The following is a 72,089-nucleotide window of genomic DNA, read 5'->3' on the forward strand; positions in this document are numbered from 1 at the left end:
AATACAATATATATCAGATACTACTCTATCTATTTTCGCGAATGGTCTGACTTCTGACTATACTGCCGCTTCGATTTCCGTTAGCCCTCCGGATTCGTAAGATCAGAGGCGACGGACCCATTGACGGACGAAGCACCTCCAGGACCGGATGAAACGGTCCGTATCCGTGTTTACCGTAGGGTGTGAATGGGCTTAAGGCCGATTCATACCTCCGGATCCGGACGAAATTCGTCCGTCCGCCCCAAAAGTTGCCTCCGGAACTACCTTTCATACCTCCGTCTGGTTTCAGCGTTGTTATGGATGTTACGCAATAAATCCTCTAGAGGGCAGTGACTGTCGTTTCACAAATTAACGGCATCGACAATCGCAAATATGACATCTGTAGAGATTATTGTGCTTTGTGTCATCCGAAATCTGCAAAAAAAAGTGCAAAAAGTGTAGGCCTAGGCGGCGGTGGCACGTAGACTTGCCAACCGTCCCGTAAAAAACGGAATCGTCCCTTATTTGGAAACTAAAAGACGTGTTCCGTAATGAACTGATACGGGACGCACTTTGTCCCGTATTTCGGGTCGTGGAAGAATGAGAGCGATTCTTCTCTTCCGTCACTCACTGTGGTGTGGCTCGACTTGTCAACCGTCCAGTAAAAAACGGAATTGGCTGTCATGAGTACCGACCAATGGCAGCAGATTTGTGTGGTTGCTAGGACACATTCTTCACAGTGATTGGCTCTGCTGCTGCCTGAAGCGGCCTCGTCCGGCTTCAGGTAAAAAGTGTACTAAAAACACCAACAAGAATGGCTCCCCACGCCAAAACGATAAAAAGGAAAAAGAAAAGCAAAATACAGAAAAGAGTGGGAAAAGGACTTTAAATGGATAGAATTATAGTATTCGAGAAGATGAGTTCAAGGCGAACTGTACAGTATGCAAGCGTCAATTTTTGGTCAGCCACGGTGGTCTGACAGACGTAAAACAACATGGTTCCGGTGCAGCACACAAGAAGAACGTGACCCAGAGGAGAAGTCAGGGAGCTCTGACACAGTTCCTTGTACGACAAGCAACTCCGGAGGCTAACATGGTATGTCAAATAACTTAGCATTTTTGTTGTATGCTAGTAGTAGCCCAGACGAGTGGATAGGCCTACGAGTGTGAGAACAGTCAGAATCTGCGTGAGCAGAAGAAGACTCACTACTATATGGCTTCGTAAAATGGAAATGGTATGAAATGAGGTCAAGGAGAAGTATAGGCTATATGATCTGAACATTTGACATTTAAGGCTTAATAAAGGGGATAGCAACATTTTAGCTCTGCACAGATCCAAGTAATGTATACTCTACATTTCAGACTATTTGTCAAATCATACCTTTATTCACACTTTGTGTTGTCAATTCATGCTGCTAAATGTTCAATATAATTAAGTATCAACACTGTGTTTTTTTCTTTTTTAATAAGACCAACTGAATCATATTGTGTAAAGTAGATATCATATAATTAATAATATAAAAAAATATTGCATACTGTCTGTTTACAACTTTTACACACCTCAAACAGCTCATGCATGTATAACAGTGGTTCTCAACCACTTTGACACGCTGTGAAAATCAACCCCATCACAGGGTAGCTTGTCACAGTGTATGGTTGTCCCTATAGTTAATCTATAACCAACCCCTCAGCAGGGAATGTGTTAAAAAAACGTTTGTAACTTTCTTGTTTTTTAAGCTAGAGTAGAAACAAAAAATAAGTTTTAAATTGACTATAAATACAATCTCTAATATCCAAGGCCATTTATATTAGTTTTAAACCATTTAATATAAACCATGATTAACTTAACATGTGACAACCAACCCCCAAAAAGTGACCTATACCTAGAATGTAGCATACTTTTGCTGGCTACATAGGTGTTGTCATGGCTTTGGAGGCACAGCAATTTTTTTTTTTACAGTTTATGATATTTCTTTTGCACTAAGTGGTAGTTTACATTTCGTGTTTTTGTTCCAATTTGTGATGTTTTTTGCACTGTTTTTGTTTACAGTTAATTTAAGTGCTTACAGATTGTGATACATTTTGCACTAGGTGTTTTTATACTTTTGTTAGGCCTAAGAGGCCAAATGTTTGCACTACTACTGTTACATTAAGAAACACAATACTACTGTACCATTAACCCATTCAGGCCTGAGAAGGGATTCTACAGCTAAAGCACTAAAATAAGGGTTACAAAAATGCGTTCCAGTCCTTAAAGAGTTAAGAAAATGTTATTTTGCACAAAATAAATTCTTCAATGTCAAACTGTTACTTGTGTAGTCTGTATATACTGCAAATACAAAACTGAAGTTAAGGCATGTGTCTTGAGTACATGCTTATTATAGATGCGGTTGAAGAATATATATATTTTTTCTTTTTTACTTGTGACTTGTGATGGTATGAATTATTAAATGGATAGGACTTGCTACAGGAAGTCTAGCACAGTAGTAACACAGTGGTAGTAGTAACACAGTAGGCCTAGTAGCAAATGCATGCGTGTACACACGTGCGCGCGCTTCGTGCGCGTGCATGTGTCCCTTATTTACATTTCTGATAGTTGGCAACCCTAGTGGCACGTGACACCCTTCAAGAACCCGCAGATTATCTCCCCAAAATGTTGTTAAATGACCAGTTACAACTCATTGCCAAAGCAGGGGAACGATGAAATAAAAAGGTCAGGTATATAGTATAATATAAGTATAAAACGTTAAACACAATATGTATACATATCAGATATTATACTAGTCTATCTATTTTCATGAATGGTCTGACTTGTGACTCTATACTGCCGCCTCGATTTCCGGTGGTATTGCTCCGTTTCTCCCGGAACACTCCGGATTCGTAAGCTCAGAGGCGACGGACCCATTGACGGACGAAACACCTCCGGGACCGGACAAAATGGTCTGTATCCGTATTTACCGTATGGTGTGAATGGGCCTTAAAGGTGCTATGACATGCTCTTTTATGGATGCTTTAATATAGGTTTTATTGGGCCCCTAACACAGTATTCAAAGACATTCCCGAAATTCAGCCGTGGTGCAGAGTTACAGCCACTCCGAGCCAGTCGCACATTGAGCTTCCCCCAAATGCGCTGTTTTGGTGTCTGTAGCTTTAATGCAAATGAGGAGGAGCGAGGCGGGTCAAGGAGGAGAGTGGGGGTGTGTCCCTGAGCAGCTTGCAGCCACGGTACCATGCGCTCTGTTTACAGTGGATGTATCGCAATGGCGAGGCGCACACAGCCTTTAGCCTTGTTCTGTAAATATTCTAGAACACGCGGGAGTCCTGGAGCTCTATAACTAAATAATATCATATACATAGATATCTATATCATATAATATATATTATCACGGCCAAAAGCTGTGTGAGCCTATATAACGACCGTGTTGGATTCTCCGACGTTCCTGGATCTTCCACGTCCACATCAATCTGAAGTAGACTGAACCGCGACATGGAGGAGAAAGGGATTGTTGCCGGGCAACTCCGCCTCCTGCAGCGCCAAGGCGGTGGTCCCTCGGCAGCGGGAAGTGGGGCTCAAGCGGGAGACATTCGCGGCCAACAATCCCTTTCTCCTCCATGTCGTGGTTCATGTTCTTGAGGGAGTCAAAGCCAAAGATCCTATCCCCCAATTCATTCTCAAACATGGCTGAGATAACCCCCACTACGAGTCTCGTTGTGGAAATACAAGAGCCGTCTAAGAACCGACAAGAAACACTTGCGTTACAGTGTGTGTATTCACACACACACACGTGGCGCTCGCACGGTCGTGTCTCATTGGCGGGCCAAATTCTCTGGGCGGGCCAGGCAGAGTAAGGGGAGGAGCTTAAATGCTATGTGACGACATATGAAACCACATTCCAAATCAGCACGCTTGAGCCTCCGTTTTTTCCAAAGGCGAGCAGAACACCTAGTGCTCGTTTTACACCAAATGCAAGTTTTAGCCACTGGGGGACCATATGCAGGCTAGGGGAACTCATATTTATGTTAGAAAACCTCATAAAGTGAGATTTTCATGCCATGGCACCTTTAAGACATACTCTATATTTAGTTTTATTTAGACCTACTGTCCACTAGAGGGCGTAGTCGTTCTACTCCTACAGCATTCTGCATTACCTACCCATGCAACATAAACCCATTACAGTGAACATTGCACTACAAACATCTAGGTCCCCAAAATGCTTTTTACATTAACGCAATAAGTAATGATCACATTTAATTAAAACAAAGTTTAATTTGCAATAAACAATAAGAAAATAACTATTAGATGAATTAAAAACATCAAAAGATACATTTTGGATATCTGAATAATGCAAAGGCCTGTTTCGGTAGTCAATAACCTTTAGTAAAGTACATGTGTAGAGAATAAATACATCAACATTACTCTGATCAGGTCAACAGTAATCTAGCTTGTTTGATTTGTCTTTCCTTCTCAGTAAAAATGGACACATTAGGTTAAATTAATAGGTTTCTCCTTCAGCAGTTTGTTTCCGCTGATGTTCATCCAACATAAGTGCCTGCAAGCTCACTTCTGACCGAAAAACTATGAACTAAGAGCGAACATAATTCAACAAATGGGATTTTGTTCATGTTGTGCAGTGTTATTTGCAACGCACTATGTGTACGTTCATTAGTATGTGTGACTCGCAATATGCAAACCCAGCCTACAATCATCATCCAACCGTACAAGATTTGTTTGAATACTGAAGATGTAATATATAATATTTGAGTTGTATTTTAAAACATTCCATATCCTCCATCCTCTTCTGAATACTTCAACATTAACATCCTTTTAAACAAAATCTTGGACTCACTGTACACGTATTTGAAGTATAATTAAACTAGTGTCTACAAGTTAAGAACATTGACCACAGGGCAACAACGGCGCCCGGACGACAATCCAGAACATAAGAGTTCCTGTTCATCTGTACACAGTGCCCGACCCCCCTGCAAGTCCATCAGAGGGACCCACTCGGGCTTCCTTCCTTCCATCAAATCAAACACACAAAAGGCACACACAAGGTCCTCCTCCGGAACAACACACGGCCGTCACGTCCTCACTGGGGGAGTCGACACGTGCGGTCCACCGCCTCCAGCTCCACACTGGCCAGGAAGCGCCGGGCAAGCCTATGGCAGTCGTAGCTCAGCTCCGTTGTGTACACTGAGTGGGCGTGCTTGGGGTACACGATGATGGTGCTCCGGAAGCGCTGGCTGTGCTGGCGCTGCTGGAAGTCCAGCTTGGTCTTGTAGCGCCGCCAGGTGCTGTGGGGCAGGGCCATCACCGTCTGGCTGCAGAGCTCTAGGCCCTGGACGCCCGGCTGCATGGACACGTCCTGGATGAAGTGCCGCTCCGAGTGGTACTGCAGCGACGAGGTGTATCTACAGGGGGGGGGGGGTCACATAAGTATAGAGATACATACCTTTCATATCGGGTATACTGGATAGGTAGTGAGGCTGTAGATATGGTGATGATCCAGGTCAAGTCACATCATTTTTCCCTGGCAAATAGTTTGCTACACTTTGGTCAATGCTCAGCGCTATTTTATTGGGTCACCTAGTACCCTTACCTTATTTCCTTCGGTGGCAGGGGGTCAAGCTCAATTCCCTCTCCATAGGACAACGGATGCCGCCGAGGGAAAGATCCGACACGTAAACTTGGAGGCTGCAAAGTAAGCAGAAGGTGATTCCTGTGGGGACTGGAAAAGGGCTCATGGCTCAATGGCTCCATTCAGCATGAAGCCACTTCTTCTCATCAACGTGGACATAAAGCAAGCATTCTAGAGATTACAACTTTACATATGTGTCCATCGAGTTGTAAAGCAATACATACCATGATACATAAATCCCTGCCTTCATCTTCAGACACCGGACTCATGCCCCCTTTATCAGTGGAGAGGGGCAGCAGCCAGGCACTTGGGCTGGGGCTGGGGGGGAGCCCCGAGTCGGGACTATCCAGGACTCTTTCCGCCCTACAGCTCATACCCAGTGGATCGGTGTCACATAGATTTGGCAAGTTTAACCTGCCCACCATGTCTGATTAAAAGTTGCACAATGTTGCTCAACTACCAAAAGTGGCTTTAGAGTGATGAAAGGGCCACTTCCAGATGACTGAGGTTCCTGAAGTCCTCCAATGGTCCAGGGTTTGTGCGTTAAGCCTGATAGAACAGAACGTTACCGACCGTTGATTCCCCGCAGTGGTGAAGGTCTGCGTGCCGCTGGATAGATCCTGCAGCTGTATCGATTCTGCAGCGGAAAAGCCACTCCATTTAGACGTTACTCTCGGGCAGCACACATCTGTCCCACTACAAATATGTACTTTGTCCCACGGTCACATCCCAATTAGTAACGTTCAGCTGGAAGAAGCCTCTCGCAGAACTCGGAAACGGACTAAAAAGGCCGCTGAGGCTGTCCGATCCGCTACTCTCCTTCACATTTCGTCTAATCAAAAGGCCTCGTTGTTGTTCAACAGATCCAGGAAAGGAAACGCCCATCAAAGCATTTCCTCGCTGCTGATTGGAAGACGGGATAATAGTATGATAATAGGGTTGCACAAGCGCAACATAAAAAGTATTTCATGCTTCAGTTTAAAAAAATGTGAAAAAGAAAAATAACATGTTTGGTTAGGATTTTAATAGTATTCAACAATTGCCTAGCACTGGCACATTCAAGCAAGAGACATAAAGATCAACAAATGAGGAATGTGTACACTTGCATGAAGATCATATATGAATTTGATTGATATACTGACTTCTAAAACAGTTTACACACTGTTGCATTTTGAATGAACAATATCACAATACATCCTTGGAATATTAGTGGTGAAGTGATATAATGCTAAATATTTAAATATTGAGAGTTAATAGGACATTTTATAATGAATAATTTCAAATCGCCTCTCAATCTTCCAGTGTGAAGATGAACAGTGTGGTCTAACTCTCTCTAAATCTGTGAAGACAGCATCATATCCATGTCCCAAATGTTGAGCAAACCCATCTCACCCACCCACAGCCATACCCACACCCACACCCACACCCACACACACACACACTTCCAAAAAAGAGACATCATTGTCTTGATCTTGTAGCATTCTGGTGACATGGTACAAACTATAGGCCAGGGGATCTGTTTGCAGGTCTGCATGAGGAGCCAGCAATCTTGTTTGTAGCTTCATGTTACAGTCAAACAATGTTGCTTCTCAACCCAACTTCGCGTCTGCGTACTAATAATATTATCCGTCAAGAAAAACCTAGAGCAAAATTTCACCATTCACTCATTCATCTTCAACAGCACCCTTCACAGTGAGATGAGAGTCTGGGGTGTGTAACTAAAGCATGAAAAGACATGGGGGGGAGATCCACTCCTCACAGCCGCTTCTTGATGAGCTTCTCAAGCCTGCGGATGCGCGAAGACTCCTGCTCAGGTGTGGGAGCACTGAAGGACAGGCTGGGCCCGCCGTCGGACCCCGAGGGGGGGGTGGGCAGCCTCTGCCTGAAGAGGTCCAGCATGTTGCTCTGCTCACTGCGCTTCAGACCCTGGACGGCACAGTCACACACAAGGAGATCAATCAAACACTGACATATCAACAGTAAATCCACCAAAATAAATACTCATAAAGGCCTAATTTCATTCTCTTTTATTTAGGTCATAATAACAGCCTTTTAAAAGATAATGACAGGGTGATGTAAATCACCACATCATATAGAAATCATCAGCTCGATTAATGAGGGGGGGGGGGAAAAGAGAGAGAGAGAGAGAGAGAGAGAGAGAGAGAGAGAGAGAGAGAGAGAGAGAGAGAGAGAGAGAGAGAGAGAGAGAGAGAGAGAGAGAGAGAGAGAGAGAGAGAGAGAGAGAGAGAGAGAGAGAGAGAGAGAGAGAGAGAGAGAGAGAGAGAGAGAGAGAGACTTTGACTTAGCTGACCTTCATGTCCAGGATTTTCTGGAAGGTCTCAGGGTTTCCGTCAGCCAGTAGCTTGATGTAGTTGTCAACAAACACCACCGCTGGTTCATGAGGGGCCATCACTACCTGAGGAGGTGGAGGAGGAGGAGAGTTTAAAGCAGCTCCAATCCAGCCTTCCTGTGAACCAGCCTCGGCCAGAGTAGGAAAGCCTTAAATGATCCCATATGTGCAGTCCCAATGTGTGGGGAGCGGCGGGTTGGGGGGTAAAAGATAGCACGCAATTGGTTCAAGCTGTAAGCAAAACATCAGGAGTACAGGTCTATATATAGGCCTCTCGCTCTTTCTCTCTACCAATTACTCTACGCATGACTGGATGTGAATTAGCTTCCCCGGTGATTATTTTGCAATAATAATTGAGTCTTTGCAAAAAAAATTGAATAATTTGCATAGCTCAAACATAAGGAGGGCGGGATACAAAATATGGTATTAATTTGCTCCTCGGTATGCATTGTGATCCGCGGTTCCTTGTGAAGCGCCTCTGTCTCTTGTTTGCTTTGGACTCATCGTTACTCGCTAGCTAATACAATCAAAAATTAACCTTGTCTTATTGTGTTAATGTATAATCCTTACAGACTTCTGTACCTTTTAGCGTGTTGCGTATGCGTGTCAATTACCCAATCTCACTGACAAGTTGTAGCATATCAAGCCCAAATAATATTTTCTGAGTAATCACAACCGCATGTCTGTAAGTTAAACTGAAAGCAGCATTATGGACGAACTCATGAGCAGAGGACTTCCAAGGACTATCGTCACGGTTGCGGTCACTACAGCGCGATTGTTTACCGATATATGTAAGGGTTAGGGTCTTAACGTTTACTTTCGCTACTATGTTAAAATTCCCGGAAAACAATATAGGAGTAGGAAACGCTGCTGATAATAGATTAATAAGAACATGTGTGTACAATTTTCCGAAGGGCGATAATTAGTAGCACGGAACAACATGGATTAAGCATTGATTCTCCAGCGGTCTCAGGGCAGGCGAGCCGAACACATGGCCCACAGATATGTCTTTTAGAGGGGGGAAGCCCTCCACTTCCTCGCATGACAACTCTCTCCTGCTCCATGACAAAGGCACACCAATCAATCCATTCCCCCTTTTAAATTGGGGCTATGAGAAAGTGAGGCTATGGAGGCATAGGCTGTGGATAAATGGTGCGTAACGGAGGGGGGGGGGGAAGGACAGGCTGGCCAGAAACGCTCAGGATTGTGTGGAATTCTTTAGTTCCTTCCTACAACTGCCCAACTGAGTGATTTACTTAGCAACTGTCTTGGAGTGGGGCCAAGGAGAAGGCCTCGGCTAGAGGGACCTTGTAAGAAAAACCGGAGGAGGCTGGGAGAGAGACATACAGAAAGAGAGACCCTCAGAATGAAACGAGCAGCAGAATGGGAATGGGAGAAAGCAGCAGGTTGAGTAAACATAAAGACAGGGCCTGGGCCATATAGAGCGCTATCTAACAGGTCCCATGATAGGCCTCTTTACAGAGGGCGGGCAATGCTGGGACGAGCCTGACATAGGCCAAGAGGAGGCCATCTTATGAACGCCATAAAGTAGCCTACACACTAAGACCCACCATGGTGCCTCTGGTTTGCATTGTGGGAAAATCACCGCCCATCCGTCAAACTCAGTTCTGCTCAAAGTTCACTCAACTCAGGAGAGCTCAAAACAGATAGAACCAAAATCTCAGTGAGAGTAATTGTGAATTGCTCATCCCGACTCACTCAGTGGAGGAGTTCCTAAATTGACACCAGCTCTGTGCGCCTGAAAGCAGACATGTCTTTAACAGGCTTTGGGTCTCGGCAGCTGTGACAGAGTTTGGCTCATTAATTCCTGGTAGCATGGCACTGTTTCAATGTGGAAGCAGGGGCTGGGTGCAGCTCGCTGCGACTGCTTCAAACATCAAGGTCTGCCCTACTTCACAAACACTGGGAAGGAAGAACCAGTCTCAGGGGACTCTGAAAGAGGGAAAAATAAAGGAAGGAACAGACAGCGTGAACCGTGCATGCGTCTGTAAGTAAACACATGGGGTTAAATGTGGAGGAGGAAACCAGCGACAGCTCATAAGGGTTGGGTAGGAATCCATTAGTTACATACAACCCCCCCCCTCTTGGGTACCATCAGTAAATCTGTGAATGAGGCCCATTAGCCGAATCCCATTTGCAATTATTAATGTAGAATCAATGTTGCCTGCATCTAGGGCAGCGGCCGGGTGCTGATGGTGGTACTGGTGGTTGTACTGGTGGTGGTGGTGATGAGTCACAATGATGTAAACATTTCCTATCATGTGCCGGAGTCATGGACATTGACATACAGTATAGATGTGTGCATTCCCTCCTTTTCCAACATATTGCTTTCCTGTGTGCATGCGTGCGTGCGTGCGTGCGTGCGTGCGTGCGTCCGTTGTAAACTAATGTGAAAGGGCCCAGTTTATGGAAAAATGCTCATTAAAAAAGGTCCACTTCATGCAGTGTTGGGTGAATCCATAATTGAGGAGTTATTCTTCCTAAAAACAAACTGATGTGTGTGATGATGATGATGCCTTGTGCATTTGCTTTACCGTCAGCCTCACGAGTCAAACCACAAACACTCACACAATAGGGTTAATTGAGCATATTGTTTCTTAGACCCGCAGTTTCTAGAGTCTATGGAAAAAGTGGTGAGCTGCAGACTGGGCCAGCGGACTGTTGGCCAGAGCTCAGAACAGCCACGTTTGTGTTTTAAAGGACTATGTAAGGACTTATACATTCAACACATTCGCTGAACTCTGTGCAGACAGACACACATATTTATTTGTTAGCTGTGAGGGAGAGGGGCTGAGTAGAACATGAAGGTCTTCCCAATCAGGGTCTTGGTATTGAACTTGAATCCTCCTCTCCTCTGCTTGTAGTCTCTCCCCCTACTACCCTCATGAGGAGACACACAGAAACCTATGTTTCTTTATGTATTGCAATCAACTCATTCGCTAAACTCTTTTCTTTCAAGCAAAGCTATATACTAACAATTGAAACAGTTTAAAAGCAGTCGAGTGGTTTTACTTTGATTGGCACTTAATCATTTGAATGTTTGAATTAGTTTGCATTCAGTATGCCCATACTGGGTGGTGTTAGTAGTTACCGAGTTCATCCATACCCCCACTGGCTGGGAAGGCATATTGCCCACCGCAGGCATAAATCAACCGTTGTAGAAGCGCAATGTTTGGCTGCCCCACGCTGCGTGACTCACAAGAACTACGACGACTCATCACACCTGCTGTTATTCTCAAAACAAGTCACACTAACAAAGCTTATGGTAGAATGTCCCTGAAAACATACAACTTGTTCAAGACTCGCAGCGCAAACAATATTTTTGAAGCATGATTATGCTACACTCTGATTAAATAATAAAAAAGTCCCTATGTAGGTGAACTGTAATCTCTGGTAACTATTTCAAATGTAAAGTAGATAATTTTGTTATTTAATCCAATTTTGCATCCATTTTATGGCACTTTCAAATCCCATGATGCACCATTATATCAATAGTACAACACTACAAACTGCAGGTAGTGGAAATTAACCATAAAGTCTTGCAAAGATTTACCTAAAAAAATACAGGCTCCCCTTAACACATACTCAAGTGCATTCTCTGTTTCAATTCCGAATTCCAGCATACTACACTTTCAGAGATCCAAACGACGTTAGGAAACAGAAACCTAGGGAAGGTTCCCGGGAGACCTTGGCTCTCACCTTCAGGATCATCTCGGCCCTGGTCATGCCCTTCACCACGATCTTGGTGTAGCTGGCGGGGGCCTTACGGTGGACCTGGGAGCCAATGGAGGGCAGGTCCAGCAGGACCGTCTTCAGGGAGTGGGTGTCCAGGAGCAGCTGGTGAAGGGAGCACACAGATGGTCAGCCGTTGCAGGAGGGTCTCCTAAAAGACAACCTCAGGTATGAGGTTCATGACCTCGCAGACCTCCCAGACGAGTCAATCTAACACAACACTGGGACAGTGGCAACAAGTGCAACATGATGTGTTTGTTAGCCGAGTTTTATATAATGTATTACGTTGTTTTTCTTTGTGGATATGTGGAACAATATGGACAGGGCTCGGCTAGGTAGGTAGAGCAGGTTGACTTGTAACCAGAAGTTGGCTGCATGGTTGACTCCACCGTCGGTGTGTCAATATGTTTATTAACTCGCTCTGGATAAAAATGTAAAATGTAAATGCAAATGTAAATGATCTCTGTTACCTGTTCAGCACCAACCATGCTGATTGGCTTACACCTGAACAGGTGGTTGATGAACTTGGGGATGAAAGAGCTGGAGACGAGAGACGGAAGAGAGCAGATCAGGTCAGCTTCATGGTTCATAATGGCCGCAGGGGAGTCGGCTTGAACTGCTTCAGAGTATTGACTTTGGAAACATGTTTTAACCAGTTTGTTTTAAAATGATCCATTTAGCGACCAGGCGAGTGCAACCTGTCGGAAACATAAGCTGTGTGTGTGAGTAAGGGACTTGTGAACTGTCCCTGTTGTACATGCGTTATTCTCTCTGAGCACCGTAACTGTACTGTACTTTGTGAACTTGATGCAGAACTGTGTGAAGTATTTGCGCGTTGAGGCCAGGTTGTCCCGGATGATGGGCACGTTCTGCTTGATGTGCATGATGACCGACGTGACGTAGGGACTCTGGTCCCCCACGTGCTCCACGCTCTGCCAGGGCATCTGGAGGGACAGGGGAGCCGATGGAGAGCAACCCATTAGGCTGGATGTACATATAAAGTTACACACATACACACACACACCTACCTCACATGCACAGATTTCTTAAGCCCGTATTCAGGTCGGGTGAAATTGGGGATACACTTTGTTGAGATGCACATATTTTTTCGAAGCACTGCGGTCCCTGAAATATTTCACAGTTAAACTAGACAAACAGATTCACATTCCTTTCAAGGGTGGTGTCGGCCATGCGGGACACAAGCATCTGACCACACACGGTTAGGAGGAGGAGGAGGAGCAGGAGGTGAAGATCAAACCATCCAACCCCCCTAATGCTCAAGCAAGCAGTATTCACACGAAGAGCCGAGAGACCTCCTTTATGACATTCTGTGTGGGTTGGGTTTGTGTGGGTGTCTGTGTGCCGGGTGGGGCAGCCCTCTGCTACCTTGCTCATGGCGGTGAGAGCTGGGTCACAGGCAGCATCCAGGTCCTGTACTAGCAGCTGGATGCTGTTGGAGATCACCCTGAGGACCCAAGAGGAGACCACGTCGGCTTAGATGTAAACACTGGACTGGTTGAAAGGGCGGCAATGGCCCAGGAGATGGGGCGGGTTGACTGGTAAACGGGAGGTTGTAATTTCGATCCCCAGCTCCTCCTAGCCTGATGTTTCCCTGAGTAAGGTACCCTGACTGCTCCCGACGAGCTGGCTTTGTCCCTGGGTGGTTGACTCCGCCGTCGGTGTGAATGTGTGAATGAATGGTTGTAAGTCGCTTTGGATAAAAGCGCCAGCAAAATGCCCTAAATGTAAAATGTAAATGGTTGTTCAAGGGAGTGGTGGGCTTGAGGGTGCACTGTATGGAGCCTGGGGGGGGGACAATGGGGGGGGACAATGAAACAATGGAGTGAACAGGAAAGGGATTAAGGGCTCTTACGTGCTGAAGGTATCCATCTCCCCAGTCAGGTTAATCCTCTCCACCAGGACTTTGTCCACCTTTTCTTTGAGCTTCTCCTCCAGCTAGAGGACACACACACACACACACACACACACACACACACACACACACACACACACACACACACACACACACACACACACACACACACACACACACACACACACACACACACACACACACAATTAGATTGAAAAAAGTATTGTATTGAGTGGATACCCATGATTATACAGAACAATTATTAATCAGCACCAGTGGACATGTAGAAGTGTCCTCTATGTGTGTTTATGTTGTAAGATGAAGCAGTTCAATGTTGCATCGTATTCCACATGAGTTGACTACATCCAGGCTGTGTGTTGCATGTTGAGTGTGGACACAATCAGTGAGGACACTCTCAGAGTGCTGTCACATTGAGTTCCCTACAAGTCCTGAAGCAACAGGGGTTTCAATACATTCTCGTTCCATGAATAAACAAGCAGGGGAGTGGGGTACATGCAATGCGTGTGAATGTACTTCCTGCATTACATGTGAGCTGTGCCTGCTGCGTGGTGGGCGTGAATGTGAGGAATGTGTAGTAAATGTGTGGTGAATGTGTAATGAATGTGTGGTGATGAATGTGTACTGAAGGTGCACCCTGCCTGCTGCGTGGTGGCCAGGCAGTACTCGGCGGTGCTGAGGATGCTACAGATGAGGCAGAGCTCGTCCACAGTAAACTTGGCTGCCTCCGATCCCTCCTTCTCCTTCAGCAGACTGCTGATGGTGAGTCCTCCGCTGCTGCTGCTGGTCCTGATGGGAGGGAGGGAGGGAGAGAAGAGAGGGTCCAGGGTGATTTCCCACATGACAGAGAAACCAATATTGGCTCAAGAACCAGCAGCAGATATGAGGAACTGCTGCAGGGTTGTAAATGTGAAATATATTAGTGTGTGTGCGTGTGTGTGTGTGTGTGTGTGTGTGTGTGTGTGTGTGTGTGTGTGTGTGTGTGTGTGTGTGTGTGTGTGTGTGTGTGTGTGTGTGTGTGTGTGTGTGTGTGTGTGTGTGTGTGTGTGTGATGAAAACAAGGCTTCTAATCAAAAACACTTTCTGCTCTGTGATTCGGGCCATACTTATATGGTAGGATAATCGTTATGGCTACATCTGTGTTTCGCTAGTGCAAGATGTAATTACCCCCCCACATACATATTTGAGGGAGATATTTCTGCCCATGTGTGTGTGTGTCTAAAAAAGAGGGACACACACACAAACACACAGAAAGAGACAGAGACAGACAGAGAGAGAGATGTTCTGATGTGGCCGATGGGCCAGAGATGTACAGCTGCTGGTGCAGCAGCCAAACCAGCTCCAGACCCCTAGAGCATGCAAGCGCACTAAACTTGAGACTTAAGACATTAGCCCTTAGACGGAAAGCTCAGAAACACAAAGGGCTTCCTGGGGAAGTGAAAAGCTTGGGGTGTGGCACACTTATTTGTCAAAAGTTGTAAAAACACCAACAGAATGTTAGGTACCAAAACAGATGTACACCGATTAGACTCAGGAAGCCAATAACATGGGCTGGCTTCCACGCCGGGCTTTGCTCCCCACTGATAACTATTCATAGAATGTTTTCTCTGGTAGCCGAGGGGCTGAATGGAGCAAAACGGGATGTTTAATGTTGCTTTGAGAAATGTTCCCTTTCCATTACCCTTCATTCTCATAGACTTTATCTTTAAAGGCAGCCTTTCGGTTGAAAATGTGTCTGACTGCATGTTTGAATCAATGGGCAGCATGGCCACCAATCCCTACTGAAAAGGTCTCCTTTTGACTACCTCGTCCCATTCAATCAGATGTTTAAAACCTGCCCCCGTACAGTGCTGCATGTCCTTGCTCATGGGCATCTTACTTGGGTAGGTTGCCGGACAGGATCTTCCATGCGTACTCGCGCAGATACTTCTGGAAGATGGTGGAGAGAGCAATCATGGGCTCCCCGGTGCTCAGCTGGGAGCATTGCACCATGCACTTCTTGTAGTAGACAAAGAGGTCGGCGCAGCTGGGCAGCACCGCCCCCCCCTCCTCGGGCCCCGCCTTGGGGGGCCCCTGGGCTCGGAGGTCCGCCACGAAGCGGTCAATCAGCTCGCCCAGGTTCCTGTGTGGAGGGGGAGAGATGATGGAGGGGGGGCAGACAGATATACACACACACACACACACACACACACACACACACAGTCAGACAGACACATGAACAGACACACATGAGCATGTACACACATTCACACACACAAGTGAAGATATAGACGCACACATCCAGGCGCGTACGTAGACCCAGAAGTACACACAAAATCAGACATGTGTACACATATACACACACACACACACACGTACATATCCACGCACATAAACACTCACACACAAATCCATTAAAATAAAGTGCCCCTATAAAAAATGCACTAGCCCGTAGATACCTTTAAAAACATCAACATTCATAATAACACATTGTTACATGGTATCCTCCCGAGTATCCACCCTCCCCACAACCAGCACAGGCCACAACCTTGTGACTGGCCGGCCTCCAGCAGGGCCCGGGCAGACCCACGGCCAAGAACACAACAAGCCGGCCACTGTTCTCCCCTGCCCTGTTCTGTTCGCTGGGTCTGGCTGGGGAGCCGCCTCGGAGCCGGGCTTGAAAAGGCTCCAGTGGCAGAATAGTTCAGCTCACTGTTTCCCAAGTCCCAAGGAAACCAACAGGGAAGAAAAAAGAGCCAACCCCCGCACATACACACACACGCACACACACACAGGCTAGAAAGCATTACAGTTGAGAGATCCAAGAGATTGCAAGGAAGGCAATCCCACGCCTGTGCCCTCGTTCCTGGGGACACGACTGTGACTAAGAGGGAAAGGTCAAGAGGGTGGAAGAGATCATAAAAGCAAAGGAAAAAAAAAATTACAAAGAAAGAAATACAGGAGGATGAAAAGGTTTGAAAAGAGGGAGAAAGAGGGATACATGAGATAGAGGAAGGAACCAAACGCACATACGTGTGCGTTTGGTGAGCCTGTGAACTGGTGACTGACCTGTCCTGGGACTCGATGTAGACGTAGAGGTGGGGTTCAAAGCACTTGGACACAATGCCGTGGAAGGGGTTGTCCGGGGCCTTGGGCTTCCTGGGCTGGGTGTGGGGGGGGAAGAATCGCCAGTGGGTTAAAAAATGTGCAGTGTTCAGTATGCTGTTGCACTGTAAACCCATTCGCACATTCAGAGATTGCTGCTCACTCTCCCTTTAGCAATCGGAGGGGGGAAAGGTCACGAGAGATGGAAGAGGTGTTGAGCTGAGAGACGGAGCGGTGGAAGAGGACGAGGGAAGATTCTCTTTTAGAACACAATGGAATCTGTGGTCCATTGGACCGCAACTGGAACCGGGTGACCTCATCTGATCTGACCCAATCTAGTCCAATCTTACACAACCAAATCTAATCTAAACCAATACTATCTAACTTTACTATAATTTAATTTAATCTCACCTAAATCAGATGTTACCTAATCTAATTGAACCTATTATAATCAAATGTATCTATTTTAATCGAATCGAATGTGATCTAAAATAATCATCTCATCTGCACTGATTGCCTACAGGGTGGTTCTTGTTAATGCTGGGTAAAAAGAGTGAACAAAGCTTTACTTTAAATCAGTAGATGTATTGATCTGGCTGGAATACAAAAAAGATTCCAAGCTTTACTATAAATCAGTGTGTCGTCGTATCGCTCTGGGAGGAACACACACAGGAAACATAAACCGGCAGATCGGCGACGACTCCGCCTTCCACTGAAACATACGATGCATCCCACAACACACAAAGCAGCAGGAGATGAGAGGGTCGTTGTTAAAGAGTTGCAACTATCAAAGGTCAGAGGAGGCCAGGGGGGTCAGGGGGGGTCCACTCACACGGTCCAGGTCCTCCTCCTTCTCGGAGCCCGGGTCGTCCGCAGCCTCGTCCTCCAGGAAGGGGTTGGTGGACTGCAGTGGGCTGTCGGCCTTCTTCTGCTTTCCAGACCAACAAGGGGATTGTCACAACGATAAGCCTCAACCAGTAAAGGTTAAACGGACTGCATTTATACAGCGCTATTCAAACCAGAGGCCACTGAAAGTGCTTTACAATATTGCCTCACATTCAACCATTCATGCACAATTTCACACACTGACGGTGGTGTCAACCACACAGGGTGACAGCCAGCTCGTCGGTAAACAGTTAGGGTGAGGTGCCTCGCTCAGGGACACCTCGACACTCTCGGGTACACACTAGCAACTTCCCGGTGACCAGCCAACCTGCTCTACCTCCTGAGCTACATGCCACATGCCGTGGGATGAGCATGGCTCGATTTTAACCATTAGACTCGATTGCAAGATGCAGGGTAACCTAATGGTGTTGCCGCTAACATCGGACCCCCTGTAACAACGTGACTTAAGAACATGAGGAGGCAGAGATGTGGAGGACGGGGGGCCCTCTGTTGAAGCCAGGGTTTCAGCGCACAGAGCTGAGCTAAGCTTTCCTTAATATTAACCCACCTTGACCTTTAGACTTTTAGGGCATTTGGGCTTTTATCCAAAGTGACTTAAAACGGTTCATAGAAACAGGACACGAGTCAACCATGCCAGCTCGGAGGGAGCAGTTAGGGTAAGGTGTCTTGCTCAGGGACACATTGACAATCAAGTAGGAGGAGCCGGGGATGGAATTAGAAACCTTTGGGTTACAAGTCAACCTGCTCTACCTACCAAGCTAAGCCGACCCCTACCCCAACCCCCGACCAACAGGCACTTTTATACAACAGCATGGACAGACCTTCTGTGCCATCTGGGTTTCACTGTAAATAAAGATTGCCTAACAATTTGTTGGCATTAGGGGATAGGTATATACATTTTGTATCTTGAGTGTGAGTGGCTGCTTGTGCATGTGTGTTCTTACCCCTGGGACATCGGTCAGGGTGCATCCGGTGAAGCGCTTGGCCAGCAGGCCCTCAAAGTTGGTGGTCCTCTGGATGGCGAAGAGCAGCAGCTTCACCTCGATCTCTTTAGCCCGCGTCCGCATCACTTTGGCCAGCTCCACCCTGAGGGACACACACACACACACACACACACACACACACACACACACACACACACACACACACACACACACACACACACACACACACACACACACACACACACACACACACACACACACACACACACACACACAGCCTGCTCTGTGATTCGGGCCATACTTATATGGTAGGATAATTGTTATGGCTACAAGTGCAAGAGTGCTTCAAATGCTGTACTTTCTTGGTCTTTGATGTATAAGGTACATCTTATCTTTATCTTTACCAAGTTAGCCGCAGATCACTAATAAGTATCATGCACGTAACACTATTTCTATTTCCATTGTGATTGAGTGAGAGAACGAGAGCGAGAGTGAGAGCAAAAGTCCACCTGGTGATGTGGCAGAACTCCACGGCGATGCGCTCTGTCATGCACCACTCCTCGGGGAACATGTGGCCGTACTTCTCCTCATAGTCCACCAGCTGCCGCTTGAGCCATGCGTAGCGCCGGTCGATCTTGTCCAGCCATGCCACCTGCACCCCCACCCCATTGGGGAGGGGAGAGAGACAGGGAAAGACTCTAATGGAGCTGTAGCAGGTCAGCAGGCCGGCTGATAGAGGAAGGCTGAAGGGGATTTATAATGTCTATGTAACGGAGCTTGTCCCCATCATATATATTATATATTGTGAAGATGGTTCATTTTTATGGACTTGGATGGCACATGACATGATATTTGTACATATCACATACAAGATTCATACTATTCAACCTTCCAAGTATGAATCATTTAGCTAATTATAGTTGGATCTTGGAAAATGTTTTCCAGTAACAAAAGTTTATCTAGACATGTCCCTCACAGAGACGACTTTAACTAAGTGTTACTCCTAGTTCTCCAGTTCCCCTCATGCTACCCTAACTGAGCTCTAAAGACCATCTATTCTGTTGTTTGAGGGCCTACCCGTCGCCCCGATCCAGCTCACATCCCCCTGATCTGCCCCGTACTCACGTCCTGGTTCTCCTGGAAGAGCACCAGGTACTCTGAGAGGTGTTGCCGGATGAACTTCTTGATAATCTCTTGTCGAATGCGGGGGTCCAGCACGTTAGCCACCAGACAGGCGTCCCTCAGCACATTACTGGGACCCCCACTTCTCTGTCCAGAGGGGAGGAACGCAGTACACGGCGGGTTTAGATCACAGCTCAGCTGGGATTTTTGTGATGGCATTCCAAATGCGATAGTGCATTAAATACAGCCGGTAAAGCCGTAGCATACAGGAGGAAGTATCAATATGAATAAAAGATTGTGATGTTTGCAGATGGCACATCAGTTTGTTTACCTTGGACCCTTGGGAGGGGAAAGCCTCTTCAAAATCAGCCAGGATTTGTGTTCCCAGCTCACTCTGTGCTGCCTTCACTCTGAACAGAACAGGGACAGAATGATAAGACACACTGGTGTCCTTCCCAGGAAGCCATCCTTCGCGGCAAAAGCGCCAATTAGGATGTGCTGGTATATGATGTGCTGGTCTATTATGTGCTGGTCTTTGATGTGCTGGTCTATGATGTGTTGTTCTATGATGAGCTGGTCTATGATGTGCTGGTTTATGATGTTTTGGTCTATGATGTTTTGGTCTATGATGTGCTGGTCTATGAAGTGCATCCAGCGCACGCAAACAATAATGCCACCACTCATCTCAACACAACCACTACAGGAGTTATTATATTTGTGCCCCCTTTTGTGTGCGTGCATGCATGTGTGTGCGTGTCAATGATGATGCCCACAGCACTGGCTGTTAGAGACAGGGAGTTCTTTATGTGAAGCGAGGCCTCTTGTCTATTTCCTGGTGTGCCAGTCCTTGGCCGGGGGCCCGGTGTGTGGCTCCAGGCGGCTGTGCGGCCCCCCAGATCAGCCAGGGCCAGCGGGAACACCACTAGAGTAAACACGCGGGCGGAGGAGCCCCGGTGAGGTGAGGGGGAGATTGATGAGGAGACCGATGCCAAGGGCTTGGCAGAGACCTCTGGCCTGTCCCTCTCTCTGCCTCTCTCTCGGTGAGGGCTCTCAAGGCCTGCGTCGGGTACATTATCTCGTTAGTGTGCCTGTGTGCGTTATTAAACAGTGAGGTTGCTTATTATCCAGCGCTAATGTATTGTGTCTAATACCCAGTCTAGTGTGACTAATACACATGCTAATATCCAGGCCGTTGTGGTTAACGTACACGCTAAATGTCTTCTCCCTCTGCGGACTCGGCTGATGGTTTCTCATTAACTCTCTAAGCACTAGTCCTGCACGGACGCATCTCCACCTCCACTCCAGGCTCATCACTGTGTGGATCGCTGTACGTTACTGTGGGTGAGGATCGCTGTAAGCGACTGTAGGTGCTGATCTCACTGTAAGTGACTCGGTCTGCGTGCGTCCGTGTGTATCTCACTCTAAGTGACTGTGTGTGTGTGTATCTGTGTATCTCACTTTAAGTGACTCAGTGTGCATGTGGTGCGTCTGTGTATCTCACTCTAAGTGACTCAGTGTGCATGCGTGTGTCTGTGTATCACACTCTCAGTGACTGTGTGTGTGTGTATGTGTGTGTGTATCTGTGTACCTCACTTTAAGTGACTCAGTGTGCATGTGGTGTGTGTGTATCTCACTCTAAGTGACTGTGTGTGTGTGTGTGTGTGTGTGTGTGTGTGTGTGTGTGTGTGTGTGTGTGTGTGTGTGTGTGTGTGTGTGTGTGTGTGTGTGTGTGTGTGTGTGTGTGTTCTCTGATTCCCACCTCCACCCTCACACATAGCATAACTCCATCCGTTCTAGTTTATACTGGGTGGGGACAGTGAGCCTGATCGCAAAAAGGGCCCGACAGGCTCCTGACTGATTACTTATTAGAAGGGGAAGAAATAACGAGCACAAACAACACTGAAGGAAGCGGTCCGAGTCTTCGAAAAGCGTGGTCGACCAAAGGCGTGTATTTGATCTGTTGTAGGGTCACATTGATAGCGAGAATATTCTCAGGTTTATTCCTTCCTCAGTGGAAAACGTAACTCACTGCTAGAAATGTATTCTGGTAGATACTGATGCAACGCGCCAAGTACAAACTGCAATCTACGACAATCCTCTGGACACATTCTTAGTACTCACATAAACTCAAATTGATACGATTACATCACTTTAGTGGGCTCCCTGAAGGGAACCCAGTCTAGACCATTCCTTCCGTTCACGTATTTGTATGCATGTAGGCGCTTATGTGTGCTTGTGTCTCTCTATGTGTGCGTCGCTCTCTGTGCTTGTGTGTGCGTGTGTGTGTGTAAAGAGGAAGTAAGTTCAAATATAAACAGGAAGCAATTTTCTAAATAACTCTTGATTCCCTGCCATATAATAGGTTTGGGAGCGGACCACCTGAAGAGCTGCCTATTATATCATTTGTGAAACCACATTTTGTGAAAGCATCGTGCTTCGGGAGGAACCTCCGCGGCCCACCAACAGCCTGCTTGCACGAAGACGGCAAACTAAAATATTCCACCTTTTATAGCGTGTAGATTGAATTGTTTCGCCAACCAAACAGGCATTGAGCTCAATCAAACAACTGTGTGTATATGTGTATGTGAGTTATGGTGTGGGTATTATGGTGTTTGTGTGGGGGTTATTATGGTGAGTATTTTGGTGTGTGTGTGTGTGTGTGTGTGTGTGTGTGTGTGTGTGTGTGTGTGTGTGTGTGTGTGTGTGTGTGTGTGTGTGTGTTCAAGCACCAACCTCTCAGACAGCTGTCTGATCTGGGGTATTCCCATGTACTTGTGGAAGTGTTCGAGCACGTTGACCACTCCTTGCAGAAGGTTGGCCACCTCGCCGTACTGCCGCTTCCTGGTCATCGCCCTGGACACACACACACACACACACACACACACACACACACACACACACACACACACACACACACACACACACACACACACACACACACACACACACACACACACACACACACACACACACACACACACACACACACACACACATTACAGAGCGCGGTGCTAGGTCCACATTGATTGCAGAGCAAATCCCCAGCCTTGGAAACTAAATGGCTGCCTCTTCTAATTTCCAAAAAGGGATTGTGGAAATGACAGAGGAGGGGAACCTGTCTACGCCTGTATACACGCTCAAAATAATAACACTAATAGGGCTTGAAGAAAACGAATTGAACAAATGTAAATATTTGAGCATTTATTGTTCAAAGGCGTGCGTGTCATTTCCAGGAAGGAGCTTGTGGCAGGCTTATATTGGAAGTTGAACTGGCGTCCCACTGTGATGTTGTTCCCCCCCATGACCAAAATAGCAGATAGGTATCTGCTATTATTTATACCATATACCACCATATATATATATATATATATATATCGGTATTTATATTTGCATGTGTGCGGGTGTATGTTTGTGTGTGTGTGTGTGCGCACTCTAAGGAGTCCACGCCCCCGGCCAGCATGTGCAGGTGGTTGAGCGTGGTGATGGAGGTGGTGAGATGGCGCTTGGCGTGGTCCAGCTGTTTGATGTCCCTGGTAATCTCCTTGACCTATACACACACACACACACACACACACACACACACACACACACACACACACACACACACACACACACACACACACACACACACACACACACACACACACACACACACACACACACACGCAAACACACACACAATGGGCCACAGGACGCATTGTTAGGAGAGAGAGAGAACAATGTAATCAGACACACAACAAAAATAACTGAGTAAGAGAGCAGAAAAAGACACACCCGTTTGTGATTGAGATAATGAGTTAAACATGCCAGTTGAGGGTGTGCCTGCTACTGTTCGCTAGAATCACTCAACCAAAACGGCCTTCATGGGACCCCCCCCTCCACAAACACATGCTTATGCATTCATATACACAAATGCAATCACACACACACACGTACACTGTAAACCTGCATCGTTTGTGACTTCCTTCAAACATCACGGACATGGCATTACTTGGGCGCTGGCATGGGCACACACAATGAAACAAACACACATGCAAAAATGACCCACACACACACACACTCACTATTGGAAAATAGTGAGTATATTGGAAATATTTCACAAGGGTTGGAAATATTTCACAAGGGTTTTTAGGAGCCCAACCAAATGTGTGCGTTCACCATTTGTTCAGACTTCTCTGCCTTGTCCTTGATGTCTTTGATTTTGCCAAATAGTTGCTGGATGGCATTCTGGGCCTCCTCCAGAACCTGAAAGAGAGAGACCGAGACAGAGAGAGACAAGAAAGACAGAGACAGAGACAGAGACAGAGACAGAGACAGACACAGACACAGACACAGAGAGAGAGAGAGAGAGAGAGAGAGAGAGAGAGAGAGAGAGAGAGAGAGAGAGAGAGAGAGAGAGAGATGGGAGGAGAACAGCCAAGCGTTAGATGAGCAAATTAGATTACCTATACTGATACCACACCACAGTGCATAGGTACATGTATTTTATACAGGTCATTACTGTGAAGTTGGCATCAATATACATTTGCATTAAATCAGTTTGATTTTAACTATTGAGACGATACAATTAAAGATCATTTCAGATGAAATGGAAAAACATGTTATCCATGACCAACAGACTAAAAGGCTGATTATGGTCCCACGTCATGCAACGCAAGGACCAAGCAGACGCATTGACACAGTTGTGAACCTATTTTGGTTCTGCGTTGGGTTTTAGTGAGCGGACCAATCACAGCCATTGCTGCTGCGTCTCCTCGACGGAGGGTTAAAGGTCCCATGGCATGCTACTTTATGGATGCTTTAATACAGATATTAGTAGGCCCCAAACACAGTATTTGAAGACGTTCCCGAAATTCAGCTGTGGTGCAGAATTACAGACACTACGAGCCAGTCGCACATTGAGCTTTCCCCAAATGCGCCGTTTCGGTGTCTGTAGCTTTAATGCAAAGAGGAGGAGAGAGGCGGGTCAAGGAGGAGGGTGGGGGTGTGGCCCTGAGGTCGCATATTGTGTCCAAAATGTGCGATTGTGCGACTGAATTAAAAAATTTTACTGGTCACGCATGTGCGACCAGTAAATTTTTCCTTTTTTCTTTTTACACGTTAAACGGGGAAGGGCCGCGTCAACGAATCCGGATTCTTTAGCAGGCCAATGAGTGTGAGAACGAAAGGGAATGGCTACCGTTAGTGGCTAATGTGTGGAGGGGGAGGGTCCTAGAGATTAAATATCGAGCGTGCGTAAACGTTTCTCTGAGCAAACTATTGACTCATTCTTCCGACCTTCGGCTAGTGTGCCAGTGCCAGAGTCCTGCACGTGTCTTATTTTGCAAACTCGCACCCGCCCGTACCCGCAATACTCAATACTCAATTTTCATTTCCCTTCAGCACTACGTCTGGGTTTGCGGTATATTCCTGGGTTTTCTCTGTCCAAATTTTGTGCGTCCAATCAGCGAATAGAGGGAATGGCTGAGAACATTGACGTTAATGGAAATACAAGAGAGACGTCAAAGAACTGACGTGTTATTCGCCATAACACCAACAGAAAACACTTACAGCAAAAACAAACTCATATTTATGTTAAAAAAGATTTTCATGCCATGGGTAGACCTGTCACGATAACAAATTTTTATGGGCGATTAATTGCCCCAGAAATTATTGCGATAAGCGATAATATTGCTGTTTTTCAACTAATATAATGATAAAGTACACCCTTTCGAAGATCAATACATTTTTATTTTTAAAGAACACTGGAACTGGACGCCTGGAAGACATTTAAAATATCCAGAATAAATTAACAAAACAACCAAAAACTATCTATTATTAACAAAAAATGCTCTTGAATAAAAAACAAACACCACCAAAAACAATAAATAAAATTGAAACACTAAATAAAAAGGATGTAAACACGATTGCGCTTCAAAAAATAATAAACACGTGTAACGCCAGGGCTCCCCCTCCCACACAGACCATGCAACAAGTGACTGACACTTGACGAGGGGGTTTACTCGTTGTGCCCTGTAATTATGAGCCGGAGCCCGATTTCAACCCGACATTTGTTACTGAGGCCTACCCTGCTAAATATATATTATATATAATGCATAGAACGCCGGTCATTATCGGGAAAATAAGGGCTTATTTTCGATAATGACCAGCAACGTTCTATACATTATCCCGCTTATTACAAGGCTACTTGCCAAGACGAAAAAATAACTTCACATGGTGTGTCTTTTTACAATTTATTCGTTAGCAGCATTCGTAGTGTTGATCTGCAGAGAAATAGTCCGCCGTTGCTTAGCAACCGAAGACGCTGGGGTTGACAAGTTCCCGAACTACTATCTATACAAGTTAACGGAGCGTTCCACGGCATTGAGAAGACCTGTATAATTAAGGCCTATAATATTTCTGTTTATGGCATAGATTTCTTCTCAGATTAGGCCAATAAAGCAATGATTTAAAAAAAGAGTGCGAATGGAAATTATTGCGGCCGGCAAAAAATTATCGCTCATTTTAACTTATGGCGCAATTAATTGATTTATTGCATATCGCGACAGGCCTAGCCATGGGACCTTTAAATTATTTGGGAGGCGCACGTCAGGCCCTTGCGGTGGACGCAAGGAGGGTCCGTGAGCCTGTAACGGGTCCGTAACCCCGTTGCGTCGCGTGAACGTGGGACCATAATCAGCCCTTACCAGGTTGATGTTTACAGCCGATGCACCATGACCCCACTGCTGGACCGAGATACTCAACTCAATCTCAAACAACTACCCACAACTCTCCAGAACGCACACGGAATCCCTGTGTGGCAGGCCAACATGACCCGACTGTTTTATGCTCGCATCCCATGGGGGGATATATTGAGGTTTGTTACTGACTCTGGTCCACGTGAAAAACCATAAGGCCATCGCCCCGACGCCTTCTGACGGAAACGGGAGCCGTGTCCACTTGTAACGCATTAGATGGACTAATGAAGTGTACTGCTGGATATTTGATATTGTCAAGCCGTAAATTGGCATTTAGGCCATTAGTGTTAAGCTCCAACATAGTCCATGGAACAACCAGAGTCTGTTTTAACCAACATGTGGAGTAAGGCGGGCCCGGTGAGATGCCACTGAGGTCCTCCATAATGATATGGTAAGTGTGTTGTTCTAACAGTCCCCCCAACACCCGACCTGACAGCTGTTTGCTTGCTGGTGCCGGCTGAAGCTTTTACACTGTCATCCGATGCCAGGGTAATTGGCAAACAAAGTTGTGGCAGCACAGACACAAGTTTGGCTCCTTGCCTTTTCCATGGAGACACACGCGTACACTCAAGCTTGAGTGCACGCACGCACACACGCATGCATGCACATAGAATGCTAACAGCCGGCACCAGCTGCGCAAGATATTTTCCACTTTTACAAGCTTCTTCTAGACCACGGTCACCGAGAAACACACACCAGAACAACCACCCACCCACCCACCCACACCCACACCCACACGCACACCAACACAGACACACACACATTCCTACACTGGTTGTCTAGCAATCTCCATAGGATACACAGTTTCAAAGTGTTTACGGGCTGTGATCAATGCCAATGGATGTGTCGCTTCTAGTGCTCAATGGTGCTGGGACAATATAATACCACCCATCCCATACTATTGCTAGCACTGGACAACACTTTCCATGGTCATCCATAGCCTCAAGAGGCCAGAGTGAGGTGGTATCTCATCCACACGAGCCCATAGGGGCCTCCTTCTCCAACCTGAGGTGGAGGAGAGTTCAGGTCTTCACCACGTCTCTGCCCATGCACATCTGTTCTGATGACTCACTGGACAGGAGGAAAGCGAGTCCCAGGAGAAACACAACGAATAAAGGAGATTGGGGAAGCAGGCAGGGCACAGGTGGATTTGTCTCAACAAGGTTGGTAGTAGGCACCCGAATGTTTGGGTGTTAACACTGTGTCTTCAGGCAGGGTGCTATTCAACATGAAGGTGGGATACCCGTTAGTCCTTCAAGAGAAGACCCTGATCAGAGATTTACACGTCGCCCTGGAGGGTAGAGCTGCTACTGCTTCTACCACTGGTACAAATTACTCGAATTTCAGGGTTTTTTCTGACAAGTGATTAAGTTCCTCTGAAAAGATGTGATAAGAGCAGATAACTTCTGGATGCCCTCGTCACTGTGCAATCATATCCTCGCCCCCTGAGCTCCCCTATGACCAGGGAGTGTTGGGCAAAACAATACAGAGCACATGAACCAGGTGCTCCAGTGTGCTTTGATGAGCTCTAGGTAATGAGGAAGATGGCTCCCGTCACTGATCAATACATCCTGTCTCCTTTACTTCTTTGTAGCGGCTAAAATCAAGACTGTAGAGTCGCTCACCAGCTTCCGCAAAGGACTCATGACTCACTTCACTAAAAAAAAAAATAACGTACTTGCTACACAACTAAGTACTTAGTTGTGTAGCATCTTATCCTAGTTATCTTTTTTGTGTACGGGAAATGGGTTAACCTTGTGATTGTTATTGCACTTGGTTCTATCAAAATCCTTACTGTACTGACAGACAGCGACATATTGTTGTTTCTCCTTCTTCTGACAAATGTACTTAATGTATGTCGCTTCGGATAAAAGCATCGGCTTAAATGCCCTTAATGTAAATGTAAGACCGAGGGCCAAGTAGAGTAGTAACGTTTGGACTACCCCCATTATAACAAAAAAAAAAATCCCCAAAATATTGAAAGTCTATGAAAGTCGTTATTTTTTTGAATTACTTGCCATGGTATCCCTGTAAATACGGTAATAGGGTTACCCGTGGATAAGACACTGGTAGGAAGGTCGGTTGGAAGATCACAGGTGTCAGTCATGCATATTTAATGAGAATGTTTGCAAATGTGTTACAACACTCATTTCCGAAGACACCCAATCTGCACCTGACCCTCCGTTTTCTCTATCTGTCTCTTTACAGCTCCCTCCTTCTCTCTCGCCGTCCGTCTCTCTCTCTTGCATTCTGTCCTTTAATCTCATCTCAACAACTCTGTATTTTAATAAACGTTTCACTTTCCACTTCCCAAAAAATAGAAACAAGAACTTTTACCGCAGAGAAGAGTTTGTAAAAGCTCGGGTTTTGTCGAGGAAAAATTAATGCGTGATGAGTGTGTGAGACTGCATAATGTCCGCTGTCTGTTGGGGATTAAGTCGGTCTCGGCAACAGTAGCTAAGTGGGACTGACAGGACCACTGGACCAGACACACTGTGACAATATGTAGCCTGCCCTCCTCTCCATTCATAAACACCCACGGCCCTCATCCCCTCCTAGTCCCAGCCCCATCAGGTCTCGTATTACCCGGAACCGCCGCTCCCTTCTGACACACCAGCACCGAGGAAAAGAGGCGAGACGTTGTAAGGCCCGGATTTAAAAAAGGGATTCTCTGTATATTTACGGCAGGGAATTCGGTTCCCTGCCTGTGGTTTCCATACACAAGGGCGGCCTAACATGATGGCATATATCTGAGTCATCTTATCCTTTTCCATGGTACTGGTGTGCAAGACGGAAAGAGATTATGCAGGAGAAAGAGCGAGCGTTGTCTGGGTCAAAGGAAACCGTTGACGCCGTTTGTTTTTAACCGTCACGCAAATACGAGGTTTGTTCTGTGAGGCACAGACATCGAGTCTGGTGGCGTGCGTCTGTGTGGACGCAACGATCAGGCATTTTCATAGTCATAGGTTTATTTTTTTCGTTCAACAGATCTTTGAGTAAATAAAATGTCATGAATATTTAAAACATATAGGCAAATGCACGTTACAACAAGTTTATTATAAGTTGAGCCTAATGTGGTGTCTTAAATTGGACTGTTTGGCCTGACTCGCAGCCAAAAAAAGGTCAAGTATTTATCATCAAAAACAGAGGAAAGCAACCAAATATGTTCAATTTATGAAGCCAAGAACAGCTTATTCTACTTGATGAACTTATTCTACCTGATAAGGGACCAAAGTAGTTGAGTATTCTAAAAATTATAACCACAAATCTGAATTTTTTAACAAATCAATTATATACTCCTTATTGCAGCACTAATATCAACAAAATAAAATCATTGCAGAGGAACTATTTATCTCCAATGATGTATGAGGCAATCGTTTTATATAGATAATAAGTTCCCAGTACAAAAAAAAAGAAACAGGCAGGCTATAATGTAATCCTGCCTAATTAGTGATGTTTGGCTAATTAGCGACTTGCAGCTTAGCTCACCTGTCTTCCATCTTGTCCCACGTTGGTCTGGCCTCTCACCACTGTCCTGATGTTGTCATCTAGACGTCTACAAAGTTCAAAATAAAAAGAATATCACACAACATACTGTCTAAAATACCAGATCCAGGCAAGGATAATAATCAGGGATAAAGACTCACCGAATTTTGAGACGAATTTTGTTCACTACATCGTCAATATTAGCAAGTGACTGTGGAGAGATATATAGATGATTATCAGCAAAATAACGCAGACAGAGGTACGTGAGCTTTCCTCTTAAATCTGCCCCGAGAGCTTGGAGACACCCTACCAAGTTGGTCTATCAAACTGTTAAGAGATATTACCAAATCATTCAGAAGCACATATGACTATACATTACATTTATATTTAGCTGACGCTTTTATCCAAAGCAACTTACAACCATTCATTCACACATTCCCACACCGACAGCGGAGTCAACCACGCAGGGCGACAGCCAGCTCGTCAGGAGCATTCAGGGTGAGGCGTCTTGCTCGGATCTAACTAGCGACCTTCATGTTACCAGCCAACCAGCTCTCCCTCCTGATCCACTGCTGCACCACTATAAAAATCATTACATTATTATTTCTTTGTTGCAATGAATGATGGAGAGGGCTAGGGCTGGACTGGACTATATTGAAAATTGTTATATGATGATAACTATGAGGAATTTACACAATATCATTACATTCTGGTCTGACTGAGGTTCAGTACATCGAAGTATGTCTATATATGTGTATTGAATTATTCCCACACATAATAATAATAATAATAACAATAGTCAAAAGGTTGAGAATCCTCGACAACTTTAACTCTGTCAGTAGGATGAAAGCAGCGCAAAGGAAAGCAGCGCCTCCTCGTGTTGGTCGGGCACGTCAGCATGTTTTAGTGAGCAGCAACAAGTTCATGAGCATTCAGTCTCTTTCAGTTCACGACATATCACAACATTTAAAGTAATTAGAGGGACTTGTAAACCTGAACTACAAAAAAAAACTGACATACATACCAGCATCAATTTATATCGCATGGCGATTAACCAATAGTTTTGAATATCATTAGATATCTGTTGCACACTATTATATCTAGGATTGAGCTATTGGCTAATGGGGAAAAACCTGCTACCAAAAACAACCAGGGCTGTGTTTGACTCACTGCTGAAAGGTAGTGGGTTGGATTCCGCAGAACCTTTAGTCATCCCTGAGCACATCGCCTCACCTGTCCACTGACTGCCTGCATGTCTTAATGAGGAGAAAGCTGAGTACTTTGGATAACGTGTCTATTCAATAGATAGTAAACAGTAAATTACTTGAAAGATTGTATATTGTAGTGCCGCTTTAGTATAGTGATAGCAATAATATGATAGCAATAGTGAAATAGTAGTTGTAATAGTGTAGTACTAGACTATGACTACTAATACTACTACTTTAGACTAGTATTACTGTCTCTTCTACTAAGTAGTAGTAGAGGCAGTACTTGTGTAGCAGTAGTATGGGAAGCAGTAGTAATAGTGTAGTAGTAGAAGTAATAGTGAAGTAGTAGTAGTAGAAGCAGTAATAGCAACAGAAGTAGTAGTAGTAGAAGCAGCAGTAGTGATAGTAGCAAAAGCAGCAGCAGTAGTAGTAGAAGCAGTAGTAGTAGTCAGGTAAAATTAGAAGCACCACTACTATTAGGATTCTAGTAGTAGTAAAAGCATCAGCAGTAGTAGAGGAAGTATAATCAGTAGTAATAGTTCAGCAGTAGAATTAGAGTCAGTAGTAATAATAATAATAATTATTATTATTATTAATAATAATAATAATAATATAAGTGTAGTAGTACAAAATAAATTGAACATATTACACCAATTCATAAATCATTACATTGGCTCCTTGTATGTCAGAAAATGTATTGATTTTTTAAAATAATGCTGCTAACCTATAAATCCCTACATGATTTGGGCCAAAGTATATAACGAATATGCTTCCACTACATAAGCCTTATAGACCACTAAGATCTTCTGAGACCAATTTTTTAATTATCCCCAGAGTAAACACGTAATATTGCAGGATTTAGTTACTATGCACCAAATAGCTGCAATAAACTCCCTTAGGATTTAAGACTTGCCCCAACTCTGACCACTTTAAAACAGGACTGAAGACTTTTATGTTTGCAATAGCTTTCTGGTAAATCTTAAATAAATTGCACTTTCTAGTCTGCCTCGTGCTATATAAATGAACTGGCCTTGCCTTGCCTAGTAGTATAAGTAGAGGCAGGTGTAATAGTGCAATATTAGAAGGTGTCTAATAAAAGTAGAAAAAGCTATTGTATTAGCATTCTAGTAGTAGTAGTAGTAATAGCAGCAGTACTATAAGTCTTACCTGTTCGGTTGGGAACAGTGTATTAATATACTCCACAGCATTGAAGTCCGCCCTGTCCAGTGGGTCTTGGCTTGGGAAAACCTTTAAAAACAGAAACAGTTCAAAATGTTAGAGCACTGATAGAATATGTGATAAGACTGGTCTGATGTGTAACAGAAAAGGGACACCTTTAAATATGTGACATTTGACATCATCCGTGAATGACGTGATTGTGGTCTGTGTTTTCTAGTCTAAAGTTCAAGTATGTGGTTCAAGTCTGTGGTTCTCTAGACTATTGTTCTAGACTATGGTTATAGTCTATGGTTCGAGTTAGGCCATCTGGTCAGTACTGGTGCTGGACACTACAACCACATAACGGTACAAGGAATGCATTGCTTGTACATTAATAAAGGCTTCGGTTCCTTTTTATAACAGCTTGTTGTGAGATGCCTGGATCCACTGGGAACACACATCAGACACCAGGTGAGATGGTTGGTGGACCTGAGGCTACACTGGGAACACATCAGACACCAGGTGAGAGGGGTGGTGGACCTGAGGCTACACTGGGAACACATCAGACACCAGGTGAGAGGGGTGGTGGACCTGAGGCTACACTGGGAACACATTGGGAACACATCAGACACCAGGTGAGAGGTGTGGTGGACCTAAGGCTGCTCTGGTCACGTCACTACAAGGTGTTCATCTGACACACACGGGTCGAAGATCACTCACTCACCTGTTCAATCGCTAATTGCACCTCAGGAGTAAGATGCAAAATAGCCTCAAGATCCTCGGCAAACTCTAATTCTTCCTCCTCCATCATCATCCTCAAAACAACACCAGACGGGTCGACATCCACTTCCTTATTCCCAGACTTCACGAAATAACGCGAGCGTAGGAACTCTCACGTGGGTTCGCAGACTGAACATGAAGTGCGATACCGCCGCCTGCTGGCCTCTTTAGGCAATGGAAACTAATTTAGAGAACAGAGAATTTGAAGAATATAATAATATGAAACATATAATATATTATTATAATTTATTACAAGGGTCTTTTCAACGTTCCGTTCACTTGCATTGACACTTTCGGCGGTCAATTATTTTTGGATAATTCATTGGCAAGTTGGCAACGGATGAATGATGACCGCTGTCAAGGTAAACAAAAGGACTTTTTGCCTTTGGTGTCACTCCGCAGGTAGTCCGGTAACTTGACAATGTAATAAGCGGGATATGTATCAACCCAAGCTCTGTCGGTTGCTAAGCGACGACGTCAACGTCTTGGCGGACTATTTCTCTGCTGTTCAACACTATGAATGCTGGTAACAAATACATTGTAAATAAATTGTGTGTGTGTGTGTGTGTGTGTGTGTGTGTGTGTGTGTGTGTGTGTGTGTGTGTGTGTGTGTGCCTGTGAATGTGTTGGTGTGCCTGTGTGTGGGTGAGTGTGTGTATGTGTAAATGTGTGCATGTGATATTTTGTAGTCATTCATCCAGTTGGCTGTACAACAACAGGATGCAATAGCCTTTAACGATCTGTGGAAAACCCAAAAGTTAAGAAAGGAACTTGGGATGCAAACAAGATAGGAAGGTTCTTATGTATATTATATATATGGAAAGGTATTGATATTGATACTATAGATATTATATATAGATGGAAAGGTATTGATATTGATTTTATATATAGATGGAAAGGTATTGATATTGATACTATATTATGATATATGGATGGAAATGTATTGATATTGATTCAATACATATTATATAATATATAGTATATTGAATCAATATCAATACATTTCCATCTATATATCATAATATAGTATTAATATCACCTTTCTATCTATAGATAATATACGTATATAGATAGAATGGTATTGACATTGATACAATTCAATATATATCGATGGAAAAGTATTGATATTGATACAATATATATTACATATAGAAAGAAAGGTATTGATATTGATGTTGTATATTATATATAGATGGAAAGGAATTGATATAAATTATAAAGGTATTGATATTAATTAGAGCTTTCAGTTAAACGCGTTATTAACGGCGTTAACGCAAACCAATTTTAACGGCGTTAAAAAATGTATCGCGCGATTAACGCAATTATTTTATTTAACTTTATTTAATTTTTTTTTTTTCTTTGGCTCAAAACAAAGAAGCAGTAGCCTGACTGCTATGTTCAAATGACATTTGTTCAAAGCAGTCGTTTAATTGCACTATAGGCTCTTTTTTTGTATCGTCCTTAATAATAATAATAATGGATTGAATTTATATAGTGCTTTTCTAGACACTCATGTGTGTGTTTGTGAATGCGTGTGTTCGCAGTTGTATAATTGCAGGAGGTCGCGTTTGTATCAATCTTTAAATATTTAACATTATTAAATATTAATATTCATATTTTAATACTAATTTCTTACAACAGTAACAATAACAGTCAGAGATCGGCTGCCATTTCAATTGGCAAGGTTAGATTTATTGTTATCACACATTTGCAGTAACTCTTACATTAGGGAGGTATTTAGAAGATATAGGGAATGTCTTTGAAATTGTTTTTATCTGGCTGGCACAAATGATGCAACGCTGCACAAACATTTAGTGTTGAATTAAGGGAATATGTGAAACAACACCATTTTATTGAATAGAACATATAAAACACAAATACAACAAACCTCACTGGACCACCTTAACACTGTAACACAAAGTGAACCAACGTTAACAGTTGATATACTTCAAACGGGATTTCTGCAATTATAATACTCTCGTAACGACTGATTAGATTAGTTTTTCCCAGGCCGTTTAACTATTTTTCCCAAGTGGGTTTTCTGAGGGAACCTAACGCATCTTAGCAACACGCTATAAACAGCATGCCATGGTCTCAGCCAACAAGCTGTCTGGCTCAGGGGAAGGTTAGCATGCTGACATGTTACAGACCGCTGCAGACGGCCTCACTGGGTATTGGGCATCCTTTGACAACAGAGGAATCCGACATCTGTTTGTCTGGCAACATAGGTACGGCTCTATCAGCAGACTATTAGACGTCTACTTCTGTAATTTCCCTGGAATGTTTATATGTTTGTGTGTGCGGGTGTGTGTTTTGGGAAACACATTGTTAAATATTTGACATGAAGTAATGGACATGGAATAAGTGTGTGTGTCTGTGCGTGTGTGCATGTGTTTATAATGGACATAAAATAAGTGTAGTGTTCATGTGTTTATAATGGACAACAAACCGTATGTGTGTGTGTGTGTGTGTGTGTGTGTGTTTGCGTTTGTGTGTGTGTGTATGTGTGTGTGTGTGTTCCTGTGTTTTTGTGAAATAAGGGACATCAAATAAGTGTGTATGTATGTGTGAGAGGTGTGTGAATGATTGTGCATGTGTGCATGCTTGAGTGAGTGAGGAAGTATATATATGTGTGTGTGTGTGTGTGTGTGTGTGTGTGTGTGTGTGTGTGTGTGTGTGTGTGTGTGTGTGTGTGTGTGTGTGTGTGTGTGTGTGTGTGTGTGTGTGTGTGTGTGTGTGTGCGTGTGGGTGTGTGTGTGTGTTTATGTATCAACGACTTGGATATAGACGGCCATTTTATAAACCTTAGCAATATGGTTTCCGTTAAACTTCGTCGGGGAGGGAATGAGAAGCTTGACCTTAATGTGTATACATAACCTCAAAGATACATCCTGTTGTACAACGGAGATAAAAATCCATTCACAGCAGTATGTTGTACACTCTCAATGAAGTCTTGAGGACGGCCAATACCACATTTACCTTACGTTATCTTCGCCATCTTTGTCTGTGTGTGTGTGTGTGTGTGTGTGTGTGTGTGTGTGTGTGTGTGTGTGTGTGTGTGTGTGTGTGTTTATGTCTAAGTGTTTTTGTGTGTGTGTGTGTGTGTGTGTGTGTGTGTGTGTGTGTGTGTGTGTGTGTGTGTGTGTGTGTGTGTGTGTGTGTGTGTGTGTGTGTGCGGGAGATGCACAGCAGTATGTTGTACACGCTCAATGAAGTCTTGAGGACGGCAAATACCACATTTACCTTACGTTATCTTCGCCAAAATGAGCTAGGCAAAGATAACACATGGTATCCATAGATCAACTCATTCAACCTTAGCTAAGCTAAACTGAACTAAACTAAACTAACCTTAAGTACAGAAAGGCTACTGCCGTGCTTTGACATGTCCTTCTGAGACGTATCTTCCTGATCCATAATTAAGCTCCTGTCCTCCCACATGGACAGGAGCTTAATTCCCCTGAAACAAAACAAGGATTTGATGCCTTTCAACCAATACTAAGATAAGGGAATGGATATGGGCGTCTTGGATGACATTATGTTCGCAAACAGCCCGACTATACTCCTTCAGTGTTAGATGTTGACAAGTCTCCAGGTCCTCATTAGTCATATACGGGTGCGTGGACCTTCTCCTCTGGCCCTCGTTACGGGCAGCTCATCTCCCAGCGTGCTGTTTCATTGGTCGAGCATAATTGCCTGGATCTGGTCTCCTCCAGCATGTTGACAGCAGGTCTTACGTCAGTCTCCATCTGTAGGCGGCTGTTTGTTCGAGCATTACCGCAACAGAATACTCCTGTGTTGAAGAAACCCGTTCTCTGTCTCACCCTCTCCCTCTCTCTCAGAGCCTTTCTATATTTATCATGTGTTACCCGGTCGCTGGTAACTCTGTGATTAACTGTTAATATTGATGAGCACATCACAGGACTGGAATTGCCTCACTGGCCTAATCAGTTTCCTCTGCCTGGCAAATCTGCCCGCTGGCTGTTTCACACACACTCACACACACACGCATGCACACATGCACGCACGCACACACACACACTTACAAACATGCATATTCACACAAATGTACAAAAAGCATACACACTAGACATATATACACTATGCGTTTGTGCACGCGCGCACACACACACACACACACACACACACACACACACACACACACACACACACACACACACACACACACATGCATACAAATACACATTACAGCAGTATTGCTAACTTTAATTTTAATGTTAAGTACTGATAGTACATGCATATACTATGGTGTAGTACTGATAGTAAAGTGGCATATGTTCAATGCACTCATAGATAGATATAGATGGAACTTTTGTTGTCATTGCACATGTAGAGCAACGAAATTACCAGTTAAATTTAAATTTAAATGTTAATTTCATTTAAATCTTGCTGAGGAATAATGCTGTGCCCTCCCTGTTGTTTTATCCCAGAATACCTGAGACGTGGTTTCAGGAGTCTTTCTGTGAATTTAACGCTGTGATACACAGTCCCGTACCCCTTGTTCACGCTAAGTGGTAATCTTGGTTTGTGTGGAACAACAGAATGTCAGTGGTTGCCGGATTACTGGCTGCCTGCGACCCAGCGATAATGATATGTGCGTGGAGAACTGTCTTTCTGTGTGGTGGTATTTGCGGTCTAAGTGTGTCGTTGTCTGCTTGTTGGGTGTTTGTATGGATAAGTGAGTGATTAAGAAAGACCTTTTCTATTTCCCCTGCTCTTTGCATGATTGCCTTTTGAGTGTCAAGCTTTTTAGTCACTGTCTGACAAAGAGCATTTCTTATTGAAATCAGAGAGGATGATGAATGAAAGTGCCACGCAGCAAGTCACAATAAAGAGTGCATGGAGGAAGGCCAGTGGGACAGAGAGAAGGGATAGGAGGGGAGCTTAATGAAACAATACAGAAAGAAAGAAAGAAGGAAAAATAAAGGAAGGACGATATCAAGCATGGAAGGCAGGAAGGTAGGAAGGAAGGAAGGAAGGAAGGAAGGAAGGAAGGAAGGAAGGAAGGAAGGAAGGAAGGAAGAACAGAAAGAAAGTGCTTAAAAAGCTACGTAAGAGAGGAATAAATATTTTTGTTGATTATAATTACAGTTAATATTTTTTCTGTGGCTGTCCGCAGGGTGAGAAAGTTTGGACACTACATAAAAGCTAGAGCTCAATAATGCCAAGCCACAGAGAAGTAGACACTCTTAAAACACAGTTTATTGTTATTCTATGTGGGAAACAAAAAAGAAAAACACCTACATAAAATAATTCAAAATTTAACAACTTGGGAAGTGTCTGTAGGAAATTCCTTTTAACAGAACAAACACTCCAGATTATACATACACACACAAACACACACGCACAAACACACGCACACACGCACACACACACAATCACACACACACACACACACACACACACACACACACACACACACACACACACACACACACACACACACACACACACACACACACACAGCAGATAATACACAGACACAAATATAATGATTGGTACTAATTAAATGCAGGGTTATTAGCCCTCAGAGCTAATTACAATGTTAGAGGCCTCAGGCTGAATAACAAGGTCAGATCCCCACTTCCTTCTCCTTGTTTCTGTTTTCCCTAATTTCCATCTCCTACATCTGATGTCCCTTACCTGCTAACCTTCCGCTGTAGCACTCCTTGTTATCACCTTGAATCTCCTGCTCCTCGTACACCGGCCACCCCCTCCTTTTCTCCCCCCTCTCCCCCACAGCAGCTCTTCGTCTATCTTAGAGGATTTCTTTATGGTCTTCTATGAAATATTATGGTTTGTGTGGATTTATTGTACGATCTGTGGTTGAACAGTGGCAGTCATATAGTTGTTCTTTGCCAGCTAAAACTGCTTCTGTGGCAGTCCTTATAGGTCAAAGTTTAGACAGCAAGAAATATCTCTCCCATTCGCTCACTCGCCCACGTACCCACACAGGCACACTCTCACTCACACACGCACGCACACACACACACGCCCACACATATAATTACACACACCCACACACACTGTGGATAGATAGAGGGAGGAGAAAGAGAGGGAGAAATCACTTAGCTTCAGTATTTGACCTGATAATGTTTAGCACACACACACACAACGGATAGAGAGAAAAAAAAAGAGAGAGAGAGAGAGAGAGAGAGAGGGAGAGCGGGAGAGAGAGAGAGTCAGAGAGAGAGAAAGAGAGAAATCACTTAGTACCACTCTTTAACCTGATCAAGTTCAGCTGTAACCCGTTTTGTTCTGCTCCGTCCAACACTGCTGCAATCTATTGTACTCTGATTAAGCCTTGTTCTATTGTCTGCTGCTGTCCACAGCCTTGTTCCGCTGATGCCGGGCTGGCCTTCATGTGATGTACCCTGGCCTTTAAGGTTACATGAAAGCCTTTGAACGTTGTTTAGGAATGTTGATCATTAGAATTGATCGTTGTTCCTTCATGATTATCTCCTCTCCTCCCTATCCCATTAGAGATCTCCCTCCTCTTCCTGTCAGCCGGGATCTCCACCTTCTCATCCTGACCATCGTGTTCTACACCTCTTCCAACATGTGTGACAGTCTTAAGTCTGCTTGTCTGTCTTCCCCCTGTCAGCCCATCTCCTCTCCCCCACACCCTGTCTGTCAGTTTGTCCCCAGGGGCCCTGTGGGCTCTGAAAGAAACCGTTTCTGATAACAGACAATAAGGCCACCTAATCAAGCCCAAGGCAAAGAGAGAGAGAGAGACAGAAAAACAAGACAGACAGAGAGACTTCTGCAATAGCACCAGCGGCATTGTGAAGTTGTCAACAACAAGCGAAAGCATTTCTTCATTTCCAGTGAACCGCTAATCTGCTTTACCCTTGATGAGTAATTCTGATGGAATTGAAACAATTCTCTCTGCCGTCTGATAATATCCTCGGCAGACTATTACCTTTTAAATGAAATGCCACTGCAACCCTTGATATCTGACAATGCAGAGCTTTTGGGTTGCCAGTTGACAAAGTAAAACATTGAAGGGCAGATTCAGATTCAGAAGATCTTTATTAGGGGTCCGAGCAGCGAAGCTGCTTGGTCCCCTATTGTTTGTTTTTTTCCCCTCAAATTCTGTAAAAGTCGTACTGCAGCCTAGCCTGGTTCTACCAGACTCTCGTACTTCACTTCATTTCATTTCATTTGTACAGAGAGTCTGGACCTAATCAATTGACAAACGTTAACTCACTTGAAGGCGGGTGTCTGTTGAAGTTTAAAATGATTGGATCTGCCCAGTGCCACTCTGGATCTGCCATAACCAATCAGTAACGTTTGGTTGTGACGTATGTCATGCGCCGGGAATCACGCGCAGGTTGTACACAAACCAAACACCTTGCGCATCTGCACAAAAATGTCCGTCAACGACAGCTGCAGGTTTTGTTCGTCAAATTTAATTTATCAGGGAAAAATTGCACATTGTAAATCAACTACCGACCTACAACAACAACTCAAACTGGCGTACGACTTTATCGTCATTGTTCTCAGACACGCCCTCTGTTCGCTGATTGGTGGCCGCTGTGGCGGCACCAGAAAACCAAATTACATACAGCAGGTCCAGACCTAGTACTGAAGGGAAATTCAAATTGAGCGGAAGTACTTAGGCGGGCGGAGCCAGGCTAACTGCAGCCTATACCGTAAGTCGAAAGCTCTTGAAATTGTCAGGTATGGTTACCAATGACCCCCACTACCCATAAACCCAAATTGTGGCATTGCACCAAAAGGTGGCACTATTGTAAAAAATCATGAATTAGGCTTATTTCTCCTCACCAGATTGACCTGGACTCAAAATTCTTTCAGAATATTAATCTCTAGAATCAGATGCATTTATAAAATGTTTACTTTTCCCACAAGTTCATATTAAAGCTAAACATGCTAAAAAAAGATTCACAGGCTACAAAAATAAACCAAAATCGCCACATAAAATCTTTAGACAAAGCCTCACAAAAAACATCGAACAGAATTTGTTTTTTTAGTTCCATTTGAGAAATATTTGTCATGGTCTGTCTGTTTCCTTGTCTTGGTTTGGTGTGTTTCCTGTTTTACTTTAGTATCTCTGTCTTGTTTCCCCCATATCCTGTCAAGTTTCCCTCCTGTGTGATTACTGCTCTCTCCCCTAATGGGTTCCAGCTGTTACTCGTTGCGTGCCCTGTGTTGCGTGCCCCAGTATTTAAGCCCTTGTCTTTCCTTTGTTCCTTGTCTGATTATTTTAGTTCGTGGTGAGTTGTGTCCTGTGTGTTACCTGTGTTCCCGGTGTTCCCTGTCCTTGCCTTTTGCGTTAATAAATTATTTTATTGAACTGTCTGCTATTGGGTCCTACCTGCCTGCCTGCCACCCGCTAACCATAACAATATTGGCCAATAAAGCCCATTTTTCTTATATGACCATTTTGTTATTGTATTAAAATACATACAACTATAAATATGAACTAGACTTATTAGATTGACGTGGACTCAAAAGTCTTTCATCATATTAATCTCTAAAATTAGATGTATCTTTTTCACCCTGGTCTTCTGCTCTAAAAATATTTACTTTTCCCATAATTTCATAGAAAGGCCAAACGTCCACAGACTCAACCCATTTTGCCTATATTACCATTTCATTATTGCATAACTACCATACGGCTATCATTAGGTGATTACCATTAACAGTGCAGATTTTCAGATTCAAGATGCTTTATTTATCCCGAGGGAAATTACTGTTCAAGGATCTGTACTATTTTAAGAAAGCCCTTAATTCTCTTGTGAAATGTGTGCTTGCGGAGGTTTCTTGATGTTGTGTGCCAACATTTTCACATTTTCTATTTTCGCAGCAAGCACACATAACGGTACAAACCATGCCATAAAAGTATTTCTATCTAAAACCATACAACGTAAGTCAAAGCTAATATAAGAATGTGTACAGATAATATGCAATGACTACGACAAAACAATGTGAGAGAATGAAGACATGGTAATTTATTAATTTATAACAAAACAGATCCCTCAGGGACCCCAGTAGTGAGACTAGAAGGTGAGTCTCACTCCTGGGGATAGGGATAAAGTGAGCAGAACCCTGTGTGACCCCAGTAGTGAGACTAGATGGTGAGTCTCACTACTGGGGTTATGGATAAAGTGAACAGAACCCTGTGTGACCCCAGTATTGAGACTAGAAGGTGAGTCTCGCTCCTGGGGTTAGGGATAAAGAAGTCACAACCCTTAGAGAGTGAGACTAGAAGGTGAGCCTGGGGTTTAAAGTGAACAGAACCCTGAGGGATCCCAGGAGTGAGACTAGAAGGTGAGTCTCACTCCTGGGGTTAGGGTTTACAAGGGCATGTGGTATAAAATAGTTCCTGGCCACCAGTAGCATTGCTTTTCCTTTTTTCTGATAAAGAGAAAGCAGTCTATCAGATGATACGTTGTCCTGTCTAGCTCCACAACAATATATTTATTTATACATAGATGTGCCTCAGGCATGACATTTGTGCTGCATTTTACAGAGTAATTGATAGGGCAAGGCACAATGTTTGACATGCTGCTAACATTGATAAATGTGCATGCCTTGGGGAACACAGGGTTAAATCTTCGTCTTGTGTTATTCAAGATCTGACAATTTTTTAGTGACAATGTCTGATGTCAATGTTCATTCAGCAATTAGCATAATTAGATAATTAGGGAGGGAATATGTGGGAGTTTTGCTGGTGAACAATTGGTCACAGATTGACATTAAGTAGGAGACTATATTCAACAATTGTGATTTTTCTTGATAACTCCCCATACACCAATAAACTCCCCATACCCTGGGTCAGTGACACACTTAGACATATTGTTTAACCCACTGATGGATTAATGAGAAAACAACAAAAGGGTCATTGAATCAATTAATTTCTAATTTCCGTTTTTTAACCCATCAAGCAAACAGAGAAACACAGATGCTTGAATTTGCATAACAAAATACCCCCCACTACTTCGTCTCGTCTCCACAGCTGTGTGTCTCCACACTTCACCTGACCCATGGGGGATTACGGGGCAAGACGAGATGTACAGAGACATGCTCCCCCAGCCCGGTATCACACCTGTTTGTGAAATAGCTCTGTGAAATGAATCGATGGAACCTTCATATAAGACTGATGCTGAGGTGCAGCTAGATGGACACGCAGTTCACAGCTACCATGTCTAACCGGGAGATCTGCGCTTCTCTACCGAGCCGTAGGAAAGCACAACATATAGAAAACAAACCTTCTTCTGAAGGGCTGGATGCCATAGCAACCGACTGACAATTTTGAACATCACTTGTAACAATAGCTTGGATATTTACTTAAAGATCTCATGGCATGAAAATTTCACTTTCTGAGGTTTTCTAAAGGCAAGCCCACACCAGACCGAAAATCGGCGTCGGTGACATGAGTCTATTTGGTGTGGTCGCTCAAATCGGCCACGTCGGTGTTAATTTCAGCCGATTCAACATGTGTAATCGACCATTCGAGTCGGTCATTCTTTTACCATTCTGATTGGTGGAGGGATAGCAGCTTGACTAGCGAATCAGTGAAGCCCGGAAGTGAGGATGGTGAACACACCAGATAAACAGTGTAATCGAAGAAGAGGACCTGCTACTTCCGGCCAGATTAAATAGCCTGACTTAATTTACCGACGCGAATTGGGCAGTTCCCCTAGCCTAGCAATGATCCCCCAGTAGCTAGACATTTTGTTGTGTGTAAAACAAGCCTTTTGTTGTGTGTAAAAAAGCTCAGACGCGCCGTTTTGGAATTTTCCCCGTATGTCGTCATAAGGGGAGATGCCACCTACCCTTTCTCTGCTTTGCCAGCCCAGAGAATTTGGCCTGCCAATGAGACAATGAGCTACGACCGTGCGAGCGCCACATGTGTGTGTGTGTGTGTGTGTGATTACACACTGTTACGCAAGTGTTGTACACTTCTTCGTTATTTGGATAACCGTTCTGCTGTTGGTGTTATGGCGCATAACACGTCGGTTCTTGTCTCTGGTACTTCCACAACGAGACTGTAGTTGGGGTTATCTCAGCCATGGTTGAGAAGGAATTGGGGGAAAGGAACTTTGGCTTTGACTCCCTGAAGTACATGAACCACGACATGGCCATGTTATATCTTTGGTGCAGTTCCCCGCTTGTAAGCATGTTGTTAAAAAGCTAAAAGTTGCTTTGTATTTTTTCTCAGTTACAAGTGTTGGCAAACCACATTGTTATGAGGCTTGATGCTTGATGACCCAAGTCGGCTCGGCCTGCCTGCCCCGGTACAGCCACCACCCACATCCGAACTTGTGCGGGTACAAGTGTCACGAAGAAATCCAGAGAACCCTCAAGAAGATGTTACACAATAGAAACCATGAAGAACTGTCACTTGCATTTCTTTCAATATCCCAAATAAATATTTTTCTAACCAAAAAGTGTGTATTATTGAACAAATGAAAGGAAGGTGGTGCAAACATCTGTTATTTAAAAAAATTGAAACATTTCAAAACCATATACAATTATGTTTATTTGCAGGTAAACGTAAATGTGTCCCTAATCTTCCAGACACAGCATCTGCCTATGACAACTCACCTGCGGGGACTAGCGACAGCATACCGTCTCGATCTCTGAATCCATTTTCCTCTAATTCCATACACAAGTGACGTACTTGAGCAGATACATAAATGTACGATTGCTGCGCAAATTGATCGCGCTATCGTTATGTATTATGTTGGCCAACACTCTTACACTGATCGTTCTGTTCAACAACCAAAGATAAAACAATTGTAATCTAGGATATAACATCTCCCCATCAAATATAAAAAAGGATGGGATTATTGTAACACATAGTCCTACACCCTTTCAAAATATATAACCTTGTCTACACTTTATGAAAACAAATGCACATGGCTAGCGTAGAAGTGGATGTCGTCAACGAGTTGTTACGACAGTGTTGTAAAATATCTCCTCCGAAGCTGTAGGGCAGGGGTTGGCCTCGGGGCGTTTTTTTTTTCAGCCAGTAGGTGGCGGGCCAGAAGATTATCAAAGGCTAGCTCAAGGAATTGATTAATGAAAGTGGATCTGGAACTGCGACGCAGGCCCGTCAGCTGGCTTAGTCATATGCCTACCAAGCACTAGATGACTCTTAAAATCCGTACATACAAACAAGTGTATGCCCTAATCACCTTAATTGAATGCCTGATCACGTTATAAACATCAAACGCGATTGTGATTATTGCATTAAAAAATAAAAATAAGTTATTTCATAATGTAGCCGAGCGGGGGACATCCCGTTGGTATTTGAATGACTTTATTTGCTGATCTCCTCCCCCAATAACTCTTAGTCCTAACCCTAAATATGAAGATAAAGTGAAAGGGTTGTGCAGTTGTCAGCCTGGTTCTCCAGCAGAGTCTGCCAGGTAAAAGTGTCCGTAGAAAGGGTCTCATTGTATGCAAAGGCCACACGTAAAGCCGCTCCTCCTTTCCTGTCGGCATATTTGGCTGTGTATATGCCGTCTTATGCACGCCTTTTTCGCTGCACGGTCCGCGCGTTTGCACTGCCCAAGGTAAATTGCCTGCTGGAGCCCAATTTACCCTCCCGGACCCTACACACATTGGTGGTTTATTGGGTTACATTCTGATGTAAATGAGGTAGAGGTGTTGCTGCACTGTCTCCACAGAGACAACGCAGCGACATCATCATGAGCACTTCTAACTGGAGAGAATGTTAAATCCGCAAGCTGCTGATCATGTGAGAGAAGGTGATGCAGTCGTATTGAACAAAGACCTTGAGAGATGGTGCGTTCTACAAGAGAGACGCAGAGGAATTTTCCTTACAAGGCTTTTGTGGGGATAAAAAACAAGTGGTCAGCAAAATAAAGAATATGTTGGCGTTTTTGCACTTCTAAATAGTTAATCGCGTTTGTAGCCTACACTCAGACGTGAACTCATTCTTGCATGAGGGTGCCTTCATTCATAAAAAAATAAAAATTTGGGAACATGCAAATTATTATGAAGAGGTCTATACTCCCTGCGCAGCCCCGCCTTCTCCAGTTAACCAAGAAAATCTGCGGCGTGACGAACGGGGAATTTTACCCCCTCGGTTTTACACAGGAAACTAAGACGGTGAAATCGCCGGGCGTGCCAAGCCTCGACCGAACCGGCTTGGCAGTGTAGAAACACGAGTCACACACACACACAAACCACGGCGGGTGCTGACTGACTGCACACACACACACACACGCACACCACGGCAGGTGCTGATTGACTGCGCGCACAGACACACACACGCACATATACACAAACCATGGCGGGTGCTGACTGACTGCGCACACACACAAACCTTAGAAGAGCTGTAGGCGAAGTAGCCTCATCAGAGACTCTACTTGCGTTAAACAGCAAAGTCTCAGAGCTTGGCGTCTTAAATCTTTTGTGGCTTTTGTCAACAGCTCCTGCCTTTCTCTGCGTGCAGTATCACACAAAAATACGTAATGTTAGGTCGCAATGGTTTTTGTATATAGGCCTATAGAGGGGGGTTCCGTTTCATTTAATATTGCATAGTTTCCAGTAACTCCTGCTCAACCCCTCGCAGCTTACGTGTGACCATGACGAGTGTGTCTGTAACCTTCCGGGAGTAGTAGCAGGATTTTATAAATTTAAATTCATAAACGGTTTTGAAAGAAATAAAGTTCACTGTATCTGGACCTTTACGTTTGAGCTAACAGATATAGATATTCGATTTTCGAAAAAATAATGAATAATAATAATAATTATAATTTCAGAATAATCAGGCGGGCCAGATATTGTGTCTTTCTGGCCCGCGGGCAGCCAGTTGCTGACCCCTGCTGTAGAGGGAGCTCAATGCGAGCGCAAACCAAGAAAACAGCGAAGAAGTTGCCAAAGTTGCATAGTTCCCCTTTAAAGCTACAGACACCGAAACGGCGCGTTTGGGGAAATCTCAATGTGCGACTGGCTCATAGTGGCTGTAATTCTGCACAACAGCTGAATTTCAGGAACATCTTCAAATACAGTGTTAGGGGCCCACTAATATCTATATTAAAGCATCCATAAAGTAGCATGCCATGGGACCTTTAATACTAAACGCTGAACATGGTTTTCAATATTTTGTCCTGTCATTACGATCCTATGCTCATCCGTCGGGTCTTAAGGGGGTACTATTTTTTTTTAAATCGGCTAAAGCTAAAGAATCGGCTAAAACTAAATGTTACCTTCACAGCTTCAACGCTCCGAACTGTAGTTGGGAGCGAGCTGGTCGCATACTAATGACTTGGCTCGTTGCAGGTAACTTGCGTGTTGCGTCGAGTGGTCCAGGTTAACAGAGCCGAAGCACAAACGGTGAGGCGTTGGTTGGTTGCAGCAATGAACTAGGATTTTCCCAACAAGCCGCCAGGGGGAGGCAGAGATTGCAACACTACCCCCTACTCTGGAGAATGTTTAAACCCTTAACATTAATTTAAGGGTTATACAAACATTATACAAACATCCCCAACCATACCCTGTGTTCCCCACAGTCCTTGAAGGGGTCCTCTTCCAGTGGGAAGTTAAGGCGAAAAGGCAATGTCCATAAACGTCAATTAAAGCGTATTGCATACTCCTTCATGTAAGCAAATGGCATAAACATTCATACATCCAATCGGAAAAATGTGACTAGTACTTTAACCACTCTACTCAACATTAGCGTAAGGTTACTCCAGGGTGCAGGATTTAAGTAAACAAACAACATTTTTCTTTTTTTTCATATTGTCTTTCACACGCATGCTCATTAAAGGGGTAGTTCGGAATTTTGGACATAGGGCCTGATTCCGAAGTGAGCATTGGTATTCTATATCACTGGAGACAGTTTTCAACACATTTCATTCAGTCCTTCTAGTTGCAGAGTTCGCTCGTGCTAGGCTAGCGCAAGTCAACGGGCAATGCTAGCCTGCTATTAAAAACAGTCTTACCCACTCCACAGTACACCCGAGGTAAATCAATTATAACGCCAGACTATAGATTTAAATGTCTGTGTTGATAGAATAATGTTAGAAATAAAACTAACCATGCATCGCATGAATCATCGAGGGACTACTTTCTCAGCAGAAGCGGAATTCTACCATGCGCTGGTTAGGTTTGTAACTGAATCACGACAGAAGAACGTAATCAGAGAAGCGTGGGACAGAAGCGCAATTGAACGACTAGGCAACATGATGGTTCAGTGTGCTTTTAGAAATTGTAGAAATAAACGGTACAGATGGGCACCACAAAGTTTCCACCAATTTCCAGTGCGAGATCCAGAAAGGACTCAACTGTGGCTTGTTGCTGCTGGCTTTGACATCAAAACACCGGCTCGTACATGTACGGTTCGTTGGATACAACAAATTCCTCATAATCGTCTTCAAAAGCAGATGCATCGCTAACTCCTCCAAACGTGGCCATATCTTGTTAATTTAATACGCTTGTAGAATTCCTTCGTTCACTGTACTCTGCGTTTGTAGCAATGACAGCGGCAGGTAACCTAGGTATCAGTCCGCCGCTGCCGTAGCCTACGTACAGGAATATAAACACTGCTGCTGAGACCCCGCAATTCCTTCAAAATGCAATGCAATGCAAGGTTGGTTTTATTTCTAACATTATTCTATAAACAGACATTTAGATGTATAGTCTGTCATTATAATTGATTTACCTCGGGTGTACTGTGGAGTGGGTACGACTGTTTTTAATAGCAGGCTAGCATTGCCCGTTGACTTGCGCTAGCCTAGCACGAGCAAACTCTGCAACTAGAAGGACTGAATGAAATGTGTTGAAAACTGTCTCCAGTGATATAGAATACCAATGCTCACTTCGGAATCAGGCCCTATGTCCAAAATTCCGAACTACCCCTTTAAGTGTCTTAGTAGTTAATATATCCAGGATGATTTAAAGGGGACCCATTATGCTTTATCAAATTTTATGACCTATAAACGTTGTTATAATGATTGATAGTCATGTTTAACCATACTAAAGTGTCAAATAATGACGTACATACATTTCGAAGTATTCCCTGCTGACAGTCTGGGGTGGCTGTGCAGAGCGCTAAACACTCGGGACAACTTTGCGATTCACTTGTTCACATTTCCAGGAAATCATCTCCGTAGAGGCACTCCTGCCGCACCCTGGTCAAATCTGCCCGCGCGCGCGCTTCAAGGAAGGTAACCAATCACAACGGAGTTGGGTTGGCAGGAGGGGGGCGAGGGGGCGGAGAAGGACGAAACCGAGCGTTGACAGAAAATGCTGAAAGCGCCCAGATGAGAGGAAGGGTTTCCCGAAAATCTACATCCTTTTTTGTGTATGGTTAAACATGCCTATCAATTATTGTAACAACGTTTATAGGTCATAAAAGTCGAAAAGCATAATAGGTCCCCTTTATCAAAACTATGCAGCCCATTAGTATTCAAATTACCGACTGTTGATGTGAAACAATTATATATATATACTCCATTTATTTACAAACATGCTAGATAATTCACACATACATGCGTTTGTCAACTACCCTTCTTCCTGTCCGTCCGGCAAACTGGTCCATGGGGAACGCGTGCCGCATGGGAACCAGGGCTTTATTTTCTGTTCCGGGACAGTTCATTTGGTTGCTAATGGCGGGGGTGGTGAGGTAGCGTTTGTACTTTGAGTGTCGTTATGGTTGGTGTGATTTATTTATCAAAGACTGTGTTGTGGGTGTGTGTTTGTATATATTGGTATACATCGTTTGATGAACATATAGTGTTGGGGCTATTGTTTTGTGGTGTTTGATTGATCATGTGATATTGATGTGTCACCTATCCCAGTGGTTTCTCCCAATCTGCCCTGATTGGTAGGCCTATTTAATGGGGAGACATGGGAGGGGAAAAAGGTCGGGCATTTGACATGCAACAGCTTGCCGAGAGACTGTATTCTTTTGTGTGATCTTTTTGTACTTTTTGGGCACTGTAAATAAACCGGCACCATTTTTGCAACCTTCAACTCTCTGAGCCGACTCCTGCTTTTTGACCAACTGACTCCTTGGTTGCGTCCCGTCCCGCATGTGAGTTGGGGGTTCAATACCTCTTTCTCACATATACCAAACAGGTCTCCCATTGCAGCCCGGCCAGGACACGGTCCATGAGCCTCTGGAATGTGGCCGGCGCATTGCATAGTCCAAAAGGCATCACATTTCATTCGAAAAGGCTCTTACGGGTGCAGAAAGTAGCGGCTTTTCGGGCTCTCTGTGTCATTTCCACCTGCCAGTATCCTGATGTTAAGTCCAGCATGCTGAAGTACCTGGCGGTGGAAAATGTGTCTCAGGTGTCCTGGATGCGGGGCAGTGGATAAGCATCCTTAATGGTTCTCGTTTAAAGGCCTGTAGTCGACACATAGCCGGGAAGTCTGGTCCTTCTTCCTCACCATAACGATTGGTGCAGCCCAGCTGCTGTTGCTGGGTTGGGCCACACCAGTTTCTAGGCTCTGCTGCACCTACTGGTCTGCTGCAGTTTGTTTGTCTCTAGCCATCCTGCGTGGTTGCTGTTTCACCTGTGAACCAGGGGTGGTGAGGATGTCGTGCTGTACGAGGCCAGTACGGCCAAGGTCAGTGGGCCCCTTGGAGAAGACGTCACTGCATGACCGTAGCAGGCGGGCCAACCTCTCATGGTCCCCCTTGGGCAGACTAGCACAGCTCTCATTATACAGGACCTGCAGTTGGCTGGTTAAAGAAGCAAAGACAGAGTTAATAAGCTGAGGCCGGTGGGGCGAGGGGGGGCTGGGGCTCCAGCTTCTCTAACACCGTTGCCAGTTGTAGGATCCCTGCCACAGCACCTCTCTTCAATGTGACAGGTAAGGCACCAGGGTTGAAGACTCTGATGGGAACGTTGGTGGACCGCTGCGCTTGTACGATGATGTGAGCCACCAGAACGTGGTGTTTTTCGATGGAACCTTTAGTTGGGCTCAGCATCAGGTCTCCGTCAGCAGCAAGGCGGAGGTCGGTGGTGCCGGGGACTACATACTCACACCCCGACACCAACACTGTTGTGCGGGCCACTCTGAGAATGTGCACCCGGGACTGATGGCTTGGGTTAAAACAAGGTACCTTCTCTCCACAGAGGGTTATCTCACAGTGACCATAGTCCAGCTGGGCACTTGTCTGATGTAGGAAAGGGTGCCCAAGGATAACCTCGGTGCTCTCTGCTGTGTTGGCCATAATAAAGTTTACATTGGTAGCTCGGCTCCCAACTTGTACTGGTAGGCTGACTTCCCCCAGCACTGCCAGACCATCTGGGCCGATGCCCTGCAGGACCTGCGCGACAGATGGCTCTATTGGGGGTCTGGACTCTGTGTGAATGGAGTTGAAAAGATGGAGGGGCAACACATTCCTCCGAGCACCAGAGTCAAGCAGAGCACACAATTCCAGTCCATATATCAATATTTTAACACACATGTCATCTCCTTGACTTGCAGTACAGGTGACCACTATACCTGTGTCGGGTGCGGTGTTCTTATTGACTGTCCGAGCTTGCTGTCTGGGTCGACGAGGTGAAGGGCAGTTTCTCTGCATATGCCCTAGACCGGAGCAGTTGTGGCACAGAACATCCCCCATAGGCATTTTGACATTTGTGTCTTTCTTCTGGCGCCACTGCTGATAAAATCTCGGCGCCCTCTCTGGTGAGTCGACGGACCAGACAGCTACCCCCACTGGCTCCAAACAAGCTGGCATGCTGTTATTTTCACGTACCGTGGCGGCCCTGGCTCTCTGATTTACAAAGCTGCATTGGCCATGCTTCATGAATTATGTGACTGTTCTGGCGGCCCTCCTGGTGGTCTCATAGCTGTGCGCGATATGCTCTGGACAGAGTGCGCGGCTGCTTCTCCAGTTGTTTTTGCACCCCCTCGGCGTCGTCCAGGGCGTTGGTGAAGACCTCCACACTGATGGCGTCCTGCTCCAGCTCTGTACGGTCAGCATACACGTTGGACACTTTCTCGTAGAAATCATCCCTTAAGAGGTGCAGCGCTTCGTTCTGCCCCCCAACCCGCTGTCTCAATTAAATGCCGATGGCTGCTGCATGCTCGGAGCGCGGCCCGTAGGCAGTCTCTATTTCAGCCACAATCCGCCGGTAGCTCCAGCGGTCAGATCTGGGATTTTTATGGACGATGCCTCCAGCCGCGCCATTCAGGCTGAATCTCAGTTGCACCGCCATTGTTGCATCTGACTGACAATTTGCCCTTGCACAGCTTTCGAACCGGTGAATAAAGTCTTTCCAGGAGCCCCTTCCATCAAAATGGCCTGGTTTCAATATCGGAATTCTCTCTCTGTATCCAGAATGTTCATCGTCACTATTGTCCATTGTCACAACATCTGCCGCTGTGTGAAATGGCCGTGGCGCCAACTTGGCCTTTCTCACAGCTGACTCGCCGTTTGCCGTATCGGTAGGTGTCGCGGGGTGGGGCATAGTTATCATCATAGCTTATTGCTCCACAACGTTCCAAGGGCTGGGGCATAAAGGGTGGAAAAGGTGTGGGAACAGTACATGGGCCGGGGCAGAAGGGTTTTGTGCCGTACAATTCACGGGGGTGAACGGGTTAGATAGCTAGTAAGCCTCATGTAGGGCAAACGTTTGAGCAGGGCTATTTTCCGACCCATAAGGTAAAGCTGCAACCGGGTTGGCTACCATATGTTTGGAGCAGTCACAGGTTTGCTGATTAAAGTACTTGGACTCACCATTTGCTTTATATTCCACGGGCGTTAGGAACGGGTTAGTCAACCGTGATGGCGGTGGTGTGGGCAGCAAAGCTGGGTCGAGCTACGGCATTAGGCCGTGAGCCATCCCTCCGTCCGCGGCTAATATTAGCTCCCTGCTAGCCGCGAAGGGGATAGTGTCGTTGGCATATCGGCCGTTCATGTGGTTAACTGGGTCCATATCAGTGTCTCTTGCATCCATTAAAAATGGGTTGGTACTTACGTTTCAGTACTCCATCCCGGACGAGCCCCCCTTCACAGCTTCCACGCTCCAAACCGTAGTTGGGAGCGAGCTGGTCGCATACTAATGACTTGGCTCGTTGCAGGTAACTTGCGTCTAGTGGTCCGGGTTAAGAGAGCCGAAGCACAAACGGTGAGGCGTTGGTTGGTTGCAGCAATGAACTAGGCTTTATTCCTTCACAGTGGTACATTTAAAAGCATCAAGGGCACTTGCTTGCTAGCTTTCAGCTGGATATTGGATCGTACTTCTATCACCTTCCACCGTAGACTGATTCCCGCTCTGTCAATCGTTCTTCCCTACCCACAACACACCTGTTCTACTACGTCACACACATGCGCTCTACACACATATTTTCCCAACAAGCCGCCAGGGGGAGGCAGAGATTGCAACATATACATACAGCCTGTGACTCATCAAACCGACACAGTTCATATGTGCACAGGAGCAACTTATGCTCTGGTTTTCATTAGTATCAGCTCAACAGCATGCCTCTGTTTGGCTGTGGGATGATTTGTGATATGTTGTGAGATTGTTATTGAATAAACACAATGTGTTTTTCAGTTCAGTTGCAGGCTTATAAGTTCAATTCAATTTTATTTGTATAGCCCTTAATCACCATTACAGTCTCAAAGGGCTTAACAGGCCAAATATTTGTGACACCCCCCTTTACCCATGCCCCCACACGGGCAAGAAAAAACTCCCTTGAATCAGCAAGGAAGAAATCTTGAGAAGAAACGCAGTGTAGGGGATCCCTTCTTCCAGGGATGGTCAGGAGTGCAATGGCTGCCACAAATGGCATACAGGTAAATACATGTACATCATATTAAAATGGTGATGGGGTTCTGGCCGGTTATCCATGAGGAGAGTCCAGGCATCCAGTCCAGCACCCGCAGCACGCTACAACTGACAGAATAGTGAATTAGAACGGAAAAGTACATAGTGGGAATGTATAATGTAATAAGAAAAGCACAAGCAAACAGAGTAGTCTTCACTACGCATCTGTTGTTTTCACACTCCAAATGCAAGATTGTAGAGGTGCGTTTTGAGCTTCCCTTTGAATAGCTCCACAGAGTCAGCTTCCCTGATCGCTGATGGCAGCCTATTCCATAAAAAGGGGGCTCGATAGGCAAATGCTCTCTGTCCAGCCGATTTCTTTTTAACCTTCGGCAATGAAAGAAGGCCGGCTCCCGAAGACCGGAGAGACCGAGAAGGACTATAAGGAATAATCAGGTCCTTCAGGTACAATGGAGATAGTCCATGCAAGGCTTTATAGGTTAGCAATAGCACCTTAAAGTCTGATCTGAAAGTTATTGGTAGCCAATGTAAAGAGGCGAGAATAGGTGTAATATGATCAAACTTTCTCGTTCTGGTCAGCAATCTAGCTGCCGCATTGTGTACCAGCTGTAGACTCTTTGTAGTAGAGTTCGGTAATCCCGAGAACAGTGCATTGCAATAGTCCAGTCTTGACGAGACAAACGCATGAATCAGTGTCTCTGCATCCACTACAGATAACATTGATCTGATTCTTGCAATGTTTCTCAAATGGAAAAAGGCAATTCTAGTTATACTTCTTATATGCTGATCAAAGCATAGTTGAGGGTCAAACAAGACACCAAGATTTCTGACGGATGCACTCTGTGGGATGGCGAAGCCATCCAACCACAGAGAGACATCCTCAAACTTTTCCCGGTCCCGCTTCGAGCCGATAATCATCAGCTCTGTCTTCCCAGTATTAAGCTGTAGGAAGTTTTGTGACATCCAGCCCTTCACAGCAGCCAAACAGGACTCAACCTTTTGAATCTGGGCAGAATCCCCGGAATCTACAGGAATGTAGAGCTGGGTGTCATCCGCATAGCAATGGAAACTAATTCCGAAGCCGCGGATAACGTCACCGAGGGGAAGCATATAAATTGCAAAAAGCAATGGACCAAGAACCGACCCTTGTGGTACGCCAAAGCGCAATTTACAATGCTTCGATTCTGCACCCTCATGAAGCACAAATTGGGTTCTATCTGTGAGGTACGATTCAAGCCAACCAAGAGCCGTACCCCCGAAACCAACATAGTGTTCAAGACGGTGAAGAAGAGTGCTATGGTCAATCGTATCAAACGCAGCGCTCAGATCCAACATCACAAGCATTGTGCTTGTGTTTTTATCCAAAGCAAGAAGGATGTCATTTACAACTCTTGTAATAGCAGTTTCAGTTGAGTGGAAATTCCTGAACCCCGACTGGAAAGGTTCGAAGAGATTATTCCTCGTCAAATAGTCAACAATTTGCTTTGCTACAATCCTTTCCTGTACCTTAGACAAGAAGGGCAGATTCGATATAGGCCGATAGTTCCTGACTAATTCAGGATCTAGGCCAGGCTTTTTGAGTAGCGGTTTTAACACCGCAGCCTTGAAATTGGAAGGAACAATTCCTGTTGAAAACGAAAGATTCATAAGCAAGAGGATAACAGGCCCCACCGTTGGAAAAAGTTCCTTAAGAACCCTAGAAGGGAGCGGATCCAACATACAAGTTGTTGGCTTTGAGGCCTTTATCACCCTTTCAAGTTCCACCAAGGAAATCGCCTTAAACTCCAAAAGAGTTGCGTCAGAGTTCACCATCCTACTTGGTAGAACCCCATGCTGCCCCACAGGATGTGTAGGATTAGCCGCCCGGTAAGCATCAATTTCCTCTCTAATTGATTGAATCTTATTCTCAAAGAAATCCATGAATTCACCTGCCGAGATCGAGGAGCCTACGGTCTGATTCTGTTTCTGAGTGAGACTCCTCACCGTGTCAAAAAGAAATTTAGGATTATTTCTATTCAAATTAATGATACTAGAAAAGTAGGCGTTCCTGGCGATAGTCAGCGCACCCTTATAGGTGATCAGACTATTATGCCATGCAAGATGAAAGACCTCAAGTTTAGTCGAGCGCCATTTGCGTTCAAGGATCCTGCAATTTCGCTTCAAAATGCGAGTTTCTGCATTAAACCAAGGAGCTGGTTTTTTCAATGTTCGTTTTTTAGTTACGTACGGAGCAACTGAATCAATTGCAACAGACAAGGCAATGTTGAGGTCATCAGTAAGGCACTCCACAGAACCACTATAGTTACAGAGAGGTGCAAGTGAACCAGATAACTTATCTTCCATAGCTGTAATGGTTGCAGGTGTGATGCGGCGACAGCTGAAAGTAGCTTGCTGATCGTCGCAGGGGCAGGATACCACCACCTGGAAAGTGAGCAAAAAGTGGTCTGATAAAGCTGAGGTGTAGGAAGAGACCACTAGCTGCGAAATGTCAACACCGCGGGTCAGAACGAGATCCAACGTGTTTCCACCGATGTGGGTTGGTTGCTGGACGAGCTGTTTGAAGCCAAGCGTATCTGTAATGGACAGAAAAGCCCTTGTGAGGGCATCAGACGGGTTATTCACGTGAATGTTGAAATCCCCAATAAGCAAAATATTGTCTGAATATGTAGCCAAATCAGCTGCAAAGTCAGAAAACTCGTCCAGAAAAACTGAATACGGTCCTGGAGGACGGTATACTACAGCTAAAACAAAAGAGTCTGGAACTCGTTTTGCTTCTCGAGGAGCTGAGGTGCAGAGCGCTAGCACCTCAAAGGATCTGAAAATATATCTATTCTTCGGCTTTAAATTAAGCTTAGAATTAGATATCAGGGCTACTCCACCACCTTTCTTAACTTCTCTAGATACTTGGGTGCTAACGTAATGGGGTGGAGTAGCTTCGTTTAAGGCTAGAAACTCATCTGGTTTTAACCAGGTTTCAGAAAGCCCCAGTATGTCGATCTTTTTATCAATAATTAAATCATGGACCAAGAGCGCCTTCGATGAAAGCGACCTTATGTTCATGAACCCTATTCTGAGTACTTCCCTTTTATTATTTTCAGAGGGAGTCTGGTTAACACTCAGCTCTGAAGCGGTCAAGGGGATACCGCGGTTTCGACATACTGGTTGCGGCCCTCGTCTGCGGGTTTTACACCTCGAGACAGCGCGAGGCCGCACCACCGTACATATAGGTACAGGGTTATTTTCAGAGGGAGTCTGGTTAACACTCAGCTCTGAGGCGATCAGTGGGATCGCCAGAGTTGGACATACTGGTCGCGGCGCTCGCCTGCGGGTTTTACACCTCGAGACAGAGCGGGGCCGCGCCACCGTACATATAGGTACAGTGTTAATTTCAGGGGGAGTCCGGTTAGTTGTTAGTATTTGATTTATCATGCGATTTGCCATGCGATTTTGCACGCCTGTACTAGGTACAGCGTTAATTTCTGAGGGAGTGTGGTTAACACTCAGCTCTGTCATGCGAGTTAACATGCGATTTTGCACGACTGTACATATAGGTACAGCGTTAATTTCATGCGATGCGTCATGCGTCATGCGATTTACCATGCGATTTGACATGCGATTTGACATGCGGTTTGACATGCAGTTTTGGCCCACCGTACATATAGGTACAGCGTTAGTTACAGAGGGAGTCCGGTTAACACTCAGCTCTGAAACAATTGGTGCAATAGATCCTGGTTCAGCTAACCCATCTGCTATTCTAGACTCTGTTCTAGACTCTGCAACGTAGACTATCATGTTGCTAGCAGGTTTACTAAACTCCTGCAGCCCAGCGTGCTGTGAGTGGATGAGTCACGCCTGACTAAGACATCTATCTATGTTTTTTGACATAATTGAGGCACCTAACCCAGTAGGGTGTAGGCCGTCTCTCATGAGCACACCAGGGCGACCCCACAGGGAGGGCCAGTTATCTATGAAACCAAAGCCCTGCTCTGAGCTATATAGGGCCAGCCAGCGATTTAGAGACAATAGTCTACTATAACGCTCATCATTACCCTTATCGGGTAGAGGGCCAGAGAGAATTAATCGATGCCGACACATCTTTCTGGCGAATACATAAGTATATCCTAAGTAAGGATATACATACATCAGGTACATCAAGAGATTACTGGGCTATTTACTTTGTTTCTCTTTCATTTTAAGTTGTATTCATAGTTTACTAAGAGTATGAATACCTATTTGTGTGCTATATCATTCAGGGAGCCCACATCACACATCGGACGTGGTTCAGCAGGTAATAATTATATTGAACAAATTTCAGGTGTGCATTGTTGTCATGACAACCCAATCGCCCCAGGAAGTAGAGCTTTATGGGGTCAGAACAGTCTCAATAATAATGAATGCACAGAGAAGGATTCACAAATGTATTTTGTGATTTATATATAAATTACTGTCTTCTCATAAATACATTTCAATGCACACACAAATGGATACGGTATGTATAAATGTAAAATGTATCCATAAGCAAAAATAAGTTTCACAGACCCTTGTTTTAAATAAATGTAATATAAATCCATAAATATATTAATTAAAAAAATATTTGCAATTTTCATCAAAAATGTATTTGGATGTTACATTTATATACAAACTGTTGTACTTGAATTTACAAGACTTTTTTCATTTGTGAACTTGTTTGCATTTGTGTGTGAACTGGTCTGTATTTATATGTGGATTTTTGAGACTCTCCCCGTTTCAGAAAGCAGGTTTAGTTAAAACTCGGAGTTAGTTAAACCCGAGATGAGGGAAACTCTGGTTTTTCGGTTTCACAAAGTCAGTTCAGCTTAACTCTGAGTCAGTTACCCTGGCAACATACTCTGTGAAACTAACCTGCTCGCTGGCAGGTTTTCTTCAACTAACCCTGAGTTTCTCATGCTCTTAAGTTGAAGCCTGCAGACGGAAGGCAGTGGCAGACATGGCGTGTCCTTTTATTGAAGAGCCAGTTGATGTCATGTTCATGATGTGGAGAGTGTGCTGACGTACGCCATCTCTACCTGGTTCTCCAGCTGCAATGCGGCGGACAAAAAGGCCCTGCAAAGAGTGGTGAGATCAGCGGAAAAGGTCATTGGAGCCTCTCTTCCTTCTGTCCAGGACATATTCCTAAGCCGCTGCAGGAATAGGGCCCAGAAAATAGTGAGAGACCCCTCTCACCCTCTGAACAACTTCTTTCAGCTCCTACCCTCCAAGAAGCACTATCGCAGCTTAAGATGCTCCACCACCAGGCTGCGGAACAGCTTCCTGCCTCAAGCTGTCAGGATGCTCAATGCACCAGCGTCCTAAATCTTCTCACTGGACTTTATTTATTATTTATTTATAAATCATTGGGACGTTTGTTTGTAATGTATGTGTACTTGATCTTGATCCCTGAGAAACGCCTTCTCGTTTTGTTGTTCAATCAACAAAATGACAATAAATTTGATTTGATTTGATGTCAAGGCGCAGATACTCCGCAGAAATCTCCGTCGGGAGAGGGTTATTAGACCCCGATTGGATGTTTTATCATTCCCTGATGAGTACCTGTTTGAGCGTTTCCGTTTCTCTGCATCATCTTTAATTTATCTAAACAATATTCTCAGCCCTCACATAGTTCACATGACACATCGTGGACACGCTCTCAGTTCCGAGCAAATTCTTTGTATTGCACTGTGTTTTTTTTGCCAACGGCAGTTTTTTGTATCACGTCGGTGATGCAGAGCATGTGTCCAAGGGAACGGTCTGTCGGGCTGTTTGAAATGTGACACTTGCACTGAAACGGCTACTATACACGTTTGTAGTGTTCCCAAGTCACAGACCCAGCACTTCTCAAAGAAGAGTTCCACAGAATTGCAGTTAACAGTCTAAGCAATAATTTATTCATGTCATAAAGCTTTGAGACTTGAAGCACTAATCAGTCAATTTGATATATTTTAGGGTTTCCAGGTGTGATTGGCTGTCACATTCCTATCATAGCTCCTTCAATAAATGAAAGAGATTATGTGAATAGGATATCTGTCCACAGCATTAATGTACAGGTAGGCCTAAATAGTAGCCTTTAGCATTCCAAATGGAATATACTTCACTATACAGCTAATTACTATTCTCCACTGTGAAGATCATATGTGACGCAGCCTACATGATAAATAATGTGGAATCGAAGTGGCCTTGGTCTGTGCATGACTCACGAATGTTTCGTGAGTCTACACTGAGTGCCAGATTTGCCCGTGGTGAGTTTATATATATATAGTTAGTTTATATATCCAGCATATAGTTATATCCTATGATCAATATTTTGTTTCCTTCTATTGCAACTGAAACAATAAAGTGTATCTTGTATTATCACAGGAGAGATTGATAGTTATCTACTCAGAGACAGAGGGTACCCCTGCCAGCGCTATCTGCTGACCCCTTACCCTGACCCTGACCCAGGCCCACAGCGACACTACAACTTGGCTCACTGCAGGACACGAGCCAGAGTGGAGATGACCATCGGCATACTGAAGGCCCAGTTCCAGTGCCTTCGTAGGCTCAGGGTCACCCCGGAAAGGGCTTGTGACATTCTAGTGGCATGTGTGGTTCTCCACAACATTGTCACTATTAGAGGAGAACAATGTCCTACTCTTTCCCCCAATGATCCAGATAATAATCCTGACCCCCCTGCTGATGCACGAGATGGAAGAGCTGTTAGAGACATGATATGCTTCAATCATTTCTAACTGACCCATCACCTCCCCAGTATCAATATGACGACAATATGCCTAATTTTATGGGGTCTTCTTTATTTCCTAGAAGGGCAAATGTTGTCCTTTGTTGTTGAAACAATTAAAAAACATCCACCTGTGGGCACGTCACCCACCTTTTAACTGATGGTCCAGCAGTTTTATTTCCTTTTTTGTTTTGGTGATCTGCAGCCTTATGTGCTCCATTTCTAGGTTTGATTTGTTTATTTGGGATTCTAAATATATACTTTGTAAAGTTGTTTCACAGGGAGCTATAGGAACATAAATGACGTTGAATTTCACAGTGCCATGCCTACTTAGGGTGCACTCACACTAGGCCATCTGGCCGTGGCCGTTGCCGTTTTCACACCTAACCATGCTCAAATCGGCCAGTGTGAGTGTGGCCAGTCTGGCCAGGCCAGGCCAACTTGGCCACTTGGGAGAGGTGTGCTGCTACGGTACGGGCCTCCACGGTACAGATGCTAATGAGCCGACACGCGCACACGCACGGCTACGCAACCTGAGCTGGATGACGTATAGTCCATGCGACGACCATGGACATAATAAAGGCGACGAGCCTTCTTTCCCATTAAACGGTAAACATATATCTAAATAAGCAACAGACTCAGCAAAGTGCGAACTGTGTTCTCTGTGTTGTTGTCCATTGTTGTTAATACTCTGACTGGCGGCAGACTTTATTATGGTCCATGCAGCGGACGCTTGGTGATGACGTGTGTTACGACCGGCCTAGGGGTACCGGACATAACAAATGGTGCTCCCCTCTTTTCCCCACTCCCAAGGACGACCAGGCACACAGGGCTGCAGTCTAGCATAAGTTTATTCAATTGATGGAGCCTCGGGGTGAGCATAGCCAAAACAACAAACAAAAAACAATCTAACCCAAAACTAACTTCCCTAACCGACAAACCAAAGAAAACAAAGTTTACAGGATTCTCACTGACTCCCTACGTGATAAACAGGAGAAAACAAAGATAAACCAAACAAGCTACTCACCCCTATGATTACCTGGACTGGGCCCTGTACCACGAAGCTCGCTTAGAGGGTTAGCGAGGTATTTTGAGCTCCAAGCCTGGGTTAGTTGTACCACGAAAGTCGATCTCTTTTAGCGTCGCTGTATCACCATGGTGACTTATGCTCGCAACCAAACCTGGTCGGGAGCAGTTTTTCGGCTTAGTCTAGCCGGAGATCGGCTACTTAAATCGGCATGCGCAGCTTCCTAGCCCCTCCTCTGACAATGGCGTCAACATTTGTGGGTGTTCCCGTGGACCCCGGCGCACTTCTCGTACAGGCGTCTCTCCAGAGACAGAGGGTTTTACGGGACAGAACCGATCCCTTGGCATTGTCTGACGATATTCAGATTTCAGACTTTATTGTCATTGTGCAAACAACGAAATTGGGGTTCTTCATGAGAGATACAGATTCTCATCAGAGGGTGTTCGTTATTTGATCGTCCTTTTGGACCTTATGTAGACAATGATTACTGTTGCGCATTGTGTCTCCGTGACAGAGTGCTAGAGTGGAGGTAGCGCGTCAGTCTTGAATTTCTGCGCGGGGGGTTCGACTCCCAAGTGATGCAAATTTAGCTTAAAAAGTCCTAATTCTCATGCATATGGAATACTTATTCACTAAAGCTTAGGGAATTATATTTTTGTGCTTATTATTTCGAACTTGAACCCATATTTTCAAGGCCGTGGTGGCACCACATCTATGGGGGTAAAATGCATGATGAAAGTCCGGCGAAATTGAACCCCGGTCACTGGCGTTCGGGTCTTATACCAATCCATTACGCTAGAGCCGCTACCTCTCAGCGGTCGAAAACATGCTATACATTTCTTAAATAGGGTGTATTTAAAGTGAATTCCCTAAATTATAGAATAAGGCAGGATGGACGTTGCTTATGCATTTTTAAATCATCATCATTCTATTTGAATTAATGGCGAACAATTCTGCATTTGGCATAGTTATTTTACAGACAATATGCAGAATATTTTCACTTATACGCATATAGACTGCTTGATCTATCGTAAAGGTGAGAAAAATGACGCAAAAAACGCCCCTTTCACGTGAACGCGCACTGAACCTAAAGCGGAAAACCTGGTTCAACTAATTGAATCTAAAGTGAGCTTCGTGGTACCATTTAACTCTGATTGCGAGTTGCGGCTCTGTCGAGCCAGGTTCTCCCAAGAAAGCCTGGGTATGTTCAGCGAGCTTCGTGGTATAGGGCACTGGACTGCTAAAGTTTTAACATATCACAATACAATACAATATAATGCCACATGATAAAGCCTGGTGCAGTTGGGAGCAGGGTCAAGAGTAGGAGAGTGATTGTCTCCAGCGGCGGCCATTTATAGTCGCTCCTCCAGCCCCTGCACCAATCGACAGCCAGCACCTGGAGAAACACCAATGGTGGTAGCACCACCCTCAGGCCGGGAGGAGCAGCACCTGGAGAGGGAGAGCCTAACCCGGGGATTCCACCGGACGCGTTACGGCAACGTTACGGCTGCGGCACGTCTTGGCCGCGACTTTGCCCTGCTTGCATTTCCACCGGGCGCGTTACGGCAGCGCAACGCTGCCTTGCGAGCCAGACGTATTCCCGCGAGATCACGAGATCCCGCGATAATCCTAAACCTAATGTACTCACCTTCCACTCCCAAAACTACTGCAATTAAATGCCAGGCTTTGTCCTTTCTGACATTGTTCTTATAAAAAGGATGATTTGAGACCCTTTGATTGATTGACTGCTGACCTGGTGCCACCGGTCATGACGTAATAATGTTGGTGTTTTATTTATTCTGTTTTATTTTGAAAATTGACCGGAATGCTCTATGGCTTTTACTTTTTCACTTCCTGCCCTGATCGATCTGCTCTGTTGAAATTGACGCGGTTCAGCAACGGCTTGCGGCAAAAATAGAAATGCTACGGAATGATAGCGCTGCGGTACGGCGAGCCGCTCCTGGGACGTTGCTGAGACGTTCCGCAGCCGCGCCCTGTGGAAATGGTCTCATTGATTAGAGTGGAACCTATCTGCTGTGGTGACCGCGGCCAAGACGTGCCGCTGCTGTAACGTTGCCGTAACGCGTCCGGTGGAATCGAGCCTTAAGGGTGGTAACACCACCCTCAGGCCGGGAGGAACCACAGCACAGACGAAATCCATACAACACTGAAAAATACCACATACGACCCTGGGTCGTAACACCCCCCCACCTAAGAACAAACATTTCCTCCTCTGCAGGAAATGTTTGACCCATTACGATCTAGCGACGCTATGGGCTATGGGCTATGGGCTATGGGCGACTAAATCATGGCACACCGGGGGAGAAAAAACACTCTTGTGCGTCAACAAAAATTCATCAGCGAGTACCGCAGCCTCCGTGACACGGGTAACTTTTTGCTCAATGAAGTAAATGACAATTCTCTCGGGAAGTCTGTTTTTAACTTCTTCCAGCACAATGAGTTCTCGCAAATTATCAAAAGCTACCACCCTACTGGCCTGGCACCATTTTATCAAATAGAATGCTCTTCTCCCGTGCAAAAGCACCGCACCGACGCCAAGCGCACTGGCGTCCACCTCCAGCCTAAAGGGACGCACAAAATCGGGGCAGCAAGTACAGGCGCACTACAGAGACGAGCCTTTGCGGCCTCAAAAGCAAACTGACACCTCTCTGACCACTGGAAAGGAACTTTGGGGCTTGCCAAGCTTGTGAGTGAAGCCACTACATCTGAAAAGTTCTTACAAAATCTTGGATTTTGTAAGAACCGAATCGAGACGGACTGACGCTCTGGACTGACGCGCTGGACTGACGGACTGATGCTCTGGACTGACGCTCTGGACTGACGGACTGACGCTCTGGACTGACGGACTGGACTTACTGAAGCCATCGTGAGGACTGGGCGTGTCTGCATGGGTAAAGGACTTGCAGCTACAGAAGCTCCCCGCTCTAACTCCAGGGCCGTGTTCCAATACCCGTACTGTCCGTACTGCGTACTCAAAATTTGAGTACGCAGTACTTTCCAATTCAGATCCGGCGAAAAGAAGTATACTTCAAGGACCCGGATGCCGTACTCAAAACGGGCTAATCGTGAAGTGTGGATCGAAGGACACTCCCCGTACTCAACGGCAGCCATCTTAGCTACGTAGCGGAAGAGGCGGAGCCAGGCTGAGCCAAAGTCGGCGCATTTTCCACATAGCCTGCATTAATAGAGTCATTTTGTAGTTTTTATAGTTTTTATAGCTTTTTATAGCTGCTAGGCATAAAGAGTTCACCGTTCAAAGCGGGATGTTTATTGCGGGGGAGGAGCCGCGGCAGCCGCCGCGGAACGTATTCTCAGCAGGGGGTTCTGGAAAAATAAAACTCAGCCTGCACTAGACTCGCTACATTGATAAAAAATATATATAGCAGCGCAGCTCAATTACACCAGTGCATGCGCGCACAGTCGAAAATCGATCGTTGTGTTCACACCATGGTTCACATCCAGCTGCTCACATAACAAGTTTAGCGCACCACCGCTCCCCTCACACTTTTTCATGTAACTTTTTTTCAGCACTAGGCAGAGCGAACACAGCGGGGCAGAGGAGTGTCAGGAATAGTCTTTGGTGTATACATCAGTACGGCCTATTTGCACTACTGTTTCAATGCAGTGTTTTATTCTATGCATTTTATTTTCGTATATTATTTCAATGAATACAATTTATTGATTTATAAAAACAAGATCTGGTCTTCAAATCTTTTTTCCAAATATAGGTCGTCCTACAATGGGGTTTTTGTTTATATTCGGACCAATACGGTACAGCGGGCGCTCACATGACGTTAAGCATTTCCTGGTGCATAATGTGACGCTTCAGAACCTAAAATCCCGTTTGTCCCCGTTGACACGACAACACATAGCCGGCGTTTTCAGAAATCTCCACTTTGGCCGGAGTTTTTAGAAATGATCGTTTTCTGTGATAAGACAGGGCCTCAGACAGGGGGTGCTGCAGCACCCCCAGCACCCCTACTTCCCACGGTACAGTCGTGATCGTAATTTCCGGTAAGTGCACCACGGAGTACTCGATTTGGAACAGCACTCACATCTGAAAAATTACCGTACTCAAGTGAGTACGGATAGTGCAGATAGTGTACTTCCTTTAAGTATACTCATGGAAGTACGGGTATTGGAACACGGCAGAGCCCTTACTTTAAGGAGCATGGTTTCTACCTCCAACTCCCGCTGTCTAACCTCCACCTCCTTTATACGCAGGGTGAGCCTCAGATCCTCTGCATTCATGCCAGTAGGGGAGGTTGGGAGTGGGGCAGGAACACCAGCCAGATTACTCCGCTCAACCCAAACCGTGGGAGCTGGTTCACCCATCCATCCCCTTTCACTCAACTTTGCAAAGAGCAGCTCATATAACTTCTTTCTTTGTGCTAGAAGATACATGCACATCCCACGAATTGGCGCTAAGGCCCAACTCAGCCCTTTTACATTTTCTTAATACCTCTACAGTCGGATTAGCCACAAACTCTTCTAATTTGAACTCCATTCCTTCCGCCACACAACAAAAAACAACAACTACCAACAGACAAGCAGAGACAACATGAGAGAACTATGTCATTAATTCACCCGACACGACAAGAAAGATGGACGAGCCCCCAATTATGTTACGACCGGCCTAGGGGTACCGGACATAACGAATGGTGCTCCCCTCTTTTCCCCACTCCCAAGGACGACCAGGCACACAGGGCTGCAGTCTAGCATACGTTTATTCAATTGATGGAGCCTCGGGGTGAGCATAGCCAAAACAACAAACAAAAACAAACTAACCCAAAACTAACTTCCCTAACCGACAAACCAAAGAAAACAAAGTTTACAGGATTCTCACTGACTCCCTACGTGATAAACAGGAGAAAACAAAGATAAACCAAACAAGCTACTCACCCCTATGATTACCTGGACTGCTAAAGTTTTAACATATCACAATAAAATACAATATAATGCCACATGATAAAGTCTGGTGCAGTTGGGAGCAGGGTCGAGAGTAGGAGAGTGATTGTCTCCAGCGGCGGCCATTTATAGTCGCTCCTCCAGCCCCTGCACCAATCGACAGCCAGCACCTGGAGAAACACCAATGGTGGTAGCACCACCCTCAGGCCGGGAGGAGCAGCACCTGGAGAGGGAGAGAGCCTAAGGGTGGTAACACCACCCTCAGGCCGGGAGGAACCACAGCACAGACGAAATCCATACAACACTGAAAAATACCACATACGACCCTGGGTCGTAACACGTGTTACGACGTGATGACGTATGTACAAGAGCCTATCGTGGCCAGGCCACAGTTGCGACGGCCAACGGCCACGGCCAGATGTCCTAGTGTGAGTGCAGGCCGGAGAACAATGGCAGTTAGGGATGGGAATCGAGAACCGGTTCTTGTTCAGAACCGGTTCCGAGTAAACCGATTCCTTGGAATCGTTAGCAAGCCTGCTTAACGATTCCGCTTATCGGTTCCGGTCGCCGTAAATGCGTCGTGACATCACACACACGCTGCTTTGATTTGGTTCAGAACGCAGCAAACATGTCGCCGCCGAGGAAGAATCGCATTGTGCGTTCACACCAAACGCGACGGGGCGACAAGATCCCATACAAAGTGAACGTAGAGACGCGTATAAGGGCGAGTTTTTCGCGGGAGAAAACCGATGACAAGTTTTTGTCGTGATGACAGCCAATCAGCGTTCAACAGCGTGATAACTGAGTGACAGCCAATCCGCGTTCAGCCGTCAAACTCAGTGCAGCAGTCCGGGTGAACCGCGGAATGGAGGAGAAAGTGATTGTTGCAGTTTGCGACTCCCGGAGCTCTATATATAATAGTATATAATATATTATATACTATATTATAATTGTATATATAATATTACGGCCAACAGCTCTGTCGCCTCCGGATGGCCGTAGCGTGGGGAGCTCTCATAGGGATTGGGCTTCTCGGGGTTTGTTTACCGGCATTGCTATGGTTTCCGGTCTTATGTGTTCCAACGGTTTATTAGGTAGGCCCATCTAATAAATCTCTGTCTAATCAATGCTTTATTTTGTTTATGTCAGTTTAATTTTGTTACAAGTTGAATGCAAATGAGCACTGTTAGAATTCCAAAAGGCACAAGCTCTTACTTGGCTGTTTTCAGTCTGTGTTTTTAGTTGTATGGCACATAATGATGGCATTTGGGCAAAGCGAAACATATATTTTTTCTTCTAGACCAATTATTTTGAAAATGTACAATTTCCTAATACTAGAAGCACTTCTGATCAGATATTAAAGAGATGTAATGCAAACAAACACATTTATACTTATTTTCTCACCCAATGAGAATCGATAAGAGAATCGATAAGGAATCGGATCGATAAGCAGAATCGGAATCGGAATCGTGAAATTCTTATCAATTCCCATCCCTAATGGCAGTTGAGCACGGTTAGGTGTGAAAACGGCCAACGGCCACGGCCAGATGGCCTAGTGTGAGTGCACCCTTAGTGTCATTGTAAGTTGTGGGTCAATGCTGAACAACATCTTACTGAGGTAAGCTGTGCTGTGGAGGTTGATGGACCTTCTTCCTCATTGTAACTTCCGGCATTGCTCTGTTAGAGAGAAAGAAGTTGCAAGTTGTATTGTGGAACAATTAACTGAAACCAAAGTTATAAAAAAAAAAAAAGGTGTAAACCTCAACAGGCCACTCTGCATCTTCCCTCTCTGTGGCAGCTGATAAGGTGTCTTCATCATCCTCCTGTAATGAAACAGAATGTTTGTGTTATATTCTACCCATTATGACAAATCTGTGGAATATTAACAGTACTTATAACAGCATGGAGGTGTGTTATGGCAGAAGGTTCCACGAGACAGATTACACCATAATCAGTAACTGGTAGAAGATAAAGATTAGACAGTTGATGATTACCCAGAAAGGTGCCCCACCTAATTACCTTCTTTTTTTTTTACAATAATGTCCCATCAAAATTTTTCAAACTGAGTCACCTTAAAATAGAATGATATCTGAAAGCAACAGCAGCCAATAACAAAGAACTGTAGCCTAATGCTACAAGAAAAAAAATCTGTGTGGCAAGTGGTTTCTAAGATGAATGGGTGGCCATTACTGAATGAACACTAGAAAAAGGATTAATGTACATGCCATTCATTTGAATAACTTACCTCTTATGTAGGCCCCTGTGTCCTGGGGCGTGGCTGGGTCCGATGAGCACCCCCCAGAGATGTCCTCAGCAATGGGTCGCCCACTGTTGTGACTGAGGGCCATCTCTTCAGCCTCTGTGAGAGGTGGTGGTGGTGGACCCCCACCTGTTTTGCGTGCCTCTGCCTTTTTTCTGTTGGCTATAATCAGAGGTGTGAAGTAACGAAGTACAAATACTTCGTTACCTTACTTAGGTAGAAATTTTGGGTATCTATACTTTACTGGAGTAATTATTTTTCAGCCTACTTTTTACTTCTACTTCTTACATTTTCATACACTTATCTGTACTTTCTACTCCTTACTTTTTTAAAAATGGCCTTGTTACTCCTATTTAATTTCGGCTTGTGTTTATTCCGCTGGCGTACAAAAAAACACAAACAAAAAAAAATATCCAGATAATTCACGCCATCGGATAGAGTGAATTTAATTTGGTTGGATGAGAATATAAACATATACCATTCTGACACCCTATTGGTTTATACGCGATCCATGGCACCTGCGCATGACATAAATCGCGGCACATCCCAGCTACGAAATAGCAGACGTAGATGAGCGAAATGTCCCAACCAAGCACCAGTGAGGAGGTTGGTAGCCAAGAAGACCAGCCAACCCTTCTACATCCCTGGCCGTACCTGGAAGACATTTTTTAAATGGTTGGATGCAAAAACAACTAAATTCTTACTCGTTACATCTTAAATTCCTGCAGCTAAGCTTGGATACATACATTTACATTTCCAATAAAGGCTTTTGATAACATGCCTCTGAAGTTTGACTTTTTGCACAATTCCAATACTGACAGGGAACTAGTCATCGACCCAATCCTGTTTCTTTGCTCACTGTCTCAACCCTACATCTCAACCCTAACCCTAACCCTTACCCTCATAGCTCATGCTCATTGCTACCCCTAACTGATCCCCTACCAAATGGGACAACCCTACCCTGTGACGTCATCATGGCCTCCCCGTGCCCCCTAGCAGATAACCAGACCCCTGTTAATGTTACAAGAGACAGACTGGCTGCCATTGTCTCGGGCAACGAGCAAGACCCATTGTAAAGATGTTTAACCTGAAATGGTATTTATATTTTGTAATTGGCATGTTTAAATAAAGTATTTTTTTAATACTATTTGTCCCTCGTAATATACCTTTATTTTGAATGTCACTTAGCTACATGTTAAAGGTGGTATTAGGGTGCACTCACACTAGGCCATCTGGCCGTGGCCGTTGGCCGTCGCAGCTGTGGCCTGGCCACGGAAGGCTCTTGTACATACGTCATCACGTCGTAACACGTCATCACCAAGCGTCCGCTGCATGGACCATAATAAAGTCTGCCGCCAGTCAGAGTTTTAACAACAATGGACAACAACAAAGAGAACACACCAACAGTTGAACCGCTTGACGCGATGTTTTCCGTTTAATGGGAAAGAAGGCTCGTCGCCTTTATTATGCCCGTGGTCGTCGCATTGACTATACGTCATCCAGCTCAGGTTGCGTAGCCGTGCGTGTGCGTGTGTCGGCTCATTAGCATCTGTACCGTAGCGGCCCGTGCCGTAGCAGCACACCTCTCCCAAGTGGCCAAATTGGCCCGGCCACTCACACTGGCAGATTTGAGCACGGTTAGGTGCTAAAACGGCCACGGCCACGGCCAGATGGCCTAGTGTGAGTGCACCCTTAGATAATAATCGGTTAAGAACAAGAACACTTCAGAAGAAACACTTTATTTAAATAAGAAACACTGAACCACACATCTAAAAATACACACACACGCATCTAAAAATACACACACACGCACACCTAAAAATACACACACACACACACACTCTCTCTCAGCTTTTGAGAGAATGGTGGAGAATCACATCTTCTCCACCATTCCGCCAACTTTGCCTCGCTCTCCTCATGCCTCGTCTGCTCCCTGGCACTCTCCTCTTCTGGGGTGGTGGAAGAGGTGCCTGGGGTGGAGGAGCATGAGGGAGAGGTGGGGGGGGGGGCTGGTGGCAGTGGACTCAACGAAGTCCTGAAAGAAAACGAATAAGAAGGAATTAGGAATTATACGCCAGAACTGGGTGATATGGCCATATGTTATGTACAATATATAATAGCTATGTACACAATATAGTACTGCCAAAAAATACATTGATTAACCATGTTATATTACTAATATAATATAATATATTAGTATACATAATAATACTTATAGAATATTACTAATATAATATGATATATTAGTATATATAATATTACTTATAGAATATTACTAATATAATATAATATATTAGTATAAAGCTTATTTTTAACCTGGAGTCACTAGAACATGGAAGATCTGGATATCATACGACATGATATCCAGCCCGGTCGTATGCAGCCCGGCCGAGAACCGGGGTCGGGCGGCCCGCGAAAGTCGGCCGCGGACTTTTGCGGTCTTCCGAGAGTCCGCGGCCGGGCTTCGAAGCCCGCGGCCGGCCTGCAGAGTATAATTAATAAAATAATTACTAGTTAATTACAGAGAAAACACTTACATTTGTGTTTTTCCAATCCTGTCGCATCTTTTCGCCCTCCATCTTGTCTAGGATATTTCTTGATTTTCCGTTTTCTCGCAAGGTATTGTGGGAGCAAGTCAGAACTGAAGCGCTTTGAGTGTTTCCATCGAAAATCTCAATTTTGAGGGGATGTTAGCCCCTACCCCTTAAGCTACCTTTAAACTGGTATTGGGACATGGCTCCACGGCGCGTGAACACGCAACAGCGAGGGTTAGGGCTGAGATTTTGAAGCGAGCCAAGTAATGGGATTCAATCATGTCTTCTGCTCCATGAAACACATGTTAATGCTCAGTAGTACACATATATGGTTCTTTAATGTATTTGCATTGTACTAATATGCGTTCATTTTCAATGGGCATAAATGTCTGAAACAGGTGCATCCCAATTTTTTCAACATTAACATTATAGTCATTAGATGGCCTTTAGAAAAATGTTTTTTGGGGCTTGTTAGTACTTGTTGCCATGGTGAATCATGTTATCTGTGTTCCATGATGAGGGCTTTTTATATCCTCATGCACGAGCCTCACTCAGAGTTACCTTGACTCAGAGTTGATTGAACTAAGCGTTATCACCTGTTCTGAAATCGAAAATTCAGAGTTTTACAGCTCAGAGTTGGTCAACCTAGAGTTAAGGTTTTAACTTAGAGTTTGTTAAACCAGCTTTCTGAAACGGGCCCCGACGTGGCTGGATTAACAAATGCCTTTCTTTCAACAAGGAACTCTCTGTAGCCAATCAGATGTCTCCCTCGTTTTCAGCCAATCACATGACTGCA

At 44.8% G+C, this 72,089-nt stretch overlaps 2 protein-coding genes across 3 annotated transcripts; both read right to left on the reverse strand.

Annotated features, from left to right (window-relative positions):
- Positions 1-4,202: 4,202 nt before the first annotated feature.
- On the reverse strand, positions 4,203-6,453 carry rflnb (refilin B). Its single transcript, XM_056611042.1, has 3 exons — positions 5,842-6,453; positions 5,579-5,673; positions 4,203-5,390 (listed from the first exon to the last, which is right to left on the reverse strand). Exons 1-3 carry the CDS (start codon positions 6,040-6,042, stop codon positions 5,069-5,071), a joined length of 618 nt encoding a protein of 205 aa, XP_056467017.1. The 5' UTR covers positions 6,043-6,453; the 3' UTR covers positions 4,203-5,068.
- A 137-nt stretch (positions 6,454-6,590) lies between these two features.
- On the reverse strand, positions 6,591-33,138 carry vps53 (VPS53 subunit of GARP complex). Of its 2 annotated transcripts, none has more exons than XM_056611041.1 (22): positions 32,981-33,138; positions 32,266-32,346; positions 30,052-30,101; positions 29,894-29,960; positions 23,826-23,912; positions 23,099-23,214; positions 22,401-22,520; positions 19,999-20,077; positions 19,671-19,814; positions 19,055-19,197; positions 18,546-18,687; positions 17,528-17,623; positions 16,660-16,754; positions 15,491-15,733; positions 14,253-14,400; positions 13,594-13,676; positions 13,107-13,185; positions 12,516-12,664; positions 12,191-12,260; positions 11,688-11,825; positions 7,929-8,033; positions 6,591-7,543 (listed from the first exon to the last, which is right to left on the reverse strand). In XM_056611041.1, the coding sequence occupies exons 1-22, from the start codon at positions 33,068-33,070 to the stop codon at positions 7,373-7,375; spliced, it is 2,496 nt and encodes an 831-aa protein (XP_056467016.1). In that variant the 5' UTR covers positions 33,071-33,138; the 3' UTR covers positions 6,591-7,372. The 2 variants fall into 2 exon arrangements, with proteins under 2 accessions (XP_056467016.1, XP_056467015.1); XM_056611040.1 differs by having other exon boundaries at positions 17,528-17,626; positions 32,981-33,119.
- Positions 33,139-72,089: the final 38,951 nt, after the last annotated feature.

The sequence above is a fragment of the Gadus chalcogrammus genome, chromosome 16, assembly GCF_026213295.1.
Source record: "Gadus chalcogrammus isolate NIFS_2021 chromosome 16, NIFS_Gcha_1.0, whole genome shotgun sequence".
Lineage (NCBI taxonomy): Eukaryota > Metazoa > Chordata > Actinopteri > Gadiformes > Gadidae > Gadus > Gadus chalcogrammus.

Coding starts and splice junctions, on each gene's coding strand:
- vps53 (XM_056611040.1), bottom strand. CDS start 33,070: ATGATGATGGAGGAGGAAGAATTAGAGTTTGCCGAGGATCTTGAGGCT. Junction 23,215..23,825: donor CAGAGAAGTCTGAACAAATG/GTGAACGCACAC, acceptor GTGTGTGTATAG/GTCAAGGAGATTACCAGGGA. Junction 16,755..17,527: donor AGGAGGAGGACCTGGACCGT/GTGAGTGGACCC, acceptor CCCCACACCCAG/CCCAGGAAGCCCAAGGCCCC.
- rflnb (XM_056611042.1), bottom strand. CDS start 6,042: ATGGTGGGCAGGTTAAACTTGCCAAATCTATGTGACACCGATCCACTG. Junction 5,674..5,841: donor GCAGGGATTTATGTATCATG/GTATGTATTGCT, acceptor CTTACTTTGCAG/CCTCCAAGTTTACGTGTCGG. Junction 5,391..5,578: donor CTGCCACCGAAGGAAATAAG/GTAAGGGTACTA, acceptor CCCCCCCTGTAG/ATACACCTCGTCGCTGCAGT.